Source organism: Phytophthora cinnamomi (genome assembly GCF_018691715.1).
Source record: "Phytophthora cinnamomi strain GKB4 chromosome Unknown Contig92, whole genome shotgun sequence".
Lineage (NCBI taxonomy): Eukaryota > Oomycota > Peronosporomycetes > Peronosporales > Peronosporaceae > Phytophthora > Phytophthora cinnamomi.
In genome coordinates, this window is record NW_027151025.1 from 775,142 (window position 1) to 847,230 (window position 72,089).

Below are 72,089 nucleotides of genomic sequence, written 5' to 3' on the forward strand. Positions count from 1 at the left end.
GAAGATCAATTTACAAACAATACAGTTCTCATTTTACCTAATCTAAGTCACTTGGAATCCTTTTGTTACTTAACTTATATTTGTGTATTCAAATATGATTAACCTAGTAATTACTAAGTACTTACGCTTCCTCATACACGTTGCGCAGCGTGTAAGCAAAAGTAGTGAGTCAAGTTAGACCCACTACACCTGGTAGCACTTTGTAGTCCGTCCAACGACCGACTGCTTGACGTTCGTACGAGGTGTACGAACGCGGAGCCGAGAACCCCATGAGCACGGAGGTGCCCATGGAGAGCTCCAACTCGCCTGCAACGCATGTTGCACGCGCTGACTGCCCCCACCTGTCTGACCCAGAGTGGGAAGCCCTCCAACGACTGTCAACAGTCATTGGAGAAGCGGCGATAGCTACGATGCTGCGTGCGCTATCGCCGACGGAGCAACATGGTGTTGCTCTGGGGTTCATCATGAAGGAGCAGCGTGACGCTGCTTCCTCAGTGACGGCGTCGTCAGGGACGACACCGCGTGCTCAATCATTGAAATTGAGCGTAAGCAATTACGTGGGAAGAGAGGGCGAGCCTCTCCTCCGATGGCTTGTCGAGCTCGACACAGCCATAGCGGCTCGACGCATCGTCGACCCGCTGTCGAAGGTCGCGTTCACCATGTCCTGCCTTGGCGGCCAAGCAAGGAGTTGGGCGTATGGACGACGACTCTCCGATCCTATGTGCTTCAGCACGTACGAAGTATTCAAAGAGGAGCTTAGACAAGCGTTTGAGCCCCCGCAAAACGAGTTCCGGTCGAGGGCAGGGATCCTCGACCTTCAGCAGGGTAAGCATGACGTCCATGCTTACGCGCAGCGCGCACGATATTTGGTATCAAATATCATGACTAATCCAATTGACGAGGCGACCAAGGTCGTCACGTTCACGAAAGGACTTAGATATGGTCCTGTGAAGACCTATCTCTACCGAGAGTACCCGAGTACTCTCGAAGCTGCAATCACCCTTGCCATGCAAGAGGAGTTTAGCCTGCGGCAGGTTAAACTCCATGAGAATGTGCCGAGGTCGCAACCGCGCCCGGTAGTGAGCACGGGAGGTCCGGAACCAATGGCCCTCTCGAATGCAACGGCTGCTGGTCACCAGCAGCACGGAAGTAATGTGCGATGCTTCCGTTGCGGAAGGATCGGTCACTTTGCACGGAAGTGCACAGCTCCCATGCCCCCTGGAGGTGGCCGTCGTGGCGATGCCGGGCATCGCCGCGGACCAACAAAAAACGCGAACATCCAGTAGGCGCGGGGCGCCGTACTGGTAATGCAGTCGCGCGTGCCGACATCGGGCACGCGACACTGAGGACTGCAGCCCCCAGTGAGACCAGCTCTCACTGCAAGAAACAAGATGACAGGCCAAACCTAGTCATCTTGAAGGTTTACTCGAAGAGAGAGAGTGACTCTCTTCGAGCATTGGTAGACTCAGGCGCGTCGAACAACTTTGTTAGACTACGAAGCCTGCCGAGACTTGACTTCGAGGAGGTAAATGTACCTCGAAGTCTTCTGGAAGTACGACTGGCAACAGGTGCCATCGTGAAGACCGAGAAGCGCGTCGTGAACGTGCGCTTCTCGTACAAACAACGAGTGTTTGTAGTGGGTCTAACTTGACTCACTACTTTAGCTTACACGTTGCGCAACGTGTATGAGGAAGCGTAAGTACTTAGTAATTACTTAGATTAATTATATTTGAATACACAAATATAAGTTAAGTAACAAAAGGATTCCAAGTGACTTAGATTAGGTAAAATGAGAACTGTATTGTTTGTAAATTGATCTTCCTCTAAAATCTGCTAAAAACTGTTTATCATCTATGAAAGGGTTGGCAGCGGCTGGCTGTCAGAGCCCCGCTAATATGCATGTCTCTGATTGGTAGAAAGATGCTGCTTTCTACCAATAGGATCTTTTGGGTATGTGTGGACCACTCACTGTGGTGGTCCACTTCAATGTATCCATCGGTGTGTCTTACACCAATGTGAGGAAGTATCCAAAACGTTTAACAGATAACCTATCTGTTAAATTCACAAGTGGCTTGCAGCCACTTGTGTGTGTAACCCCGTTACAGTGTTTGTCGAACACTTTATCGTCCTGGACCTGGACGATAAGTTCGACGTGGTAATGGGCATGATCCGGTGATAGACTGGAAGAAGCGTACGCTCGTCCGCGACCGCGGAACAGAGAGCGATGGCCCTGTTACCGCAGCACACGCACCAGCAGGTGCGCGCTGCCAGGAAGTGCGCGAAGGCGCGCACAAGTGAAACCAACGTCGGCAATGCTGCCGACGTCAGAAGAAAAAAATTGTACTGCTTCCGAGAACCAATACCCACGTTCAAGCGTGCAAAGGACAGTCCCTGACCCGAAGAGGTCAGGTCGACAACGACGCGTCGGCTCCGGGAGCCGACGCACCCTCGGTCATGAGGGGCTCCGCCAATGAATGGCGTCGAGGTGACGAAGGCGTATCAACTCCGGGAGTTGACGCTGTAAACAGTGCGGACGGTTGCAAACGTACCACACTGACGTAATTTGCATGCTGTCGTGTAGCCGGGCTGCATGACGAAGCGCCATGCGATCAAGCCGGGCTTGATATTGCGCGCCCGCAGATAGGGTCTGCCGGCGAACAACTGTGCGGAGCCCGGCTCCGCACAACAAGAAGACGGCGCATGCGGAGAACGCTGCGCAAGTCTCGGTCCGGGACCGAGACGCCACGAGAACCGTTTGCTGAGCAGACTAATGCGGTGGCGCCGGACGTCGAGCCGTTAAGCGTCTTGACGCGCACCGATACTGGATTCCAGTATCGCGAAATGGAACTCGCTAATCCTCCGACGACGGCGTCGGAGTTGACTTCGCTTCCAGTCATAAGCTGGAAGCGCTTCACGCGCGACTTGCACGATGGACGCATCGAGCAGGTCTGCGTTCTTTCGAACAGCGAAAGAACGGAGAGCGAGAGCGAAGAGCTGAGACAGCTCTTCATGGGAAATACCACTGAGAGTGAAGACACTCTTAGTGCGAAGACGAAGCGAGAGCGCTTCGAGGAACAAGGTTGAGACTCACTGAAGTCGAGTCCCTATTACGAATTGTTGAGGGAGTACAATGACGTACTCCCGGAAGAGATTCCTGCGGAGCTTCCGCAGGATAACGGTATACAGCACGAGATTGATATCGTGCCGGGCACGAAATACTGTGTCACGCGGCAGTGGCCACTGCCGCGAGAACAAGTAAAAGCAATCGACGACTTATTTGAAAGTCGTCGCAAAGCAGGACAAGTGCGGGAATCAAAGTCCCCGCACAGTGCTCCGACGTTCTGTGTCAAAAAGCCACAGGGCGGATGGCGCATCGTTCATGCCTACAACAAACTGAGCGATGCGACGGTACCGGCGCAGACGCCGATACCGCGAAAAGATGTTATCATCGATTCGATGGCCGGGAGCACCGTTTACAGTGCTCTCGACTTGCGGGATGGATTTTTTCAAATCCTAATGCGTGAGGGCGATGTCCCTCTCACGGCAGTGAGCACGTCAAGCGGCATGCTCTGGGAATGGCTGGTAATGCCGCAGGGGTTTAAGAACGCCCCTGCGACCTTCAACAGGTGCGTGACGCACTTGTGGCGCTCAGTGCGCGACTTCGCACCGAGCTACTTCGATGATGTGTTCATCCACAGCCGAGCTGTGGACGGGAAGACCGACGTAGTGATGCACGGGTGCATCTCCGGAAACTACTGGAGCTTATGCGAAAGCATAAGCTCTACGCGAACCTGAAGAATTGTATCTTCGGGGCGAGCGAGATACCCGTCCTCGGGTGTCTCGTAGGAAAAAACGGTGTTTGCCCTGATCCGGAAAAGGTCAGAGTCATCAATGAATGGCCAACGCCTTCAAGTGTCAAGGAACTGAGGTAGTTCCTTGGCTTGGCCACGTACTTGTGCAAGTACGTGGAGGATTACGCGGGCAAGATCCGCCCGCTGGCACAGCTTCTTAAGAAGGAAGCTGTGTGGAATTGGACAACCGATTGCCAAAAGGCATTCGATGCAGTCAAGCGGGGCTTGACTGAGGCGCCGATCTTGGCAGTAGCTGACCAAGCCCGTCCATTTCACGTAGTGTGTGACGCATCCGATTTCGCGATCGGATGCGCATTGATGCAGCACGATCACGAGGGCCGTGATCGTGTCGTCTACTACCAATCGCGTCAGCTGAAGCCAGCTGAGCGCAACTATCCGGTGCATGACAATGAACTCCTTGCCATGAAATACGCACTCGCAAAGTTCCGAGTGTATTTGCTTGGAAGTAGACCATTCGTGGTCTACAGCGACCATGCTTCACTGCGCACCGCAGTGAAGTCGCCACACATATCACAAAGAATGGCGAGATGGCTCTCATTCTTTGCGACGTATAACTTCCGGGTCGAATACAAACCCGGAAGATTGAATGTAGTGGCCGACGCGTTATCACGTCGGCCGGACTACGCAGAAGCTGCTGACGTCAATGTCATTGACACCATGCGATCGAGCAAACCCACATCGTCCCTGTTGGATGAAGTGAAGGCCACGTACGCGCACGACGCGTACACGAAACGCTTGCTGGCCTATGGCACAGCGCCTTCTGACAAGGCTCGTCAGAAGCTGCCCAAGCACCTTCGTGCGCGTGCACACCGATATCGGGTGCACGACGGATTACTGCTTTACAATGCAGTCGACGACAACGCGGATCGCGCTGTCGTGCCGAACGATCATGACCTGCGACTCAGGATCATGTACGAGTATCATGATGCCCCGACTGCGGGACATCTCGGACGTGAGAAGACATACGTCCTTCTCACGCGCGACTTCTACTGGCACCACCAGTACAAGTGGGTGCGCAACTACATCCGTGCTTGCGAGGTATGCCAACGCGTAAAGCCTACGCCGTTTGCGCAGGCTCCTTTACAATCACTACCGACTCCGTCGGAGTGTTGGAAGTCCGTGTCTTTGGACTTCATCTTTGGTCTTCCCCCGGATAGCGGAGGGAATACCGGTGTTGTGGTCTTCGTCGACCGCTTCAGCAAGATGTACCATCTTGCTGCGGTGACGGCAGAGGTGACCGCGAAGCAGACGGTCCGTCTGTTCGTCGACATGGTGTTCAAACACCATGGCATGCCGACCGACATCGTGTCGGACAGAGACCCGCGCTTCACAGCGCACCTGTGGCAAGAAGTGTTTACACTTCTTGAGAGCCAGCTTTCTATGTCGACTGTGGACCGTCCGCAGACGGACGGTCAAACCGAGCGCGTGAATCGCGTGATCGTCGATATGTTGAAGAGCTACGCTCACTCGTTCCAATACTGGAGCGAGTGCTTACCGGGCATACACCGTTCTACGTGAATGCCATGCGGCATCCACGTCTACCGAGTTTACTCGGAGTGATGGCTCCCACTTTAAGTGGGGGAGGATCTACGACTGCAATACAGCAGCCGCAGAAAACCGCTGACACTTGCACAATGTCAGCTGCAACAACGAACAAAACGCATGAGTCTGCGCAGGGCGCAGACTCCTCCACCAACAAAGACCACGGGTCTACGCAGGGCGCAGACACCGCGAAGAACCACGCAGAGGCCGGGCCTCTAGCAGAGAGCGAGCTGAATGACTTCAGCTCGGATGCAATCAGTTTCATCACCAAAAGACAATCCGTGATTCGGTTTGTCCAAGATGCAATAACAGCTTCTGTTGATCAACGGAAGCTGAACGCAGACAATGTGGGCAGAGGCAACACAAATGAATTCAAAGTTAGTTCATTGGTTTTGTTAGCTACTTAGAACCTGCCTAAACATGCAGTTTCGGATTTCGGTGCAAGCAAGCTTGCTACTCGCTTCATCGGGTCGTTCACGGTGTTGGCACGGCACGGCAATGCTGACACGCTAGACATATCGTCTAGCATGCGCCTCCACACGACCTTTTGATGTCGGGCGGCTGAGGCCGTACCTGCAGCACGAGCCACCTAGCTCGGCTGACCCGAAGCCTCGGCAGAAGCGGAAGCCTTGGTCTCGGCAACGAGCAGCCTCTCCTCCAGCGCGCGGACGCGCTGGAGCAACTCCTTCATCCGGATCCCCAACTCGTCCTGGATATTCGAGGCGAGACCGCCGCGCCCTGAGCCTTCTGGTTCGCCAGCTCTTGCGTCAGGGCGGCGAACTCAGCGCCCTGCAGACGCTCCACGGCGGTCACCCGGTTGTGGAGAGGCGCATACTAATCAGCCCGGGGCTGATCATACCCGGGGCGTGTTCCCACCCCCGCCACCGCCGATCCGTGACGCCCGCGGCTCAACCCGCTGGATTGTTGAGCGGATTGTTGACCACAGTATCCCGACAACGAACCCTCAAGGGGCTCGTTTTCGTATTCGTTGGAGAGGATTTCCTCCCCACCAAGATACATGGGAGCCGTGGAACGTCTTGCTGGAGGACGTTCCGGAAGTGGTGAGGGCGTACGAAGAGCAGTACGCGCTGGTGCAGCGGAAGTAGAGCGAGCGCTGCGGTCATCGCTAGCGCCCGAATCCTCACGTGCTAAAAACTTAGGACGGAGCTCTTTGAGACTTCTGGGCACACGGAACGACGTGCACCCGTCCAGGTCGCGGTCGCTCAAGCGCACCGCGCCTGGGAAGCACTTCGCGCACTGAAAGCCCTCAGGCACAGCGCACGGCACATTTGCCTCCTCCGCAGCAACGTGGAGTTGCTCCAACGTTCCACGCTTCGAGTACGTCTCGAAGCAATCACGCGCTTGCTTAATCCCATCACGGTAAACACTCGGCATCTTGCTGAAATTCTCAACAAAAGCATTCCAACTTTGACAAAGTGCCTACCACTCGGACACTTTACTGCGAGAAGATGTCTTCTTGCTTTGAAACCATCGGAGCTCATGGAAGCGTCCGACGTAATAATCGCGCCATTGATGAGTCTCCGCATCGAAGTGCAGCTCGGCAGCCACGGCGTCATCTTTGATGGCGCTGCATACGTACAGCGGCACCTCATTCGGAGGTACCGAATTCCCATACCGGTCCGTGATCTCGGACGCGGACGGCATCCACGGATCGCGCGCTGCAGGCGCAGCGCGCGGAAAACCTTGAGCTTTGGAATCACGCGCTGCAGTAGCAGCGCGCGGAGAACTGAGAGCCCCAGCGGAAGCGAGTGGGGGATCGCTCTCAGTTCGCGAACGCTTCGAGCTCGAAGCGTCCTATTCGTCCCCTTCACGCGGGCGAATGTTCTTCGCATGAGGGTCGAGCGATTCGCTCGACACTGAATCCTTGCGCTTTGAGGGCGAGTCCTCCTCGCCCTCCATATCTTCATCGTCGTCATCGAAGTCGACGACGTCGCCATACTTCGCCCTCTGGCGTTCGAAGTAGTCGTCGATGGAGAGATGACTCTCCACCGACTTCGAAGTCTTCTTCTGTTGAGGCGCGCTCATCGTTGAATGAGCGCGGATTTCTTCTCCAAACGCGGAGAATTGACGAGTGGTCAATTCAGAGATTGACGTGCGGGGACCCCGCGCGTCTAACCTTAAGGGGTGATGGATTAACGAGGTTACACACACAAGTGGCTACAAGTCACTGGATTTTAATTGATAAAATATCTGTTAAAACTTTTAGATACTTCCTCGCCTTGGTGTAAGTCACACCGATGGATACATTGAAGTCAACCCCTTTCATATATGATAAACCGTTTTAGCAGATTTAGGAGGGAGATCAATTTACAAACAATACCGTTTTCATTTTAACCTAATCTAATTAGTTCGGTATCTTTATTTAGTTTAAATTATGCTTGAGGACTCAAGTATACTTTATTCTAATTAAAACTAATCTACCGCTTCCCCATACAGGTTGCGCAACGTGTGAGCTTAAGTAGCGGGCCAAAGTAGGGCTACTACACGAGACCAACGAGGACGTTCTCGGGAGAAACACCATTCAATTGCGACGTCGAATTGGAGGGGTTTGACCTAAATAATACGACGTTTGCGTTCTCGGATCTCCGGCGGAGCTGCAATCGACATCTCCTAGGAAATTCCGCCGTGGGCTGGTGCTGCGTGCTTGCGTAAAACCAATTCACTTCAAGCTGTTTGAGGACGCCCTATAAGTATGATTCCCATGTCGACGGCTCTGCGCCACTATCACCTCCATCGTGCGTTCGTTCCATGTCTGGAAGCACCCATTTTCGAACACTTGCGGTAGTTGCTAAATATCAGGGGAAGCTTTCGAATCCGAATAATTTGGTCGTTGTGTTCGTTACTCCGGAGGTACCCATACTTCCAGCAGCTTTTCCAATTCTCGCTGTTCGTTAGCACGGTTTTCACTATATGTTGGGCCTCTGGAGCCACTATCAATGAGCACACTCTGGATATTTACTGGTGTGTCACGTTTGCCCGTGACCTAGAAAAAATCATTTGAACTCCTTGTTCGAGAACCACACTGATGACGCTGCTCTTGCAGCTAGCAACGTCTTTGACTCTCCCTCCAATTTCCTCTAACCCCGATAGTTTTTTCTCACGATTCTGGCCAGCTGGGGACCCATAGTCTAACACCTAGAAGTCTTGTTACAGGAGGCCGGCGTTCGGGCATGTGGTCAAGTACGCGAGCGAGGTGCTCGCGGGCGCATCCACGCACCAGTCGATGGGCCTCACGTACCCAAATTGGCCATAGCATTTGTGGCGATGCGGGCTCCAAAATCAGGGAATAGCCTCGCGGCTAGACCTCGATCTCAGACCACTCAACTCAGAATCTGAGATTAGATCTCAGATCCCAAGCTGGGTGAGGCGTGTGCTCCTCACTCTTGCAATCCCTTGACTTGGTTCTTCCTAAGGCTACGCTGTGGGCCGAGACTTGCGTCGACCACACCAGCTGCATCCGAACTCGACAGTTCCCAGATGCCCCCAGACGAAGCTTGCTCCATGCTTGAAAGGCCCTTGTACGCACGTGCTGAGTCCGCTGTGCCCCGTTTTCTTGAATATAAACGCGTTCATTCCACACACAGTTAATCCACTTCTCTTCTCTGGCCCTTGGACTCTGGGCCTTAACATCTTCCTCCTTGCTCAGCGACTCCGGCTTCGAGTCGCTTCCAGTCACGACACCTCCTCCGGCGGCTCAGACTGAGAGCCGCACTACGGTCTTCACACGCCCCTGAGACCAGAGTGGCCCCGAGAGTTGGCTCGGTCTGAGCCTGCCTTGATCCAGGGTTCTCGCTCTGCACCCTGGGACTTCCGCGCACCACGCCTTGATGTAGGCGACACAGCGAAGTTGGAAACTACTATCCCAGACTATTCGCGCCACAGGGATACCACTAGCAACCCCAGAAACCACTATCCCAGGTGTTGCTCTGCCGAAACCTCAGAGCGGAGCACCTTCCGCCCGAAAATATGAAGCTCCGCCAGGAAACCAGCCAACTAGCACGAAAAACCAGCAAAACCAATGCCCCGCGTGTGGAAATACAACAACGAAGGCAAACCGGGCCGAAACACGAAAAGGCTTGGTTGTTGAACTTGAATTTATTTGGAGTTAGCTGAGCTTGACCGTAGAACACTCGTAGCGACTCCACTTGACCTTGCGCGCGCCGCTGGGGGCAGGGACTTGGTCCCTGTGTAGCAACACGCCCGTCGGTGCAAGACGAACTCCGCAGCTTGCGGTCTTCGGGGCAAAACAAACTCTGTTTATTATCATGCACATGCACATACAAAGGGCCTATCAAGTAAGGGTACAAACATCTCCTGGGTACACCTTGAACAAGGGTGAGACACCCACTAAACTACTGGCTTAGCGGCGCCCGTGAATGCGCGTCGCTGCCTTGGCGTCCTTCTAGTGGCCTGTCTGGGTCAGTCATCACTTGATTACACTGATTACACCTGGGTGTAAATCAGTGATATCCTCATTACGCCAGGATCTTGTGGCCAGGATTGGGCGGATTTGGTCTGTCATCACCTGATTACACTGATTACTCTGGGTACAAATCAGGTGTAATCCGGATGACGCCAAGATCCTGTGGCTCCCGTTGGCCCAGATCCATAGGCGACTGGTCAGGCCGAATCTTGTGTGCCTGACACCAGGGGCCGAAAAGCCACAACGGGGCGACCCTTCAGAGCGACCTTCCAAGCGGCAACCGCCAACTTCAAAGAGCAATTACCGCAGCTCCCAGACCGGCAATGTAGCCATCGCTTGTGTACCCACTTCATATGCGAGACCACGAAGTTGCACTTCGGGCCCTGCAGGCACGGCGTAGGCTTTTAGTCACGTCCTAGGCTCGGAGTGTCAGCTGTCTTTTACCAGTTTCCACTTATCCTCATGAACATCGTGCATCCAGACACCAACTTGCGCCCACAATCACCGTGTCTCAGTTTTGGCACAAGTTGAGGGACTACCGGGCTGAAAACCTGAGCTGGTGGCAAAAATACGATGTTGATTCCATATCCCGGCTGTCCAACCAATTTGACGAGTCTCAGTTTTGGTTCAACTTCTGGGACTCTGAGTCTGGGAATCTGAGCTGGGGGCAAAATTACGATGTTGACTCCATATCTCAGCTGTGGCACCCCAGAGCCGAGATGAAATCAGACGCCGCACGCCACGCCCTCTTCCCAGACCCCAGACTGCACATCTCAGGGTCTGGTTCACAGGAAAACCCCACACCGAATTCCAAATCACAAAGTCTCAGACCTTTGCCATTACTCTCAGGTCTCAGAACCCCGGGCATTCCAAACTGTGAGGTCACCAATCTGAGACCTGGGGTCTGAGACTTAAGCAACCATGGGGCTTTAAATCACAGATCCAGAAGACCAGGGTTCAGCTCTCCGCCCAGAGTTCGATTCAAGGCCTGGAACGTCAGATCTGTGGCCTCTAGAGAGATTCTCAGACCCCAGACCGAATTAAAATCTCAGACCTGGGGACCTTTGGTCGCTGCAACTCGACGTTCGCAGAGCTCAGTTTCCAGATGTAGCCAGCACAACTTGAAGTATGTACAAAAACCAGACTTGGGTCAAGAAATATCCACGTTTCAAGTGACATGTGGCCGGCACGTGATAGGGTTTGGGCTTCTGACTGATGGGTCCTGGCCTAGAATTGGCTCGGACCTTGTCGCAAATTGCTGTCATTCCCTCAAGAATCTCGAGTATGGTGATATCGGTACTATCGCACAATTCCGTGAGGGCGCGGAGTTGGGCTGTACATCTCTGGCTGCGCTTGATGCTAACAGACCTAGCTAAATCACGTTTCGATTGACTCGTTTCTCCCCCACAGTAATACTGCGCTCTTGTGCAGGCACTTGTACAAATTGTCAATCACTTTTATAGCCACGCTGTGATCTCCAAAGCATCACTTATATCTTGGATCATATCCTCGAGAAGTACGATATCCCGTTGCCCGGAGTTTGCTGCGTGTGCTTCAGGAACTCCAACATTTCGTTTGGCGTTTTGACTCTTGTGCTAACTACGGTAATCGGGCGCACTGTCTAGGTAATGTGCTTCGTTCGTCAAGTACAATCGTTATTACTGGTGTGCCAACATGATCACCGCATTGAAGCCTGCGCAGCCAAATTCCACGCGATCTAAGCATACTCTGGTGCACTTGATAAATGCATATATCATCTAAACGTGACCTGGTCGATCCGAGTTCGTACGTATAACGCGCTGTAACTGGGTGTCAAAGTCGGAAGCTGGGCTCCAACGCGTAGTCTTCAGCCCATTCTCGGAAATGGTTGCTCGTGTCTTCGACTTGACGGGACCGCGTGCCAGGCCCGGAAAGATCTAGCGTACTGTCAGGATACATGTTGAAATCTCCACGGACTGCAACATGGCCCGCTTCAGCACGCGCCAGAAAGCATTGCTCTTGAATCCAAGACTACTCCTCAAAAACCTCAGCTTGAAACATTTCGGGGGGACAGTGGCAAACGTCCCAATCACCCAGAGGGAGATTCGACTACTCAGGCGTAGTCGTAGTCTGAATATAGCGATTCGTTCAGTAAGAGCAGTTATTCCACTGTGTACCTGAGCCAATTTCTATTCTAGTTATCGTGATGTTTTGGTGGTCATACCTTCCACCATCGATTCCACAAGGCGATAAGCATTACCATTGATCGCACTAACTAGATCCCATTGATGGCATTTGCCATCGCCTGTTCAGTGACGGTTATCCGTGCAGGAACGGCGGAAGTGACTAGTCATACCACTGATTGTTCGGGTCCTTTGTTTATTGTTCCGAAGCACGATGTTGCTTACTCGTACAGATTCCTAGTCGTTTTAGTGCCTACCCCACCGCGGAGCGATTAGCCAGTCCGGCTGCAGCATAGCACCGACGCGGACCGCGGATTTCTACCGACGCTCTCCCAAGATCATGGCTCTCAAACACTTCCGTAGAGAATCCGGTCATAATGGTGCGATTCTCGATAAATGTCGTGTGCTCAATAGCAGTAGATCAGAAGAACATATCCCGTGTACAGTCCGGACTCCGGTTTCAGGGCTACAGAACCACCATCACGGCGCCGCTTTCGCTCGTTCGAATATCTCTCCGGTGAGTAGCTTTTATAGGCAGCGTTGGCTTCCTCCTCATTAGGAAAGAACAGCCGAAACGCAAAGAGCAACGGCACTCAACACTTACGTAATGTGTAGGGAAATCGGACTCGGAGATGGCTGGATACGAGGACAACATGGGAATGGAGACGCTTGCAGTGACCGCGATCCCCACGAAGAGGCAGTGCCGGACTGAGAAGCAAGATAGTGTGGCTGATGGTTCTCAATGTGGACCCCCCACCAATGTGTACGCTGGATACTGGGCTCGCGAGAAGGTGTGCGCATTTGTATGACGGAAACCACCATTGCTTCTACTTCGAGGAGCCACGACTTGAGCTTCGCGCTCACGTTCGGGACACTATCAACTTGTCGGAGTCAACTATCTGCCGGACACGTCGCTTCGACCTCAATCTGACAAGAAAGGTGCTCAAAACGCGGGCGTGAGAATGTGTGCCTAGCGGCGCCGTGAGTATGTCGCCCGGCTTCCGCCCCTCTATAGCGGCCCCAACCAACTCGTCCTCACTGACGAAATGTCCAAATATGGAAGGTATATCTCATGGTTAAAATTGTTATTTTAGTGTGAATTACTGGTCTAACAAATTCGTACGGCTTAATTTTGGCTAGGTCTCTTCGTCATCGCTATGGCTGTTCGACAGGGAATACCCCTGCCTAAGTCACCCTTCCTTTTAGTCGGGGAAAGCGACTGTCCATTTTGGCTGCAATGGACGAACATCTTTGGGTAGGGTAATGTGGAGGCGACATTTACGCGTGATGACTTCCACCCATCCCTCAACCCATGACATATGCCGCGTTCTATCGTGGGTGTGGCCAATGCCAAGATCCACATGAATTTATCCACGCAACGGGGGCTCTACTATTTTTTTTGACTCCATATTCACCGGATCTTATCCCAATTGAAGTGTGGTTTTCACTCCTAAAACTCTGGATCCAGCGGTACGGCACCATGGACTTTCGTGAAGACCCGCTTGTCGTACTGAATGTTGCGATGTACAGGTGTACTAGGGAGAAAGAGAAAGTGGAACGAAACTTGTATAGTCATACAAACCGAATGAAATAGCAATAACAAGCTAAACAAGTACATACTCGCGTTCAATTGTCGTCCTATTGCTCCGGCGATTCGATTGTTAAGTTTCGGTTCTTCTCGTCCTCGATGTTTGAGGCAGGTGCAGGCGTTTCAACAATCGTGAGAGGCCGAAGCGGGGGTCGTAAATGTAATAGGCCGTCAGTGTTGAACTGAGAGAGGCACGGGCATCGGGCTTTCCTGATGCCTGCCTCCTCCTCCAGTCATTACATCCCTCGGCATATAATTTAGTGGTGTGCAGAACCTTTCTCCTGATTGGGTAGTACTTTACCGGAAGCGTAAATTAGCCAATAACTTGCTGATATGCTGCTTTGATTAGCCAATTGTATGTCTTAACAGTAAACTAGTCCGAGCGCGTCGCGCGTGTCACCGATATTTACTAGCAATGGGAGGCGTACTCCATGAAGCTTGATGTGCACGGCTCGATACGCATAGGCGCTCAGCTGTTGCTCTGCTTCTATCGCTTCGATCCATTGCCTCCTACTGAGCGTCCACATGTTGAAGTTGGTGGAAGGTGTTAAAGTGAAAGAACGCTTTTGTTTTGTTTGCCAATTGTCCTTATTAGCCACTTTACCGCTATCCTAATGCTATCTAACAGACGTGCTCAGTCCGAAGCAAAAGCGGAAGTGAGGACACCGTCCTCGCTTCCGATCCGCTGGTTCCGTTCCTCATCGCACAAATCCTGCCTCTGTATCAAAAGAGAGGAGGCAGTCTCCCTAACCCTAATGGCTCCATACCAGCCATGAGCGTAGTACCGTAGACTACATCGACACTTGCTTTCGTATACTTAAACTAAATATACCTAATCTTATTATGTCTGGCCCGGTGCTTGCGTACCCATCCCGGGAAGCCCAGTCGGTTTCCGAACCGCACCTAGCATTCCGCGGGCTGGCACAGCACTGGCGCCAGGCCGTCGAGCCCCAGGCTCCACACTCCCACTAAGTGTCGTGAGTAGTCTTAAGATTTGTCACCCCTATCACCTCCCTGAGCTTAGCAAACTGTGTTGCCGGTAGTGCCTTTGTCAGAATATCTGCTTCCATGTCATCCGTACGGCAGTAATGGATATTCAATCTTCCCTCTTCTACTAGTTCTCTAGTGAACAAATAGCGAATTCGAACATGCTTTGTCGCCTTATGGTTTCCTGCGTTTTTGACCGTGCTAATAGCAGATTTACAATCACACCACACCTGTACTGGTTGATCTTGCGGAAATCCCATTTCCCTCACTAGGTACCATAGACATTCGCTTTCTTTTGCTCCTTCGCTTAGTGCAATGAGTTCTGCCTCTGCAGTTGAGGGAGAAACTGCTGCCTGATTGCTGCTACACCATGAGATACTGGTTCCAGCCATAGTGATCACATACCAAGTACGGACTTACGTTCTTTGGGTTGACACGCGAAGCTTGCGTCTGTGTACACTTCATACGTCACCATTCTCGAATTTCCATCAAGAAGGAGACCGTACGTCGACGTCCCTTTCAAGCATTTGAGCACTCTCCTCGCTGCCTCCCAGTGGGTCTTATTGTAACACGAAAGGAATTTACTCAATTCTCTCACTGCATTTGCAATGTCTGGTCTTGTTCCTCTTACCAGATATTGCAGTGATCCGACTAGCCCTCTAAAGTCAAACTTTTGGGCCGCTATTTCCTGAGCTGACATCTTCGTTTCAGCAACGGGCTCTTCTCCTTTGAGCTGCGGTGTAGTCACTGCTGTACAATGCCCCATATTGAACTTTTTCAATAGTTCATCAATGTACTTGTGCTGCGAGATTGTCATGGTTCTGTTCTTTCTGTTCCTTCTAACCTCCATCTTCAATATATAGTGGATGTCTCCTAGGGCTTTCATCTTAAATCTCCCCGAAAGATCCTGTTTGAGTTTGTTGATCAGTTCCATATCCTTCGACATGATCGTAAGAACGTCCACATATACCACTACAATGATCCAACTCTCTCTCACGTTTTGGACATAGATGCAGTATTCTTTATTGCATCGGACAAAACCAAGGTTGGTGAAGAACTTGTGGAGTACCTTGTACCAAATCTTACGTGCTTGCTTCAACCCAATATATGCTTTTCTTGAGCTCACAGACCAAATCCGCATGTCCTGCTAACATGTACCTCGGTGGTTGGTGCATATGCACCTGCTGTTCACCCTCCATTGACCCATTGAGAAAGGCTGTACTCACATCCATCTGGTGAATATGGCAATCCAGGATTGTTCCAATTGCCAGTACAAGACGAAGCGATTCGAATCGTGCCACTGGCACATAGACATCGTCACAGTTGACACCATACTCCTGATGGTTTCCTTGTGCCACTAATCTAGCCTGAAACCGCTCAATGGTGCCGTCAGCATTATATTTAACTGCTAATACCCAATGACATGGTAACGGCTTTTTGCCAGGAGGCAGCCGAGTTAACTTCCATGTTCCATTATCGAGTAGTGACTGGTACTCCAAATCCAGTGCCTTTCTCCATTGTGTCCTGTGTTCTCCGGTTAGTGCCTCCCGGAGACTTTTGGGAACTGAGATCCTATTCGCAATTGTATCTACTGCAATTGCCTTATCGATGTGGGTTTGAAAGCACTTGTAGTCCGAGTACAACACAGGAATGATCCGTGTGCCGTCCTGTTGGGTTGGGCGTTGCGCGTTTATGGCTCTGATCCGGCTGGATCTGCGCTTAGCTCCCACTGGTACTGACGATTGTCTCTTCTTTCGTTTAGCCCCCACTGCTCCTGATGACCCCCTCCGTTGTTCAATCACAGGAACTTCCACATTGGTCACATCGTTGTTGGATAATGTATCTAGTACATCGATCTCATTTGATAGCTTTTTATCCTTTCGTACAACCTCTGGTACATATGCGAAACACACGCATCCCCATACCTGGTCTGGACCCACTCCTTTAACCAATTCATAGGGACTTTTGTTCTTCAGACGGCTCATTGGCGTGCAGTTCTGCACATACGTCATGTATTTCAGTGCTTCCGGCCACCATTTAGCCGGCATTTCTGCGTCACGTAGCACACACCTTACTTTACTCATCTTAGTCTGATGGTCTCGCTCAGCTGCTCCATTTTCCTCTGGGCTGTACACATTCGAGGTCTGAAACGTTATTCCTTTATCAGTGCAGAATGTTTTCAGAGCTGCGTTCACGAACTCCTTCCCTCGGTCGGATCTTATACAACGAATCGTGAATTTTCCCTCTCTTTCCAACTGCAATAGCAGCTCTTTGACCTTTATCTGAACTTCTGTTTTCTTGCGGAGGACAAACGTCCATCGCCACGACGTCTGGTCGTCAATGATACTGAGAAAATATTTGATCGATCCTAGGACTCCGTATACTCCTAACGTCCTCATGGGACCATTTGTATCCATGTGTATGGTGCTGATAGGTTTATCGTCCCTAGATCCCACCATATTTCTGTAACTCATTCTGCGCATTTTCATTTCGGTGCATGTATGGCAGAAGAACGGCACTTTCGTCTGTGCTGCTTTACTAAAGCTCCGTAGTCCTGGTATCAGATTTCCACTCATTACCTCTATTAGTTTGTATCTATTGAGATTTCCCAATTATACATGCCACTCTCTAAAAGCAGCCTTTATTTGTCTGTACCCTGGTTCTTTTAATGGTGCAATCGGTTTTGCCTTTACTGCAGAGCAGTTTAATTGCCTGTCTCTCAGCGTGCGCGCCTGCACATAGTAACCCCCGTTTACTGCAATGGCTACAAATTCCAACTTATGCTTCCAAAGTACAATCTTGTACTTCCCGTCTATACTTTCCACTATTTGGTAACCTGTTTGTTTTAGCCAATATTCACTAAGTATATTTGCCTTTGCTTTAGGCACCAAAGCCATATTATTGAACTTAAAAGGACGAATTCCGTCCGGACTACTCAAATAGAGCTGTATAGAGCCAACATGTGTATTGTTAAGTTTAGTCCCTTCTCCAAATGTAAACCTAAACTCTTGGCTCGGCTGTTTGCTCAAAAACAGCGTTGCATCGGCGGTTAGTCCATAACCGCAGCCTGAATCTAACACCCAATCATTACCGGTGATGTTAATCACATTTCGTTCTAACAACTCAGGGTACAAATCTCTCACCGCCTCTTCAATTGCTTTCGCCGCCACTTCGATGTTGCCGGAAGCCTCCGAGACCTTTCTAGCAAGTGCCGGAACGATCGTTGGCTCAACGTCCGCCACGTCGTCGTCGTCACTCATCGGCGTATCCGAAACGACCGGTGGCCCAGGTGTCAGCGGTGGCGAAGCCATCAGCGCATCAACATCCGCCATGGCTTGCTCCGGCGTCAGCGTATCGCTGTGTCGTGGCGCTTGCACATCGCTTGTCACTTGAGCGACCGCAACCTTCTTGGCCCTCTTGATTTGCCGAATCATCACAGCATCGAGCGGAATTTCGACGCGCGCAGCCTTGGCCTTTTTCTTGGTGGCCACTTTTGACCCCTTCACGTGAGCGACCGGCACTGGCTTCTGCAGCGTGGGGCTCGTGAAGATGTTGGTGCGATACACGCCCAAGCTTCTGTCCTTTTTCATCGCGGGGCAGTCACGTTTCATGTGCGCGAGACCGTCCCGGTTGTAGCGCCCTTCACAATAGAAGCACTCATCTTTGCGTTTCCGCTCAACAACACGCGCCTTGCGCTTGCCCAGATGCTGCGACGCCCTCACATGATTTGCGGGCACCACCACCGCTTGCATAGCCTCAATTTCGCGGCGGCTCTTGTTCTTGAAGACATTGCGCAGCAATGCTTCAACCTTGTCCAGATGGAACCCGCCGTTGGTGTAATCCACCTGGATTCCCCAGTACTGGCTTGGGAACAAAGCCAGAACCTTCATCGCCGCGTACTGGTTCGGAATCATCGTCACGCCGTCCAGTGCCTCGCGCGATTGACGATTGATCCGATTACGCGCCTCCTTGACACGCAAGATGAGCTCGCCCACTGACGCAAAATCCATTGCCAGAGCCTCGTCAAACCTCGCAATCATTGCGACCATCCCTTGCGCATTCGACTGACCGAACACAGTCTCGAGTCCCTTCCATGCAACAGGCAGACTTTCGTCATTGAACGAGAGGCGCAGCGACTCCATGTACGACCTGGGCAGCGTCTGGTTGAGCGGCGACCTAATGTAGGTGTCTTGCTCGCTGAGATTTGCCAGCTGCCACTTGTATGTCCTCTGCGCTTCCGCATCGTCCGTGTCCATCGGACGGGGAATCTCGCAGCTTGTCCGCAGCAAATCCTCGTAGGCGAACGCTGGCTCTACCAGGCCCTTTACTAGCGCTTCACGTCGCATAGCCGCACTCTTCTGGCGAAGGTGCCCAACGATCAGGTCCTTCCACACCCCGAACTGTTTGGTGTCGCTCGGAAAGACGAGACGGTCGAACGGGTTGCTCGCGTTGTTGCTCATGATCGCTTGTACTCTTAACTTGAAATGTTAAAGTGAAAGAACGCTTTTGTTTTGTTTGCCAATTGTCCTTATTAGCCACTTTACAGCTATCCTAATGCTATCTAACAGACGTGCTCAGTCCGAAGCAAAAGCGGAAGTGAGGACACCGTCCTCGCTTCCGATCCGCTGGTTCCGTTCCTCATCGCACAAATCCTGCCTCTGTATCAAAAGAGAGGAGGCAGTCTCCCTAACCCTAATGGCTCCATACCAGCCATGAGCGTAGTACCGTAGACTACATCGACACTTGCTTTCGTATACTTAAACTAAATATACCTAATCTTATTATGTCTGGCCCGGTGCTTGCGTACCCATCCCGGGAAGCCCAGTCGGTTTCCGAACCGCACCTAGCATTCCGCGGGGCTGGCACAGCACCAGCGCCAGGCCGTCGAGCCCCAGGCTCAACAGAAGGTAGCGCTGTCTGGTACCGCTAAAGTCGTTACTTTGGGTATCCGAGATGTCCCTGCTTCACCTTGGAGTTCTCTCAGAAATGCTGCCGCGGGGGGGGGGGGGGGGGGGGGGGGGTATTTGCGCTTCGATCCGGGCAGCGTTTGCTCGACGAAGAGATGTCTGTGCCTCCGGCTTTGGCACTTATACAAGCAACTCGAATTCAAACCCCGTCTGTTCATTGTGGCTTCGTCTTGCTCTATACCAGGCTTCCTTCAGCTGAGCAAGAAGCGCCGCATCTTCTGGACACACGACTTCAAAATGCTTCTGCTTCGCATTATTTCTTGACATAGATATCAAATTCCTGTCTCCATTGGCGGGGAAGTTTGCTCTCAAAATGCTCTTCAACCGTGCCTTTTAGCGAGCGGAACCCCACCGCAACCGTGTACACGAATGCCGATGACGGAGAGACCTTGTTGCGACATGCTTCAAGGGGGTCCCCGTTCTTGATGTTGAGCCGACAAGTCAGCGACTCTGGTAGCGGAAGACTCTCCATGCACGACTGCCCGCTGAGCAAGCACCTTTGCGAGTGGTGAAGACAAGACTTTCTCGCAGAGAGTCCTGAGCTAAATGCTGCGCAAGCCGGAATGCGACACTGCATGCCATGCCCTATTCCCGATTGAAACGGCTGCTTGCTAGATCCACGGGGAGGCATCATGTGGGCCGGAGAAACACACACACACACGCCCTCGGGAAACGTACACACACCATCGAGCCACACGCGCACACAATGCATCTCACTCAGTAGCTGCTCCGTATCACCAACTCACTTACCATTGTCTCCTCTGTGGATGAGCCCTCGAAAGTCACACACGTGTAGAATGCTTATCAATCGCAAGCTGCCCGTAATCGCCAGCCGCTCTCATCTTCATCACTGATTTTGAGTACACACGGTCCAAAAACACACGCACACCATATCGAGCATAATGCCCCTCAACCGCAAGCTGCATCGCATTCCCAACTGCATTTACCTGCCGCTCAGTCATTTTTCCCTGAACCACTTGTCGCTAACCACATATCGGCTGTTGTTGTATCACTACAGCTCGAACCAGACGACACAAGCGCGTACCAAGTGATACCACCGGGAGGAATCAACCCTCCCCCCCCGTCAGCGGGACTCTGCCGTTGAGCTACGTTGGTGTTGGAGTGTACGCACGCCCTGTCTGTCTGGTCACGAGAGTGGCTTCGTCTTTGAGGTCGCGCGCGAGGGGCTTGCACTGAGGCCGGCGAAAGTTGAAATATGGGCCACGTGTGTGCGCCGGCTGTCCAGTGAGGATTTTTATCCAATCACGCTAGCCTTAATTAAGCCAATTTTTACAGGTCCATGCTACAGATTAGGAAACTCACTCTATGCTCGGAACCCCTACACAACTATCTCCGAAGGATGGCAAAACGACAGAGAGGCACAATACTAGTAAGTATGAACGCGTACGTTTTGGTATGACCTGTGTAGGTTGTAGTATAGTCATTATCCAATCCGCTCGTCGGTATAGTTTGGTATATAGAAAGAGTATTATTTTTTTGCGTAATAAAGTATTTACCTAGCTACACTCTGTAGGGTCTAAACCTCGACTGGAAGTCGTTACCGGGTTGCCATCATGTTTAATATAAACATCCAGTGTAAAGTTTTTGCAATAAGCCCGAAAAAAATTGGCCGAATTTTCTAGTATCTGTTGCCCAATTAACCCCTTGATTCCCAACTTTTGGACTTCAAAACGCGTTATCTACGGTACTCAATGTCGTATCTTACGACTTACTTTTTCACTTGGTATTTGGAAAGCGTGCATAACGTACTTGCGGGTAGGTGCATAAATTTTGAACAGGGTTTTCAAGCAATGTCATTAGTGACACGACTTTGCACACCCTCATCATACCCGCACCTGTAACTTACTACGTTCAAATCGGAAAAGTCTCAGTGAATTGCACTTTGAATCCAGGGAGTGAAAAAAAGACAATAAACGCAATACTTCAAGAAACTGACCATTACGATCCGTGCAAAACTACCACACTCCAAAGCAGGCTCTCATTACTGCGCACACAGAAATTACTCTTGCTCGCTATCATTATCGTTCTTACCCTCCTCACCATTAACAACACCGCTGTGAGACGGAGTTCTCGGCGTGTTTTCTTGCGTTTGCCAGCTTACTTACCAGGACGCCTTTAAACTAATTTCTTGCCCAACGAAGCTGGAATAGATTGACCACAGTTGAAGTCATCATGCCAGATAGCGAAGCAGGTTTTTCCTATACCCTTGTATTCGTGGCGAATCTTGCTGCAAAGCCAGCATTTAGCGTCGTCGACAGAGCAGCGTTCGCAGCAATATGTTGTCGCGAAGGACTTCTCTTTTCTGTTTGTCCGTAAGAGAGCACACTATTTACAGGAGCGTTGACGGCGTTTCTGAACGCCACTGACAGTCACTCAGACTTCTGACTGCTCCAGAGAATGCGTGGGCCGACCCGGCGCACGTCCGCGCTTCTGGTTGTTGGGTAGTGGTGAAGCATTCACTCCAAGAAAATCAGCTTCTTTGAGCTGTAGTAGTTGTTTTTGCAGAACATTGAACCGATCTCCACGTTTCATGTGGATAGTCCCTTCGCGTCTTGCAACCTCCTTGTGGGTAATGTAGGCGTTCACTAACGCCAGATCCGCAAAATAAGCTCTCATAATACTTTCTGAAGTTGAAGTCTGCAACGAGAACGTCTGGAGGCGGGGTTGATCATGCACGTCAACTCTGCCCATCCACCTTTGATAGTCATTTACAGCGGTCGGGCACGGCACCGTAATTGGACCCAACCGCTCGATGTTTCTGCTGACTGTCGATGCTGTCATCGCCGAACCAGTGCACAAGTAATGTACTGGTTTACAATCCCATCAGTGACAAGCTAACATGTTCGGCGTGCGAGAATGCGAATGTGCCACGGGGGATCAATGCAGGTTGCGACTTTGGCTTATCTATGATATTTTGTCGAATCCAAGTCGGTCAGTCATGGTGGGTAGACACTCATAGCGAGAAGCTCAATTCCAAGTAGAATAGACGAGTAGAAACGGTCTACGACGACAAGGTGCCACGGGAGTCGAGTGTCGGTGTCAAGCACAATTTTCAAGTTCCGAACGACTACCGCAGCACCTGTTTTGTGATCGAATGAGCTGGCACCACCGTCGCTAGAATCGCGCTTGCCCGAGTACATTTCAAACCTAGTAAGTTACGACATACAATATTTCAAGTTAGCAATATAGCAGTAAGAGACGAACTAGCTGTGATAGTATGACATACCTGTGGCGATATGCAGTTCAAGAACCACACAACGTAAACAGTTTTGACCCATAACGATGTGGCTTGTCTGGCATGAACATTCGAGTAGTATTGCGCGTTGACGTTGAAGGGAACACTCCTTCGTCAAAGAATAACACAGCAGGAAGAGACCACGCGACTAAAAATTGCTGCTGGAGCTTGGTTACAACGGGTCGAAGCTTCCACAGTTTATCGCGTGTGCGTGTGGACTCGGTGTCCACAAAATGTAAGTCTCGTAGGATCGCCTGGTATCGATTACGTGCCATGAACCGACCGAAGGTTCCTGCCGGAATAGCGCCATCTTCAGTCATCGTCCAATGATCTGCAAAGCGGCGCCTTTGCGGGCACAGCATACGTGCAACGAGAAGGCCGATGACATGTAATATTTCGTGGGTCTCATACTCTGACTTTGCCTTCAACCACCGACGGATCTGGGCGAGAGTCTCGCGTGCACGATGACCAGTTCCACTAACACGACGTCCTGCTTTAGTAGAATTGCTTGGGCACGCCGCTTGACTTATTGGTTGTAGTACCGACTTGTCTCCTCGGTTATCATGACCCACAGCGACTTCGGCATAAAGTTGAAAAAGGTAAGTAGTGGCGAGCACCAACGCTTTCGTAGTTCAGCAACAGGCCGATCGTCTTCCATATTTAAACCTGAGTACACTGTCGCGCTATCCTCAAACACCGACGACACTGAAGTCCACTTCATGGCATGTAATGCGGCTGCCCGCTGTTCGATGTCTCGCTTGCTAAGGGAGTCCCTGCCGATTTGAAGGGATTCAATAAGTGCTTCATTTCTTTTCACAGCATCGTCCCCCGACACAGTTTCCACGTCGTCACTTGAAGCCCCCGAACCACCGTAGCCGTCGTCATCGTCAACAGCATCTTCTCCATCGCTTTCTCCAGAACTAAAGCTCTCGTAGGCACTCAAGCTTTCGTCCTCCGGTACAAAATTGATGTCATTCTTCACTTGGAGTCGGGGTCGTAGCACACGTCTTGAAGGTGCCACGGTAGCGTCACCTGGTTCAACCTCGCTCTCAACGCCCGAGGCTTCAGACAGCAGCTGCAGGTTTGTGGTCGCATTTCGCTGTTCCGGTGACTGCAGCACGCCGGGTGACAAATCGAACGCCATGGGCACTGCTGCTTGAGAGAGCGCAACGCCAGCATCGCTGGAGGCTCCAAATAACTCGTTCAGCGTATGTTGGGAAAGCTAGGCGGACGTGTCGATCTGTGATGCTCGAACCTCGTCACCGACTTGGACCTCGACGGCTGCACTTGTCTCCCCTTCGCTTATGCTCTCGTTGGCGTCACTCTTCTCGTTGCCTAACATTCCGGACTCGATCGCATGCCACACGACAGCTTCCTCACCGACAAGTACAGTTGCGCCATCTGGGCTTACGTATCTCCCGGCGTCTTGAATTCCTGTCGGGCGCTTCGCAGTCCAGCCTACTGCGCATAGCTGTCGCCAGAAGTGGCCAAAGTCGATGTCCCGCGCGACCGCGGAAACAGCGGCAGCCTTTCCGCGGCGGCTTGTCCGAATGCGCGCCATCCAGCAAATTCTCGGATGACGCCGTCTTGCTTCTTGCAACTCCCCATCTTCCCCGCAATCCCTCCGTCTCTTATTCCCGCTGGCCTGTTTTTGAATCTCCTCTTCCATCTTATTTTTCGGAAACGACATGAGTTAAGTATTGGCTGAGCCATTATCTATTGCTATTCTCTCAATGTCGTATAATATGAGATTGAGTTTTGGTGAAGTCGTAACTTTCGACGTTGGCAGCTAAGGGGTTAAGCAAACCCAACATCACTAGCACGTTTAATAGACGCCCACGATTATACTGTAAGACAGACAACCTCAATTAACACTTCTAGGCCTCAACAACTTGTCAAAAACCACGTTTCTATACGAAATCAAGATAGTACGTGTCTCCACGGAATCTTGTCATCCTAGTTAGTTCACGTTTCTCTGGGCGCTACAATAGTTGTTACTCTAGCTATTTAATCGGTTTAGCTTATTTGCTACTTTCGTACCAGCTTTCCAATAGTTTGTTACCAATCCTACCGATAGGTTACCAAGTTACACTCCACGACAAGATAGATCGGCCACCCACGTCGGTGTTCATATTTCAGTCAATTTTAGGAGTTGGGGCCTTCTAATTAGATATCATTTATAGTTATTATGCTTTGCAATGCGTTTGTCGTTTTCACCTAGTGATTTGCCCGAGTTATAATATCTGGCGCCTGATAAAAAACAGATGGCCACTAACTCGACCAAATTATTTTCACCAGCCTCGATATCGATCTCGATTTACGCTATCTGTGGTCGAATTGCCGATCCAAAAACCCAATTCGGGCCGATTTATTTTAAATCGCGATGGGTGTGTACGGATTATAATGCCGTGCTTCATATATATAATATGTAATTGGACACTTACATCTGGACACTTGACGAGTGGTCGGCAGATCACGCTGCCGATCTGTCGAAGCAACGCAGTTTCCGAAAACCTTCATCGTGCACAAGTACAGCATGCACTCTCCCGACTACCGTTGACGAGCTGTTTTTGTTATGCATGTGTATGGAATCTATATGCAGTATGTCAGCGATATATTTTGGCATAACGTGCGAACACTGCAACGTTGGTACACGTTGTTTTGACCGATGGTGTGGTTGATGAAGGAGATCGAACTAACCGCTCGTCGCGTTGGCCGAGTGCCGTGGTTACCCGTGTTCGAAGCACGTGAAAGCCCACCCTACATTTTATTTAGAGGAGCTACAGCGGTTCATACGAAACGCTTTTCCTAACGTAAAATGGTAGCGTAGTATTAACATGTGTCTTACATGGCGGGGAGCTGCTCGCTCCACAGAGAAGCGGGGAGCCCAGTGTTGCAAGAGCCGCTCGTGCACTCACAGACGAAGTTAACGAGCCGTTAAACACGTCCAACAGAGCCGTACCGGAGTAGCAGTGGCCGGCGACGTTACCTCGGTGTCCTGAGTACCAACGATGCGCCCGTTATGTTAAGTAGGAAGAGGTGGTGCGACTTACCTACACCTGGAGGTCGATTTACTACCGTCTCGCATTGTTATGTCTTCGAATTATTTTATCTGAGAGATCGATCTAAACCCTAAATCCGAGCGACAAAATATCTGCAAACCACAATAGTTCAAGGTAAAACGGTGTGTGTGCTAACGAGCTAGATTTCCAGGTGATCGGGTGGCTAGCATACAGATCAGCTCTTTTAGCACTGTGACAAGTTAGATCAGCCACCCATTATCATACAAAAGCTAAGTATATCGTATCAAAATGATTGCGTCGAATTTATGAGTTCATTCGAGTGGTCCGCATGGCGCTCTCGTCGCTCACTGTGTAAGATGCCAGGAACAAGGAAGTCCCGCCTCACTGAGCATGAGCTGGGACGGATTCAAGGACTTTATGAAACGGGCGTGAGCGCTCGAGACATCGCGCGGCTGACATCGCGGAGCCGAGGAGCGCCCAGGTAGTTGGCAGAGGGCACCGTACTCTTGCGTCCGTCCATGCATGCGAGTATGACGAAAAGCGAGCAAAAATGAACACTCGATGCAGGAACTACTTACAGCAGTTGTTTGGGAGTCGAAACTGTCGTAGAAATGCTGAAGTATTGTTGACGTTGGAGTCACTACTGTTGCTTGGAGTACAGTGTAGCACTACGGATCAAACCAACAGGTGACAGGCCCGCTGCATCGCACACCTCGCTCTTTTTGTTGACTCGAACCAGCTCGTGCGACTTGCATAGTGCAATAGAACTTCATTTTGCTATGGGGGATCGAATTGCTCGCTTCATGTTTGGTGAATGTTTGGCCACACGCAACGAGGTACTAGCACCGGTTTCCATGAGCATCCGCCGATCAGATTCCTTTCGAAGGCTCCGTGCCCTTCCACAACGGACACTCCATCCATGCGAACGAAGTGGAGTGGCCGATTGTATGCGCTGTTTGCTGCTATGAGTAGGTATGTACCCATCCTCTCGTGCGTAGGAATAGTCGATGGCGACGCCACCAAACTTGATCTGATTGGAACCGACGGAGATCTCACCAGGTGACCGCAGTGTCACCCATGAACCGTTGTTGTCCTTGATACGAATGGTAGCGTTGGCCATCTCCTGTACGTTCGTTGGGGTGGCACCAATAAACTCTACCTGACCCTCACGTTCCTTGAGCTTGGGCACGAACTACAGACGCTCGGCACATGTCATCTTCTGGTTCATTGCATCGTTGAGCTCCTGCGCGTGAAGGTCCTGCTGGATGTTGGCTTCGCGGTTTCGACGATTGATCTCGTTAATACGGAGCACATCATCTGAATTGTGTTTCTTGCGTTCCTCGTTCTTGGCTAGCAGCTTTTGGAGCCGCTCTTCGAGTACGACAGCCTTCTCAAGTTCTTCATGTCCTGGACTGCGCGAAGATCGCGCTCCAGATGCACTCGCTACACACCCAACGATACTTCGGACAGATCAACGGCTTGCTTGCGCCTCACCATCTCATCCACTTCTACTTCTGTGTAGTTGTGCTGTGTGATCATTTTTTTTCCCTCTTCGAGAACAGGAGCTTCACCTCATGATGCGTGGGGAAGTGCAGGCGCTCCTTGTTCATCGCTGCTCGCCACAACAAGAACTCACGCTCACGAAGCGAGTGGCCTGAGACTCCGTTAAGCTTCCACTCGCGCTTGCTCTTGCCAAACGCGCAAATGATGCCTGTATTAGTCGTCTCTCCGCAGAATGTGTAACTACGCGCCAGTTTGCAGACGTTCACAACCTCGCAGAAGCGGTAGACCATTTCCCCGTCCACCATCTCGATCGGAACACGGACGTACACACCACGCACAAGCTGCGGGAAGAATGGCTCGAAAAAGTGTTTCTCAAAGAACGTCCTCCTCTTCAGCAGGTAATGGTTGGCTTGGTCCCAGTTCACCGGCACATTTTCCTCTGGGCGGATGGCAGCCGCCATCTCCTCATCTTCTGTCGTTTTGGCCGCCGCCAAATCGGCCGCCGCCACCTTCGCCTTGGGTTTGCGTCCATCGCTGTCCTCGTCGCTGTAGTCGTCGTCGTCATCTCCATGACTGCGGCGTCGCCCAGTGCCTCCGCGCTGCAGCTCCCTGCGTCGTCGCCTTTTCTCCGCCAGGTCGCGGCCGCTCCTGCTGCCCCCTTCCTCCTCGGAGCTGTCGTCGTCTCCGAATCTGTTGCTGAGAATGGAGCGGCTCTTGTCGCTCGACTTGTTGGCCTTGAGGTTGTGCAGCGCCTCCTTGCGGCGGTCGATCTCGCGACTGCGGCCGCCGCGCCACGTGGACGGCAGCTCCTCCTCCTGCTCATGTTACTGCATCTTATCTAAACTGCGCCAGGCCCCTGGGGAGTTAGAATGGAACGACCTTCACTGAGCAATCATAGACATAACACATTAGATGGGCAGCAATTCACAGTGCTACAAGCTGAGTTGCGTTGCAAGCAAATGTGCTCTCCGCGCACATTCAAGAAGTTTGACGGCTTTACGTTGCAAGCCTTTGAGGAGAAATGTAAATGTTGTACAAACGGTACCATAGTCAATAAGGCAGCACAGTAGCGTGCTGATCGAGCTCGGTTAATTCGGAATCAATCGGTATCCTGGTCGCCTTTCCTTCCTGTTTGGTGGGGGTGGCCGAAACACTACGGTAACTGCAGTGGTCTCGGAGAGAAACAGAAAGCCTCAACTAGTACTAGTATAAACAGCGATCCATTTAAAACCAAAGCAGGCGAACCATTGCTTATCATTAGTACGTATTGTTTGATGCTTAGTTCCCACGGGTGGGTCAGAGAACCTCTATTTGTGTTAGTAGTTAACTGTAGAAGCTTAGTTGTGAGGCCACTGGCCTGATCGACGTCGGCGATCTCTAAGAAAACATCGACTTTAGACCAACGTAAATGAGAGCCGCGAGTACAGCACCAAGCGTAATCTCCAGGGCCTTCTTGACGTAACGCCACTTGCTGGGGTTCTTCGTCAGCGCTTGCGCAGCGTCTTCCGTGACCTTCATAACCTGCGACTGTGTAGCGCCTTTGAGCAGGCCAGCTTGCTTTACCTTCACGAAAGCAGTTTGCCACTCCTTTTTAGATGGGTCCAGCGGTTTGAACTGTCCTCCGGCCTTGAGTTTCGTAACGACGGTGTCCCAGTTCTTTTGAGCATTCAGTTTAGCGGCGGCAGCCGCCGCTTTTGCCTCGCCCCTGACTTTTCCCGCTTTTTCAAAGGCATTGACAGCCTTCACCTTCGTGAACGCATTTTGCCAATTCACTTCCGCAAGCGGCTTGATCACGACGGCTTCCTTGGCGCTTACGATGTCGAAGCAACTTACGGCAAATGTAGCAACCACCAGAGCCACGAACAAACTGAAACGCATGGTGCCGGGAAACAACAAAGGTACGTGTGATGAACTGTTATGGATACTTGGACGCCGATTCGAGAATGGATGACAAAGCAGTCATTGGTGTCAACACTCTTGACTACCAGAGGTAGGCAAGGGCGTCAATACCAGCACACCCGCTGTGAACCATATGGATTCTCCATTATTCCGTCTGTGTATCTTGGGCTCTGCTTGAACTGTCGACTACATACAATTCGGAAGTTCTTATATAATATTCGGTTCGAACAAATCATTAGGATTGATCAGAAGGAGTTGAAATCAGTTGAGGGCTGGTCGCGTCGACAAATTGCAGTTATGGCATCAATTTGTCAATTATCAACGTCACTTGTACTGAACATGAACCAGCGTGCCAGGCAGTACAGACAATGACTTACAAAGCCGGCATCATGAATGCCATCCCCCTAATAAAAGAGCAAAAAAAAACGGCACATAAAATGACATAAAACACGGCAATGGTTTCATAATACAAACGAAAATTCATATAATGTTCTCAAAAGCATATGGCATACAAAGATGCACTGTACTGATTGAGCAGGATTGGCTGATGGGTCCTTGTTATCCATTGCGTTTGTTTGCTGGCTTTTTGTTTCCGCCGGCTTTGTACATGTACTGTAAGTCGTTGTCGGTACTAGTACCTGGTAATCAAACGGAGTTTATGTTCACACCGTAAACATAAGCTCCATTTTAATTGCCAACCTGACAGTGTCGGTCTGGCGATATTTAGTAACAGAGAAGTATACAATTTCACTACATGTATAATAAACATCTTGGACTGAGACCTGGTGTTGTATGTTATTAGGAGGATATAGGATTGCCAATGAGAGCGCTGCTTTTTCGTGTGCTGGCAGCTCCTAGCCTGCCTTGAGATGGGTTGCACACAGGGGGGGGGGGGGCATTTTTCGGTGGCAGATCCAAAACGTGTAATACCCAACGATTGAAACTTATTGATTGAAGATGCTTGGCTGGTAAGTCTTTGTTGTCCTTTGCACGACTTTGTCTGACGGCTTTTTGGGTCTGCCGACCTTAAAGTTGTCGCCCACCCCGACCGAGGTATCTCTTGCGCGCGCGTCTCTCACACGTCATTCGTGCCGAAGAAATCCTAAATCCTTTATCCTACGACATACAATACAGGGCCTGAGCACTTCGTCCAATTGAACCGCTGGTACTGTAGAAGTGGTTGGTAGTCTTCTCGACACCAGTAAGATCTTTATCTTGTTTGACGCGGGGAAGGATGAGGCATTGTGCGTCTTCACTTTACGACCTGCGCTGCCTGGTAGACGAAGCCGTCCTTTTGGACCATCGGACGGCAAAATGAGCTCCAAAATACGAAAGCATTTGTCGCACTGGATCTGTTTATTACGGTAATATGTGCTTGATGAAGTCTCCTAAAACACGAAAAAATATATATGCGGGATCGATGAGTACGAATGAAGTAAGTCCTTTCTAAGGACTACTAACTACCTAGACTAAGGACTCCTTAAACTTTGGCGCTTTAGTATCTAAAGTGTCGCAGCTGCTCCATGGCCTGGCTGGAATTGTGTCAAGCATCCCACGAGCAGAGGGCCCAAAAAAACTCACCTGCGAGCCCTCGCTGGTCAAGCGAGCACATAGATTAACCCTTTCGTGAACAAAGGGTGCATTTTGCTCCCTTTGGTGGCTGTTTCTAAAAAAGAAAATCGGCCTTCAAGGGGAGCATTTTGCCCCCCTTGACAAAAGGTCAACCAAGAACTCACCAACTTTTATAACTGCCAACCAGAACTGGTATCTGTCCCATAGATATATTACGATATGTGGCAAACACAACTGCAAATTATGCACTTAAGTGCGAACTTTATTGAGATTGCATCAGCAAAACTTACTACCGTACCACACAAATGAAATTGTTTGACGAAATCATGAACATGAATTGCATTTTTCTTAACGTTAAGAGGTGCTCTCAGATTGCATATATGCTTTCTCCCTGTTAAAATTCAGCCACGAAATTTCAAATGTAAATGTGCAGATGACCTCCTTACTCGAGCGATTCAGCCGTTTGATTCTGGAGATGAGAGCTCGGACAAATTAATGAGTGGGGTAAACGCAGTCGGAATCAATGGCAGGACAGAGCGCACAGTCATGTTCTCCAGAAAAGGGATCCATTTTGGATAGTACGAGGAGTTTGTAGTCCGGTTTGAGAATGTTGTATAGTGAACGCCAAATACGCGACAGGTGGCTTCTGCGTCCATACTGTATTCCCAAGCAAAGGGTAGAGGTAGTATAAAATAGCAGCCGAGCGATCCTTCCAGGTGAAAGTACGGTAATATTTGGCGGAAGCACGAGTTGGTCGAGATGGCTTTCCATCGTCGACATCTATCGTCGCGAGAACAACATCGATAACATCCTTGACGACATCGCCATCAAGCCTGTAGAGCTATTTCTGCTTGATCCTGGCTTCCGCAGCTTTGATATCAATGGTATCTAGTGATTTCCGTGATAGTTCTGGAAATGCTTGGCGTCGAATCTGATCATTCAAAGTGTTTTGCTTGGCGCGTGTCTCTTGCACCTTGACCCAGCTCGCGTTCGAGCCATCTTGCAGCAGGAACTTCTACATCGTGGCCGCGAAATGAGGAAGTAAGCCTGTAGCTGCGTACAAAACCTATTGTCAGACTTGGTTTCAAACCGCTTTCTTGGTGTTAAGAAATAGCAATTTTTCAGAAAGAATTAGGCCGATTCGGCGAATTGGCAATTTTTAGTTGTTAAACATTTCATTTGTGAGGTACGGTATAAGTACGTTTTTTTAGTGACGACACGTACGTGGCCATTGTGTTCTTTGCTAAGTGCGAAATCTATTAGCCAATAAGCTCTTATCCTTGAAATCTATTAGCCAATCGCATTAATCAGATGTTGCACGAAGGTTAACCCATGCGATGCCGCAGATGGATTCTCACGTCGAGGGAGGATCTTGGTGTGTGGGCCACATAGTGCGGCCAGCGCTTCGATTATTAGACCTCGCAAGTTCAAGCTCCAGGGACCAAAATAGGTCCCTCTAACTATCACTGAACTGGGGTTTCTGCGAACTTTTTGTGCCGTTTTTCGCGGATCCAGACCAAAATTCGGGCTTACGTGAAGGTGTTTTCCCTCGAACCTGGAAAAAATAGTGACATTTTCCAGGTTCGAGGTTCCAAGGCTTAGGTGAAGACCCCAGTAAAATAAAATAATTACATGTATTTTTCCGAGGTCTGGTCTTGTTTCCCCGGACACCGTCCCGCTCCGATCTGTTGTTGTGCTGTGCGGTCCGCAAATTAACACCCAGAGTTTTTCGGGCGAAGCACGGCATTGTTAGAGCCTGCCTGTGACCGCGTTCACGCCGCGTACGCTACGAGAAATAAACAAATTGAAGCAGGACGCTTTACACCATCCCCGATGCATCGCCTATGCCCGACACTTACCCTTTAATTTCTATAGTGAAGCCGAGATATTTGTCGGATTTGCATCGCTTTCTTTTTTGCGAGGCACGAGAACGTCGTTAACTTTCCAGGGCGACCAAGAGCTCATCCAGCTTGCCCGTGCCTACGTCGATGGAATGTCAAGAATATCATGGACTAATATCGCCCACAGCGTGCGACGTACCGGTAGTAATATCCCCGGACCCCAAATGACTGCCATTTTTTTTTCAAAGGATATATTACCATCTACAGGTAATATAAACATTGAATAGCAAAAGTAGTGAAAAATTGGGCAAACCCTCTCGATACCCTCTGGTGCAAAGGAGCATTCTCTAACAAACCCTCTCGATACCCTCTGGTGCAAAGGAGCATTCTCGCTACACCACTTCTAAACATTGTTTCAGCAAAAGCACAAATGACCGCCAGTTTTTCAACATCGCTAAAGGACCTCTCGACACCCTCTGATGCGAAGGATTTTCTTTTTATAATTGAGATACTACAAGACATATAAACCTCATATATCAAAAGTAAAAGATAATTGATTAGAGCACCTGATAACCTCTGATGCGAAGCCGAGATTTCAAATATAAAGATCGATCAATCCTGATAGATAAATATAAAGATATAAATAATCATATCATACGATCCAACGATCCAACCAATCCATATCAATGTACAATTACATTATGAATAATGGTCGCCAATGTCCTCAAGCGAAAATACAAGATCGTTGTTCACGGCATACCATCGACAAGTATCCAGAAGCAGTGATGGATCAAGAAAAAGCTGAGGAGATGATACAAGTCATTTTTGATATAGAGCCTGAAGTTGAGATGTCCATGTGGCAAGAAAATTAAACGTTGGAACTATTCTCATCATTGCTAATTTCCTAAGCATCAGGCATGGTCTAAATTTATGGCTGAACCTAATACAATTAAATCACTTGTAAAGATCTGGGTAGTTTCGACAAAGACCTCGATAGAACGAATGGTTTCAAAAGAATGTATTTTCTTGAAAACTAATAAGATTTTTTTATTTTTTAACTTGAAATAAAGTCTTCAATAATATATAGACAGTCATGACGTACACTCCGGAATTCTACCAAACCAACAAGGAACGTCTCAAAGAGAATATGAGGCGTTCATGTCAAAAGAATAGGGATGCTCGTATTGCTAAGCAGAAGGAATATGATACTGCTAACAAAGACAAAATCAATGCATGTCGTCGTGAGGGAGCGATTTTTTAAGGGTCAACCGCTGCGCAGGTCAAAATTTGGTCAACACTTTTCTTTGGTCAATCATGGATTAACTTTGATCATATTTGATCCATAGCAAACCATGTGATTGTATAATTTCGATACCTCTTATAACGCATAATTTATAATTTGCAGTATATATTATGCTTTTCAAGAATATGTATTGGTAGCACTTGTTTTGTCATGAAATTTTCAGTATGCCCATAGGGCGTGCGCCTAGATAGACAGGTACCAATCCCCTAGGGGCCAGTGGTCAAACCCTGATACGGAGACCGGGAGGTACCGAGATCAATCCCCGCCGAGTGCGGGACTTTCCACGGAGGTCGGAGATAGGCAATATCTTAGACGAGCAGCCGCTCTGTGGAGTGGTCCACCATGCCAACCCGCACCCCGGTGTAGGATAGTTGGGTGGGCTGGAGGCCCCAAGTGCCGAAAAATGCCCCATAGTGTAATGAGGGGTATCAGAACCCGGTCCCGAAATGGGTCGGATAGCCATAGGCATCCCCACCAGAGAAAGCCTCAAGCCTGGTGTGTGGGTTCTGGTGGCTTAAATCTCTAGATAGACAGGTGTCTAAGAGGTGGCGTGGGTCAAACCCAACACCTGTAGAGGAGCTCGATGCTTGAGGTAAGTGTCGTGTGGAAATCTTCCGTCAGATCTGAGACATAACCAAGGATTTGGGTCGTCCGGCACGCTCTTCTTGGGAGGAGTGAGTCACCTATAGATCAGGCTGATTAAAGGATCACGAGTAATAACCCACCGTGATAATTAGGCCATTAAGTCTTTGGCGGATGGTAAATGGGATTATTCCCTGGCCACAAACGTTCTCGGTTGGCAAGATCACTCTACCTAACCATTTTTATTGCAAAATACTACTATACATTGATCAAGTCACTTTTTGGTGCGGTACAGAATAGTTAGTCCTACACTTTTTTGATGATGTTTTTTGTGAACTGACTAAATCATGAAAAATGTAAGTCTACCGGAATAAAAAATATGTTTCTTATGCTAACTACTTAGCAAGTTCGGGTCCTAATATTCAGGTGACGTGGACCTGATTGAATCATTACCTGAGTCAGATTCATCAGAGTCAGAGTCATTGACTTCCAAATCAGAGTCAGAATCAATTTCAAACTCCGAGTCAGATTCAAATCCTGGTGCGCGCTGGGAGTCGGCATGGACTGGGGCTCTAGGGTTCGAAATGTCTCCCAATAGACGAACATTCTCGCGACTTTGCTGTTCGATCACATTGGGTGATGTCGGGATGAGCTCCAGAGAAAGATCAATTAAGGGTGTGGTTGTAGCGTTCGAGTGGATTGTTAGTCCGATTTACGATATCCTTGCTCACACTGTTAATGTTCCACCACTCTGGGACAACTTGTTGATCCAGACTTTCTTGAAATATTTCCAAAACTTCTTCCAGTTGGCGCTAAAGTAACTGATTCTCCTGTCGCGGCAGTCGCGTTTAATCGTAGACCGGACGTCATGGACGCCTCGAAGGGTGATATCCATGCGTCGAATGAGTGTTAACCTGTCGATGCAGCTTTCCCGCATAGCCAAATCAACTTCAGGTTCTGAAATTTTCAACTAGAGCATCTTTCGACGGAGGGCTTGCTTGAAGTGAAACAAACATCTGACGATTCTTGATTCTGGAAATTGGTTCTGAACGGCTTTAATCATGACGAACTCAAAATCGCACTCAACATGTGCATCTTTTTTCTTGACGAGATATAAATGTTGTGAAACAGCCGATCGTAGACTTGAGACGTTTTTCCAGTCGTGATGATGAACCAAACTGGTAAATAGAGCTCCGACATAGAGTCGTAAAGCATCACGATAACCAGTTGGTAGAAGGGCGCCGGTACACACCGATATGTTGCGTCGACAAAAACTGAATTCTGGCACTGCTTCATGCGATCCATAAGCTGCGGGTGAGCCCAGCCAATCAGTCGATGTTGTATTTCGTCTTCATAATAAATCACATGGAACTCGAACAATCCAGCACTCGCTTTTACATGACAAAGTGGTTCCCGCTCCAACCGATCATAAATCTCGTGGCCAAAGACCTTCGCACGGGTCCGATATAGTCGACCCAATACTTGTTTTTTTGTCGCCCCACCCACTATTTCATTTTCAGTCCCGTAAACTTGGTCGCGCACCATAAACCAGACTTCCGTCGGATTCAAAGTAGCATCTCGGACACATATTTTATCCGTAATCAACAACATCTCCCCCTTTCGATCGCTGATAGGTGGTGCCGGTCCAGTCGGGATTCGGCGAAAGCCAGGAACATAATCGTGCATGTGCTCACCGGTATGTGTGGTACCAAGGGGCCCCACAAAGAGCTTCGCCTTGCACTTGGTGCGTCAGTAGGCGCTGCAGCGATAGTGGTTGGTGTCCGTTCGGACGTTGAAATGGTACCGAGCGTAGGAATAGCCTCCAAAATGTACAGTCCCCGTTTCCAATCCGGCGGCGGGGGGATCGGCTGAACTGGCGCGATTAGCAGAATGGGTATCTTCGGATGACATCGGTGCTTCAAATTCGTTACCATCACTCGCTTCGACTTCCGAGCTTGATCGTTGACCCAGCAGTATAACCGTTTCCGCGTTGCTTAACTCAGATCCTTCGGACAGAAGCGAGTTGGACATCGATTCGTCGGAGGCGTATCCTGCGTTCTTGGGGCTTGGGTGCGGTGCGGTGGTGGTGGTGCTATTTTGAACTTGGTCGATTTCAAAATGACCGCTTAGGCGCTGTACGAACAGCACCAAGATTTCTGACCATTCACGTTACTATGGAACGACTTAGCGAGCGACCAGACTACTGGCAATCGCGATGGATCAATGACGATAGAGTGAACGAAGTAACAATTCTCAGCAACGCTACAATACTGGGGTAGATATTAAGTCACAACAACACACAAAAATCCAGCCAATTCACAACTGTCTAGTTATCCCACAACACTCTAGCATATATATAACGGCCACGCAAACGCAGGACGACATGAGAAACCGCCGGTCTTCCACTTTTTTACAGCTAGTAGAATACCCTCTTCGTGGCGATAAAAGTTGATCCAATTTTGATCATAACAAAGGTTGCCCCCTTTTGACCAACTTTTGACCCATAAAAAGTGTTGACCCAGTTTTGATCAGCGCAGCGGTTGACCCATAAAAAAGGTTATCGTCGCTAGAGACGCAGAGCTAAGAAGGAAGCGCAAATCGCAAACGAATAGAAGGAATCAAATTAAATAATTACATTTTTTGTCATTCCCATGGATATAAAGGTCTATCTTAAGCGAAAACCTGTCTAATATAAAGACATTTCACACGGCGAAATATAGCCCCCAATATACAGCTATGTTTGGATACGAACTCGAAGGACTACGCCGACTCGATATTAAGTCAATAAAATGGGGAATCTCCTATCGACTAAAGGTGCGTGGGCACTGGTAAGATGGTTTTCATCGGAAAGCCAGCTTTTCCAAGAATATGAAGCTCATTGCAAAGCAGTACAAAGTCTCGATCGATCAGCTTAAAAACATCTATCACCTGACTAAAAAACATCTATCACCTAACTACAAACTTGATACGAAATACGTTTTCAAGAAGGAGCGTTATGGTGAGAAACATTTCTATGAATACAGTCCAACGGGTGGATTCTCTGATGAGCTCAAAAATGTGCTTCTAAATCAGCCTAAGGCTTACAAGATCGACATCGCACTGGGTTATCCCTTTTATGACCCGGTCAACGACGAAGAATGTTGCTTCTATCCGAACATTGCTAACACAGTTGGGTATGATAGACCATTCACCATCAATAGCCGCGCAGATGCCCGTAAAATTGTTTCAGATATTAGAACTCGCGAACTGGCCAACGGGCTTAAGTATCCGAAGTCAGGTGTCAAGCTCAAAGCTACCACAGGCTTTGTGATTCGAATCGATTACCGCGACCATGCTCTTGGTGATAGTCATGGTCTGGTCCCTGATTTCATTAAGAAAAATAAATACATAGTCAATTTCAGGAAGCCTAACAATAAGTGCGTTTTCCATTGAATTGCCAACCACTTCTTTGACAAAAAGGATTTTCGTAAGATTCAGAGCTCTGTAAAAGCGGCATTCAAGAAATATTGTGAATTCAAGGGTTATTAGTATTCCTTAGGTCTCTACCTCAATTTCAAGCCTATCGATCTTTTAGAATGCTCGCTTTCAGTTCGTATGGAAACACAACGAGATGAAGACGATCACGGATTTATTGATTTGACACAAGAATCTCGATGTTGCTCCATTCGTGATGGCAATCGAAAAGTAAGCTTCGATTTGGATATGTTTTGTGATGGTGTCTCTCTACCAGGTCTACGTGAAAAGGTCATGTATCAAACGACAATGAGTGAGTTGAAGTTCCCACCAAAGTAGCCTCTTTCCTAACAAACGATTCATGGGCAAGGCAAGGATGCTAACCGCGAATTTGATGTCTACGATTCATGTTGCTACGTTACGCGAAAGCAAAAGTACCTGTGCTCACAATGCTGTTGTAAGCGAAATAAAGAGATCGTTTCAGTCGATCGGTTCAATAATCATATTGGACATATCAATGGCAACGTCATGATCACATGCATTTCGTGTAATTTCACACGCCAGGATATGAAAATCAGGGCTTTCAGGTACAAGAAGCTACATGATTACAATACCAACCGCTTGGTGCTCTCCATCGATAAGGAAGAGTCAGATATCTATTGCAAATGAAGGCCAATATCGCAGGCGGACCATCAATCATCTTCAATCGCTACGCTACGCGTGGCGAAATGAGACTCTCATCCGTGGTGGTAAAAAGTGCTAGAAGGTTATCAGATACGATGCAAATGCACTCTATCTTTGGTGCCTTGATAATGAAATGCCTTGCGGTCGCTTTACCACTATCGAAGCGTATGATAGTATCATTGACGATATCAAGAATGTCAAGATCTGTGGTTTCCTCGAATGTGATATGGAGACACCAGAACAGTTGAAGGACTATTTCAGTGAAATGACACCCATTTTCAAAAATATTGAGATAGAGCCGACAGCTGAAGTCATTGGTCAGCATATGTTTGACTATAATCAAACGCGTGGTAAGAACATGGCTAAAGCTTGCCGCATGCTAATTAGAAGCTACTTCGGTAAGCAATTCTCATCGATATACCTCTTCTCAGGTGGTATCTCAGTCATGGTTTGCACATCACTAAAACTTACAGCTTTATCATAGCTCATAGTCATCGTACATTCAAGTCATTCATGGAGCAGCTGTCTGATGCACGACGAGAACGTGAGGAAAGTATGAAATCCGTCTGTGAAATCATCAAAGAGAAAATAGCTGATTCCGATCATTGTGGTATCATTGATGAGATTACTAAGATCCTCAAGGATTCCTAATCATTGGATGTTAGCGGCATTAACAGGTTCATTGATGATTTAGCAAGAAATACCATGCTTCAGTCGGTTATGACGCTACTGATTAAACTTAAATTACTTGCGAATGGAGAAGACAAATCTATCGTGGCTAATATGATGAAGCGGGTTGGTAATGCAGCTTTCGTTCGCTCTGGCATGGATATGACCAAGCATAAGGAAGGTAATTTCTTATCGGATGAGAAGCAGATTAAGCAGGCTATCGAGCCCTTCACGCACCTATTGAGAACTGAGTTTTCCAATAGGACTGTTGGAGTTGTTAAACAAAACGCCGCATCAAGCTTACTAATCCTATTCACATATCTATCGCCATCTACCAGTTGGTTAAGCTACGTATGCTACAATTCTACTATGATTGTATCGATTCTACTTCGATCGCGCTGATTTCCAATATCAGGATATGGATACGGATAGTGGTTATATCGCATTCAGCGACGAGAATCCATTCCCCAACCATTTCAAGCCCGAGCTTATTGATCATTTCAACGGACATAAGTATGCATGGTTTCCAAGCGATGACACCAAGGAGAACGCCGCTTTTGATCCACGAACGCCTGGATTATTCAAAGAAGAATTCCGTTGCAACGTCATGGTGTCATTACCGTCCAAGAACTATACATGCTACCTGAGCGGACAAATCTGTAATGAGACAGGTAAGGAGAAAATCAAGCTATCGGCTAAGGGTGTTCAAAAATCTAAGAATGCTAACGTTCTATACCCTGACAACTTCGAAGCCGTCGTCAAGGGACAGCAATTCACTTTCGTGGGGAAAAATACTGGCTTCCGCATTCGGAAAGAGACTAATTCGATCATCACCTTCTCTCAGACAAAGACAGCGCTTTCGTACTACTACGGCAAACGACAAGTGCTGTCAGATGGTATTTCTACGATTCCTTTAAATATCTAAGGGGAAACATTTGCCTTTTTTAATCGTATAATACAAAGCTATGGATGATCTACTGAGATGTTATACTATGATCCGGCCGCTGGTTTCATATCGGCTAAAACCTTATACAGGAAAACTAAGGAAAAGGACCAATCTATTCGATTAAAGATGTTGAGGAGTGGTACAGGTGTCCCCGCTGAATCTGCAAAGGTGGGACCAAAAAAAACTGCGAGGTTACAATATCTGCACAGGTTGCGCATAGACGCTAATGTACTGTTTTTAATGAAGAATATTACGGATCAACATAGCTGAGTTTGCGCTAGATACGATGCCATAATGCATCCAGCAGTTCCTGCTAGTGGCCGGAGTTACAGCATTCCAAGCCTGTGATGCCCAACTTAAGGCTGTGTAGATTGAGATCTTCTCCTGCGACAACCCTACTATATACCGATCAATGCTATCCTCGACCCTAATGCGCGTGAAGAGACTATTGACGCACGCAATGATGCCCTGATCTAAGATATAATGTTTATTGTGGGCCTTTCATTTTCTACCGTGATCTAGCAACTCGGATGTTTCCCGCAGAGAGACATTTTCCCGCAATGATCTCACTAATTCAGTACATCTCACCAGACAGGTGTGGCAAATCTTGTGCACTGGTAGACTCCCGCACACTTTGTGTTCGCGGTAGATAGCCGATGGCAGTTGCAGATTCAGCGGGGACACCTGTAGATGGACAATCTTGACATCCAGACACATGTATCACAGAAGGATATCTACGGTAACTTCAGAATCACCTCTCACGATCCGAACTCATGGCAGATGGATCTCGCTTTCTGGAACAAAACGCCGATCTTAGTCGCTATTAATATCAACTCTCCATTAGGATTTGCAAAGGTCCTTCGAAACTAGGGAGCTCTCTCTGTATTAGCTGGAATTAAGCAATTTGTTAAGGATGAGGAGGTTTATGTATTAACGTCGGATAACGGTAAGGAGTTCTTGAATCGTAAGCTGCAGTCCTTTCTGAAGGAGCAAAAGATCACACACTACAATAATGATTCTGGTGATCACGCTAAATCGGGTAAGATTGAGCGCTTCAATCGAACGATAAAAATGCAATTATTTAAGATTAATCAACCTATGACTGAGAAACTACTTTACTCTGTTATAGGCGGATATCACAATACATGGCATAGCTCGATAAACGTGACACCAAACCAAAGGCCCAGTCATTGAAACGGATCTTGATCCGAATCGTGAGTTGATTGAAAAAGTAGAAGGAATTTTCCCATACACGCTACAGTACTCTATCGACTCTCTAAAGGTGTAATTGATAAGGAAAACGCGCGGTGGAGCAAGACTGTCTATGAGACCGTTGGTATCGACAGATATCGAGTTCTGATTCGATCCAAAAATGGACACATTCTCTACAAGAATCCTAACGATATCAAGCTATTCAACGCTGAGACGACTGACGCTGCATTCGAAAACAGACAGATCTGCGAAGCTGAGCGACTACTGGAACACAAAAAATGCCTTCAGGAAAGTTGGAGTATCTGGTTAAGTGGAAGGGATACGACGAACCGACCTGTGAGAGTCAACCTGAGATTGATCAACAAGGCAAAGCGAAGCAAGCTTGAGGGAAGTCTAAGCCAGGCAAGCATGCTGGCCTTGGCTGAGGCATCTCAATAATCCTCTGATCTATTTTTTCTGAGACTTATGTTTACTAGGCTTTGCAGCCCCTTCAGCGACCTTGCTATTATCACATACATAAGCGGACAACGGATCGTAGTCATTATACTCAATATCCATGATTTTGTTAACTATACTATATGTATGCATAAGTTCAACATGCCTTGCATCGCGATCCCCTTTTCCAAGAAACCGTGCTCTAGACAATCTCTCCCTTGCGGATATTGCTCCCAACACTCGAAAGACTCCAAGATCCGAATGTATAAGAAGGAGCTCGGGAGGATGCATGAGCGAATGCATTTCTACGCAAAGAAACTCAATAAAATGAATACGATGTTCAGTGATAGCCACCGGCTTGATTACATCAAGCATCGACTTCAGTAGTTAGACTCAACATGCCCATATCGCTACCAATGCTGCGCTCCCATTTACAAAGTCGAAGTCGAGGATATATTTGGGCTACCAATCGATGAATGTCAAGAATCCTCTATAAGCCTACTCGAAAAGCGCAACACAATTGATCATAAATTCACAATGCGACTTTGGGACACTCCAGACGAAGTACCTGACACTATCGAATATAAGAAACGATTTTATAAATAATATCGGTTGCCACATATAGGATTCGACATGTTTCCATCATTTACATCCCTTGCTCAACGCGAGTAAAAGCGTATCGATCTACTCGTGCGGACGAAACTCCGTACCAGACAGAATGATACAGCTCGACACATGTAAGCGGAAGCATCATGGGCATCGGACGCAGGCAAAACCATCTCCCTTGACAAGCGGGCCACTCAGAACTCGAATTATCAAGCTGGAGATGGTGATTTAGAAAAGCCTTCAGTTTTAGTATCAACTGAAAGTCATGATGATTCACTAAAATCATCCCAGAAAATCCCTGAGTTATCATCAGTTGGAATCAATACTGATCCGCTGGAAGTACCAATTATGGTGGATGCTGAAACTACTGTCAAACCAGACATGACTGACCCTGAAAATGTAGCTATACCATTTATAGCACATATGGGGACTTCATGTGGTGTAGCAGAACGCACAAATTAGTCCTTGCACACAGACACAACAGTCGCCGAGCTAGTCGGCGCTAATTGGCCTGCGCTAGGTTGTCTCCAGCAGTCCGTCCCTTCCGAGCCAGCGGTGGCGGTCCTCGCCGAGACCAGGCAACCAAGCCAGTCGTTCCTCCAGAAGTTAGCTGAGCTCACTGAGTCCCGTTCCTCAAACCCGTGCCGTCCACCTGTAACGGGGTTGCATACACAAGTGGCAACAGTCACTTGTGCATGACAACGGTCACAAGTGACAACAGTCACTTGTGCATGACAATTGTCGCTTATGGTTTAACAGATAAATATCTGTTAAAGATTTTAGATACTTTCTCACCTTGGTGTAAGTCACACCAATGGATACACTGAAGTGGGCCACCACAATGAGTGGTCCACACCTACCCCAAGATCCTATTGGTAGAAAATATTTCTACCAATTAGATACGTTCATATTGGCGGGGCTCTGACAGCCAGCCGCTGCCAACCCCTTTCATAGATGATAAACAGTTTAGCAGATTTAGGAGGGAGATCAATTTATAAAAATACAGTTCTCATTTTACCTTAAACTAGCTACTTAGTGTTTTATTTGGTTTATATTATACTTGTGGACTCACGTATAATTAATTCAAATTATTAATAAACTCCTACGCTTCCTCATACACGTAACGCGACGTGTAAGCTAAAGTAGTGAGCCAAAATAAGCCTACTACACCTGGTAGCACTTTGTAGTCCGTCCAACGACCGACTACGTAACGTTCATACAGGGTGTACGAACGCGGAGCCGAGAACCCCATGAGCACGGAGGTGCCCATGGAGAGCTCCAATACGCCTGCAACGCATGTTGCACGCGCGGCCCCACCTGTCGGACCCAGAGTGGGAGGCCCTCCAACGACTGTCAACAGTCATTGGGGAGGCGGCGATAACTACGATGCTGCGTACGCTATCGCCGACAGAGCAACATGTTGTTGCTCTGGGGTTCATCATGAACGAACAGCGTGACGCTGCTTCCTCAGTGACGGCGTCGTCAGGGACGACACCGCGTGCTCAATCATTGAAATTGAGCGTGAACAATTATGTAGGAGAGAGGGCGAGTATCTCCTCCGGTGGCTTGTCGAGCTCGACACAGCCACAGCGGCCCGACGCATCGTCGACCCGCTGTCAAAGGTCGCGTTCGCCATGTCCTGCCTTGGTGGACGCGCAAGGAGTTGGGCGTACGGACGCCGACTCTCAAATCCTACGTGCTTTAGCACGTACGAGATATTCAAAGAGGAGCTCAAACAAGCGTTTGAGCCCCCACAAAATGAGTTCCGGTCGAGGGCGGAGTTCCTCGACCTTCAGCAGTGTAAGCATGACGTTCATGCTTACGCGCAGCGTGCACGGTACTTGGTCTCGAACATCGTGACCAACCCGATAGACGAGGCGACTGAAGTCGTCACGTTCATGAAGGGACTGAGAGATGGGCCTGTGAAGACATATCTCTTCCGAGAGTACCCGAGTACTCTCGAAGCTGCGATTACTCTCGCAATGCAAGAAGAGTTTAGCCTGCGGCAGGCTAAACTGCATGCGAACGTGCCGAGGTCGCAACCGCGCCCAGTAGCGAGCACGGGAGGTCCGGAACCAATGGACCTCTCGAATGCAACGGCCGCTGGTCACCTGCAGCACGGAAGTAATGTGCGATGCTTCCGTTGCGGAAGGATCGGTCACTTTGCACGGAAGTGCACAGCTCCCATGCCCCCTGGAGGTGGCCGTCGTGGCGATGCCGGGCATCGCCGCGAACAAACAAAAAACGTGAACATCCAGTAGGCGCGGGGCGCCCTACTGGTAATGCAGTCGCGCGTGTCGACATCGGGCACGCGACACTGAGGACTGCAGCCCCCAGTGAGACCAGATCTCGCTGCAAGAAACAAGATGACAGGCCGAACCTGGTCATCTTGAAGGTAACGTCGAAGAGAGCGAGTGACTCTCTTCGCGCTCTGGTAGATTCGGGCGCGTCGAACAACTTTGTTCGACTGTGGAGTTTACCGAGTCTTGACTTCGAGGAGGTAGATGTACCTCGAAGTCTTCTGGAGGTACGACTGGCAACAGGTGCCATCGTAAAGACCGAGAAGCGCGTCGTGAACGTGCGCTTCTCGTACAAACAACGAGTGTTTGTCGAACACTTTATCGTCCTGGACCTGGACGATAAGTTCGACGTGGTAATGGGCATGCCGTGCAAGCCACGGCATGATCCGGTGATAAACTGGAAGAAGCGCACGCTCGTGCGCTTCGGCCGCGACAGCGGAACAGAGAGCGATGGCCCTGTTACCGTAGCCCACGCACCAGCAGGTGCGCGCGGCTCGCCAGTCGAGACAGCGCTTAATGCTGCTGTCCTGGAGTGCCCAAGAAGTGCGCGAGGGCGCGCACAAGTGAGACCAACGTCGGCAAGGCTGCCGACGTCAGAAGAAAAAGACGTACTGGTTCCAAGAACCAATACCCACGTTCCAGCGTGTAAGGGACAGTCCCTGACCCAAAGAGGTCAGGTCGACAACGACGCGTCGGCTCCGGGAGTCGACGCACCCTCGGTGATGAGGGGCTCCGCCAATAACTGGCGTCGAGGTAACAAAGGCGTGTCAACTCCGGGAGTTGACGCTGCCAACAGTGCGGACGGTTGCAAACGTACTGCACTGACGCAATTTGCATGCTGTCCTGCAGCAGGGCTGCACGACGAAGCGCCGTGTGATCAAGCCGGGCTTGATATCGCACTCACGCAGACATGGTCTGCCGGCGAAGGAACACATTACCGTGCAGCCGGGCTGCGCGAAGGAACATGCATTCAGGCCGGCTTGATACCGCGCGCCCGCGGACAGGGTCCGCCGGCGAACAACCGTCCATGGCCGGGCCTGGATCAGAATAACCACCGTGCGGAGCCGGGCTTCGCACAACAAGAGACGGCGCATGCGAAGAACGCTGCGCAAGTCTCGGTCCGGGACCGAGACGCTACAAGAACTGTCTGCCGGGCAGACTGAGGCGGTGACGCCGGACGTCGAGACGCTAAGCGTCTTGACGCGCACCGATACTGGATTCCAGTATCGTGAAATGAAACTCGCTAATCCTCCGACGACGGCGTCGGAGTTGACTTCGCTTCCAGCCATGAGCTGGAAGCTCTTCACGCGCGACTTGCACGATGGACGCATCGAGCAGGTCTGCGTTCTTTCGAACAGCAAAAGAACGGAGAGCGAGAGCGAAGAGCTGAGGCAGCTCTTCATGGGAAGTACCACAGAGAATGAAGACACTCTCAGTGCGAAGACGAAGCGAGAGCGCTTCGGGGAACAAGGCAGGGACTCGCTGAAGTCGAGTCCCTATTACGAATTGTTGAGGGAGTACAAAGACGTACTCCTGGAAGAGATTCCTGGGGAGTTTCCGCAGGATAAGGGCATTCAGCACGAGGTTGATCTCGTGCCGGGCACGAAATACTGTGTCACGCGGCAGTGGCCACTGCCGCGAGAGCAAGTAAAAGCAATCAACGACTTCTTTGAAAGTCGTCGCAAAGCAGGACAAGTGCGGGAATCAAAGTCCCCGCACACCGCTCCGACGTTCTGCGTCAAGAAGCCACAGGGCGGGTGGCGCATCGTTCATGCCTACAACAAGCTGAACGATGCGACGGTACCGGCGCAGACGCCGATACCACGAAAAGATGTTATCATCGATTCGATGGCCGGGAGCACCGTTTACAGTGCTCTCGACTTGCGAGATGGATTCTATCAGATCCTAATGCGTGAGAGTGATATCCCTCTCACGGCAGTGAGCACGCCAAGCGGCATGCTCTGGGAATGGCTAGTGATGCCACAGGGGCTTAAGAACGCCCCTGCGACTTTCAACAGGTGCGTAACGCACTTGTTGCGCTCAGTGCGCGACTTCGCACCGAGCTACTTCGATGATGTGTTCATCCACAGCCGGGCTGTGGACGGGAATACCAACGTAGAGATGCACAGGGTGCATCTCCGGAAACTACTGGAGCTTATGCGAAAACATAAGCTCTACGCGAACCTGAAGAAGTGTATCTTCGGGACGAGCGAGATACCCGTCCTCGGGTGTCTCGTACGGAAAAACGGTGTTCGCCCTGACCCGGAAAAGGTCAGAGTGATCAATGAATGGCCAACGCCTTCAAGTGTCAAGGCACTGAGGCAGTTCCTTGGCTTGGCCACGTACTTGTGCGAGTACGTGGAGGATTATGCGGGCAAGATCCGCCCGCTGTCACAGCTTCTTAAGAAAGAAGCTGTGTGGAATTGGACACCCGATTGCCAAAAGGCATTCGATGCAGTCAAGCGGGGCTTGACTGAGGCGCCGATCTTGGCAGTGGCTGACCAAGATCGCCCATTTCACGTAGTGTGTGACGCATCCGATTTTGCGATCGGATGCGCGTTGATGCAGCACGACCACGAAGGCCGTGATCGTGTCGTCTACTACCAATCGCGTCAGCTGAAGCCAGCTGAGCGCAACTATCCGGTGCATGACAAGGAACTCCTTGCCATGAAGTATGCACTCGCAAAGTTCCGAGTGTATTTGTGTATTTGCTTGGAAGTAGACCATTTGTGGTCTACACCGACCACGCTTCACTGCGCACCGCAGTGAAGTCGCCACACATATCACAAAGAATGGCGAGATGGCTCTCATTCTTTGCGGAGTATATCTTCCGGGTCGAATACAAACCCGGAAGATTGAATGTAGTGGCCGACGCGTTATCACGTCGGCCGAACTACGCGGAAGCTGCTGACGTCAATGCCATTGACGTCATGCGATCAAGCAAACCCACATCGTCCCTGTTGGATGATGTGAAGGCCGCGTACGCGCACGACGCGGACGCGAAACTCTTGCTGGCCTATGGCACAGCGCCTTCTGACAAGTCCCGTCAGAAGCTACCCAAGCACCTTCGTGCGCGTGCACACCGCTATCGAGTGCACGACGGATTGCTTCTTTATAATGCAGTCGACGACAACGCGGACCGCGTTGTCGTGCCAAATGACCATGACCTGCGACTCAGGATCATGTACGAATATCATGATGCCCCGACAGTGGGACATCTCGGACGCGAGAAGATATACGTCCTTCTCACGCGCGACTTCTACTGGCACCACCAGTACAAGTGGGTGCGCAAGTACGCCCGTGCTTGCGAGGTGTGCCAACGCGTGAAGCCTGCGCCGTTTGCGCAGGCTCCACTGCAATCACTACCGACTCCGTCGGAGTGTTGGAAGTCCATGTCTTTGGACTTCATCTTTGGTCTTCCTCCGGACAGCGGAGGGAATACCGGTGTTGTGGTCTTCGTCGACCGCTTCAGCAAGATGGCACATCTTCCTGCGGTGCCGGCAGAAGTGACCGCGAAGCAGACGGCTCGTCTGTTCGTTGACATGGTGTTCAAACACCATGGCATGCCGACCGACATCGTGTCGGACCGAGACACACGCTTCACAGCGATCCTGTGGCAAGAAGTGTTTACACGTCTTGGGAGCCAGCTTTCCATGTCGACTGCGGACCATCCGCAGACGGACGGTCAAACCGAGCGCGTGAATCGCGTGCTCGTCGACATTTTGAAGAGCTACGCTCACTCGTTCCAATACTGGAGCGAGTGCTTGTCGAAGGCGGAGTTCGCCATCAACAACTCGGTGCATGCCTCGACCGGGCATACACCGTTCTACGTGAATGCCATGCGGCATCCACGTCTACCGAGTTTACTCGGAGTGATGGCTCCCACTTTAAGTGGGGGAGGATCTACGACTGCAATACGGCAGCCGCAGAAAACCGCTGACACCTGCACAGTGTCAGCCGTGACAACAAGGAACACGACAACCAGGTCTGCGCGGGGTGCAGACCTTGACAGGAAGAACCAAGTGTCAGCGCCCTGCGCCGACCCCCAGAACAAGGAAAACGAGTCTGTGCTCTGCACAGACTCCACAACGGCCAACGACCACGGGTCTGCGCAGGGCGCAGACACCGCAAAGAACCACGCAGAGGCCGGGCCTCTAGCGGAGAGCGAGCTGAATGACTTCAGCTCGGATGCAATCAGTTTCATCACCAAAAGACAAGCCGTAATTCGGTTTGTCCAAGACACAATAGCAGCTTCTGTTGATCAACAGAAGCTGAACGCAGACAATGTGGGCAGAGGCAACACAAATGAATTCGAAGTTGGTTCATTAGTTTTGTTAGCTACACAAAACCTGCCTAGACATGCAGTTTCGGATTTCGGAGCAAGCAAGCTTGCTCCGCGCTTCATCGGTGTGAGATTGGGTTTTGACTGCGGAGTGGAGTCACCGGACCGAGGTCTAACGGCATCGAGGCTTTGAGAGGAGAAGACCGAGGTCTCCTATTGGCTACTCACATTTACCGCGCCAGAGTGACAGAAAGCTAGTTAGTGACTGTGGGGCACGGCGGGTCCTAATAAATTCCCGCCGGGCCCTCCAGGTAGTCATAGTGGATACCCTTTTTGCCTCCTATTAGGAATCCGGACTTAAGACGAAGGCTCGTCCGGTTGTAGGATTAGACCGAAGGCTCGGTCCATATTAGATATTTGTATAGACATTAGGGATTAGTTATAGTCGAGGCCTCACCGCCTCTAACTATTAAATCAGAGCAGAATATTCCCCCCAAGCCATCAAGGTCAAGTCCGTCTACGGTAAGTCTAGCTAGCTTAGCTGTAGGGTCTGGATACGCTCGGCCGACGCGGGGTATGTCTGCCGGTGAGCTTAAGGTACATTGACCGAGAGTTCGCCCTGGTAAGGCCAAGAGTGGATAGTGGCCGAGTGTTGGGAGGTAGAGAGTCCTCCCTGTACGTTTGTACGTTGACCTGGGTGCGTGGCGTGGCCCCCCAGTGTGTTTGACTCTGGCCGAGGTTTCACCTCGGCGCCCCTGTTAAAGGCCTTGACCGGCCCGGTACCCTTCCTTTCTGAGGGACCACAGTGGGTTTAGCGCGAAAACGTTTATATTTACGCACCCCAGCCGTTGCTCGTGGCTGACGGTGCCTGTGTGTGGGCTCTACCTACCTGACCGATACTTCAACACAAGGCATATTTCCAGCCCGGTGTAAGGGATCGGACCTGGTCTTCAGGTTTAATCCCAACAATCTTCGCCGACCTTTCGAGGGAAGCGTGTGTTGTTGGTAGGACTCGTCCCATTTGTCGAGGCTGAGGGACGAGGACTCGTAAAATCGTGAATTCCTACACGACAACTGGTGCCGCGACCCGGGACTGGTGTGACCGAGTGTTTGTTGTTACGGTCTGTGTAGGTATTGCCCCTTAACGAGCATTGAGGAGAGAAGAAGGAAGAAGATAGAAGAGAACAAGAACAAGAAGAGCAAGATGGCGAACGGATCCAAGTCAGCGGTACCAGCAACGCCGGCAAAGTCGACGCGCGGACCCACCAAGTACTCGTCAACCGTCGGTAGCGACTTGACGTCTCGGTTGTCGGTGATCACCGAACGGTCGGTCAGCTTCGAAGAGTCGGTGGATGAAGATTCCGACGCCAAGGATGAAATGATGGACTATGATGACCTGGAAGAGAAGTCATCTGCAGCGATGCAGGAGACGGACGACCAGGAAGACACGATGTTGCCCGCGGGATACAGCGGGGTTCCCCGCTCGCTCTCGCGAAACCTCGTCGAAGAATTCGATGAAGTGGCGGAGCCGGACCACGCCTACGACGACTATGAGGACGGCACCGAGGGCTCGAAAGCCCTGGTGCAGGTTACTAAGGGTCCTCAAGTTGCCCAAGGCAACCGATCGCCGATGAATGGCAGCACTCCAACTGCAAACAAGGTGCTTGGACGAGTATTCAAGCAGATGATGGAAGAAAGCGAGTGGATGCAGCAATTATCGCCCAAGTCAATCCGACAAGCTATCTGGGTGGAGTTGAAGGGCGAGCTGGCCTGGCCAGTAAACTCTATCAATACCACTCAGGTGGCCGAGGACACGGTCTCGCTCATTCGGGCTATGGGGTGTGAGCCGCAAACACACCCCTCAGATGCTGCAATCCGTGACTGGCCCCCTGCCATAGCGGGCCGTGAGCTCCAGAAGTGGAAGCGCAAGCTCCGTCTGAGCTTTGGCACCACAGACATCGGCCTGGCTGGCGAAACCAAGGCCTCGGCGGAGCAGGAGGAGGACGACCCATCGAAAGTCCCACTCCCACAGACGCCTCAGAAGAAACCAGAGAGCTCGGCCAGACGGCAGACTACTGATGGTGTGTTTTCGGTCCGTACCGAAGGCACGCCGTACTTCCAAGATTCGCACATGGTGACTCCCCGGTCGACGAGCCGCGCGGAACGCATTTCGCGCACCGAGGAGTCGAAGCCCACTCGCAGTACACAACGCGGGAAAACGAGCCGACGGTTCGCCCCTCGGTCGTCCTCCTCTGACGAGGATGATGATGATGATGATTACCTGGACCACGTTGACGGCCGCGACAGTCCTAGTGATGAATTGGCCCTCCAGGTCCGGGAGGTGAGCGAGATGGAGCGCTTGAGCTCGACGCCGAGACTTGAGCTCGCGACCCATCGACCCCTCGCTCAGATCAAGCATTTTTCCGGAGCCCGCAACAAGAGTGAAAACTCGATGCAGCGGCTCCGAGCTTTCGTCTACGAGATGAAGGGCACCCACACACCGCCCAACGAGTGGTGCATGGCGTTTGAGTTAAGCCTTCGGGACGGTGCCCTTCATTGGTACCGTCAACTTCCGAGGAAAACCAAACGCCAGTGGAAGTTGCTCAGCGACGCCTTCATTAAGTACTACTGCTCACAATTCAAGCAGTCTGCTAAGGCTCGGTACTAGTCTGCGAAGAGGGATGGGGCCGAGCACATTTGCGACTACCTAAACCGGCTGAATGGCTACGTTCGCAACGCTGGCCTCCAGTTCGAGAAGGGTGGTCTCAATGCGAAAGACCATGTGCACCGATTCCTCGAGTCGTGTGGGGACCGAGGGCTCGAACGGCGGCTCTGCCACGTTCGAGTGAGGGACATTCACGAGTTGGAAGACATGATTAATGACATCTTGAAGTTGGAAGAGCGTGGACAGTCCCGCGAGACTTCAGCTTACCCACCGAGAAGCCGTAAGAGTACTCACCGACGCGATGACAAACGCCCCGAGGCTTCGCGGGACAGTCACCGACGCGATGACCGACTCACCGACTCTTCGCGTGACGGTTACCGTCGCGACCGATAGGATCGTCGGGACCGAGACTTTGACCGCCGTCGCGATGACTCGCGCCATGTGCCGCGAATCTCGCTGGCAGAGGCTTCGCTCGCCGACATGATGACCGAACTCCAAGTCTAGGGGTGGCCGGACCGAGCGTTCGTCACCACGCCGACACTCGTACAGCAGTAGCGAGAACGAAGCTGGCAACGGCCTCTACTCTGAGGACGATCAAAGTGGCGGCGACTATAGTGATGACTACAACTCCGAAGGTGAAGGTGGGCACGTAGCCGCGGCGAACGATCATGAGAGACGTGCAGCAGCAGACGGGACCTATGCCCGCTCCGACCACCGTCAGCACAAGGGTGGCGACTTCGGTCGAAACCTCGACCGAGGAAATCGAAACCTCGGCCGCGATAACCGCGAGAGGCGCCCCCGTCAATATGGACCGTGCGCTGCATGCGGAGGGCTCGGTCACTCGGCCCACTATTGCTACCGTCGCTGCGAGCTATGTCAGCAAGTGCATGATGTCGGGAAATGTGAAGCTCTTCAAGCGCTCACTTCTCTCCTTCGAACGAAGGTTGAGAAGAAAGACCTCACCCCAGAGCTCCAAGGCCTAGTCTTCGGTGGTCACTTAAACTAGGCAGCCCGCCAACTGAAACTGGGTTGGTCCCAATCGGGCTGCCACAGTTAGCCGAACCCGCGATCGACGCAGACTGTGTCTACGCGTTCGTGGGGACGTGCAAATGGCCGAACAATGACAAGGAATATGTGAACCCGATGGAAAGTGAAAAGGAGAGAGGTGGAAGCCTCGGTGGAGGTGAAATGAGTGACGCGAATGATGAAGATGAAGATGGAAGTGGCACAGAGGCTTGGGTTTCAAGCGCGGTGCCGGTAGGACGCACCAGCCCAAAGATCGGTGGAGTGCTGAAGCTACTCCCGGGCGAGAGGCTGGGGTGGTGGTCCGCGTGGAAATTCGACCGGAGGGCTCGGATGAGAGCTCTGGCCCGAGGCGCGGTAAATGATGTGCGCACACGAGTCCTTTTGGACACAGGAGCGAATGTGAGTGTGATTTCGGAGAGATTTACAAAGAAGTTGCGGCTGCGTGAAATTCAGGGTCACGGCCGCTGTATGGAAATACAAGGGTTTACCAAAGGAACGATGGCTACAGAGCGCCGAGCCTTGGTCAAAGTGACGCTCGGCTGGGAACGAGCGTACGAGTTTGAATTGTGGATTATGGATCATGGCGCCGGTGTGGACGTAGTCCTCAGCACCGACTTTATGATTCCGGCTGGAGTGCGCCTGGACATGTTCCACGCGACTGCCAACTTGCCGGGCGAGGTGAGCATTCCGCTCATCAAGACGAAGAACATGCTCGATGAACGAAGCCTCGGTCCGCACATCAACAGCGGACCCGCCGAGAATTTACTTATCCCCGGTCACGAGTGGGTTGACTATCGACCACCGAAGCGCCAACCCTCAGAGGAGACCCACGAGCTGTGGATACGCCGGACCGAGACGTTGGTGCCCACGGTGAAAGCGTTTAGACGGGGCAAGGTCTCTCGAATACGAGTGACAAATGTGAGCGACCGGCTGTTGTCTTGCCGAGCTCACACGCCCCTGCTCCTGAGGGTCCCAATTGGGGACCTCCCGTATGATGAGGGGTACACTCGGTTGGAGTCGACCAAGTACCGAGAGTGGCAGGTGGCCGCATTTGAGGAATCTCGCGACGAGGATTTGCTCCAGCGCGAGTACGAACTCTACCAGAAGTGGCTAGCCGCGCAACCACCGGCGGTTGATCGGCCGAGTTATCCAACCCCGACCGGAATAAAACCTCAGCCGCCTGATGACTCGCCGGGCCAGGCGTGCCGTTTAAGCTGCGCCGAGCTTTGGGAACGGGAACTCGCGAGGCGCGAAGAGATGGAGCAACTTGCCGCCGACGGCTCACCAGTGGGTGATGATCCGGCGGCGCTCCCTACTCAGCGCGCCGAGCTTGAGTACACTAGTACCGAGACCTCGGCGAAAGTTACGAACGAGGTCACGTTCGACCAGTCCAGCGACGATGGCTCCGACGTGAGCTCGGAGCTAAGAGTGTCTACCGATGAGGCCCCAGAGGCGGCGGAATCCACTTATTACCAACGTAAGCCTGGGCTGTCTGAAGACTCGGCCGAGGAGTCGGCGGGTGAAGACTCGACGGATACCCTAGAAGCGACGTACTTGTCTGTAGCTACTGCGTTGGCGACGGAAGAGGGCGCAGATGACGGGGGTGATCAACCCTCGTCGGAGCATATGCCCAATGAAATCAACTTAGAGGACTACGCTCACGAACTGGCGTTCCTTCCCGACCTAACGGAGACCTCGGTGACAGACCTCGACTACTCGGCGCCGAATGTGCGTCTCCCAGGATTGAGTGCGGAACGCCAGGATCGCGTTGTGGAAGTCCTCAAGAAGCACGAGAAGATCATGATCTCTAGTGGAAATGCTTTGCCTCCACCCGCTTATGGGGTGGTGTGTGATATCGATGTGAACGAACACTCGCCCATCAAACAGAAAGCTCGGCGAGTGCCCCTTCGGCACCTACGGAAGTTGTACGAACTACTACGAGGCCTGCTCAAGGCGGGCCTGATAGCGTTTTCGAACAGCCCGTGGGCTTCGCCAATCGTGATTGTGTTGAAAAAGAACGGCGAGGACATCCGGCTATGCATTGATTACAAGATGGTGAATGCTATCACCGCAATCATGGAATATGCAATGCCTCTGGTCGATGACCTTCTCACCGACCTCGAGAAGTATCTGTGGTACTGCTCGTTGGATGCAGCAAGTGGATTTTGGGCGATTATGATGACAACGAGGGCTCGCCAAATCTCGGCCTTCGTGTGTGCCCTCGGTCATTTTGAGTGGCTCAGGATGCCTTTTGGACTAAAGAATGCACCGATGATTTACCAACGCATGCTCGATAATGCACTGTGGGGGGTTGTACAACCGAAAGGTGGATGGAAACACTACGCAGAGTTAATGCGGTGTGCGGAGGAGAGTGACCGAGACGTTGGTCGAACCCTCGGACGGACCCTGGCTGAACCGTCGGACGATCCGTCACCTGACCCAAACCAAACATCCACGAAGTTTGAAGCAAGCTGCGACAGCACTCGAGCCGAAGATTCGGTCGCGGAATTCATTAATAGCCCGGCAGCCGACATGTTCGCAACTGGAGAACCCGACGAGTCCTCGCTAGTCCCGGTGTTTGAGCGTCGATCATTTGTGGACGATATTTGCTTCGGGGGGTGAGTCGTTTGACGACTGCCTCGAGACTTTGGACCGACTGCTCGCCCGCTTCGAAGAGTGCCGTATTAGTGTGAGCTTCACTAAGAGCATCTTTGTGCAGCCCAAGGTTGATTTTTTGTCGCATGAGGTGACGCGAGAAGGCATTAGAGCTGACCCCAAAAACGCTCAAGGCCGTAGCCGAGCTTTCATTTCCTCGGTCGAAAAAGGGGGTACAAGCATTCCTCGGTGCGCTAAATTACTACAGCCGGTTCATCCAAGACTTTGCAGTATATGGAGCGACACTATACCAGCTGAAGGACTTAGATTTCACAGACGGGGGTGACCTCAGTGCCGCCAAGCGAAGCTTTGCTTGGTTACAACGAAAGGTCGGTGAGGCACCGATCCTCCGACACTTCGACCGTGACCGAGCAGTCCACGTAACACTCTTTGCAAATGAGTGGGCGCTCAGTACAACGCTGATGCAAGAACACGGTGGCAAAATGCACCCGGTACGATTCTGCGGCCGAGTCCTCAAGGACGCAGAGATGAATTATCACCCGGCCGAAAAGGAGGTCCTGGCCCTGCTCCAAATGTTGAAGGTGTGTTACACCCAACTCGCAGGCCGGACCATCCATGTCTACACGCGATTTTAAACACTCGACTGGGTCCACAAGTCGAAGACTCTGTTTGGACGAGCTACCCAATTTGCGGTATTACTGTCGCCGTGGCACCTGGTGGTGCAGCGAGTTAAGGAGAAAGATTGCGCTTTTGCCCAACTTTTGCAGTCGACCATTACTAGTTTCGTCGACCTCGAAGACTCGCTGGCTCCGGTAACCCCACCGACATGTGGTTCCCCGATTGTTCGTATGGACCCCCAGTTGCTATATGCGCGACTACCCCGTGCACACCGAGGTTTTGTACTCTCGTTTGATGGATCAGCCAAAACCGATAAACACGGTGGCTATGGCAGTTGTGCCTGGATTTTGTGGAAACGCCCGGAATGGAATATAGTGATCGCTGCGAGTGCTTTTCTCGAGACCACGACGGTAAACCTCGCCGAGTACACCGGCATGAATAATGGCGTCTCGGCGGCCCTAGAACATGGGGCCGAGGACTTAGTTATCGTGGGAGACTCGAGACTCGCAATCCAGCAATCCCTAGGGGTGATCGCTTGTCGTAAGGAGTCGTTAATGGCACAACTGAACAAGCACAAGGAACTCACGGCGAGACTTCGCTCGGTGAAATACTTGCATGCAATACGTGAATTCAATGCGGCCGCTGATTCGCTCGCGAGCGAAACATTGGAAAAGAAAGCCTCGGTGGTAGTGGACAGTGATGAAAGGAAGCGAGAATTGATGGAGTTGAATCGAATCCGAGAAGTTATCTACGAAGACTCGGCGGACGCTTCGGAGAACTCGGCGGAAGAGACTACACGTTCTGTCAACTCAGTCCAAGTACTGACACCGCACGACCAAAACCGTAGTCGAACTTTTTTCGACTTTGTACGGGAATCAGGACATGTAGCCGCGGTGACCAGACGCCAAGCAAAAGAGCGGCGAAAACACGTCCGCTTTGCGAAGGAAGTCTCGGTGATCGATCCAGGCCGAGTAGAACACGCGTCCGGCCCAACTGGGGCCAACACCGAGGGTTTAAACGACGAACAGGCCCAACCGAGGCTTGATGCAACAGCGGTGCACGAACCGAGTGCTGACGACATCGACCCCACGGTGGTGCAGGAAGAGCGCCGCCGACGCATAAGCGACGCCCAAGATGAAGAATTACGCTGGTCAAACCTAAAGATGATGCTGAAAGGAGAAGAGGCAAATCTGAGTTACAAAGCCGCTCGCGAAGCCTGGAAAATGGCCGACAAGTTTGCACTGAGTGAAGATGGATTGCTTTATTTCCTTGGAGTGAACCGTCGGTGGGGAAAGGAACGGACCGACGAGACTACATTTAGGATGGTAGTGCCGACAACGATGGTCCAGGAGGTCCTACAGAGCTGCCATGACTCACTGGAGGGAGGACATCAAGGTATCGTCCGCACCTACCACCGAGTTAAGGCGGACTATTACTGGATCGGCCTGTTCGCTGATGTGGAGCGGCACGTGCGCTCGTGCCCGGACTGTAGCTCAAGTAAAAGCGTCCCACAATTCCGTGGGTACTCACCAGGGAACATCCTAGCCGAGCGACCGATGTAAATTGTATCGATGGACTTCGTTATACCTCTGCCGAGGTCTCGGCGAGGGAACACCGCACTGTTGCTATTTCAGTACGCATTCACGGGTTTTGTCATGGGCAAAGCCATGGCCGACACTTCAGCCCTCTGTGTGGCACAAGCGTTCGATGAATGCGTCTACCGAAGGTTCGGTGCGCCGTCGTTGATACGTCACGACCGAGATCCTCGTTTCATGAGCGAGGTCTTCCAAGCATTCACCGAGATGATGCAATCGAGGTCTCGGGCTACACTAAGCTATCGTCCACAAGCAAATGGCCAGCAGGAACGCTCGGTTAAGACCGTAATGCAGTCTGTGCGAGTGTATGCGGAGGACCCGCTCCAGCAAGATTGGGATGAGATTGTGGAAAATCTCATCTTCGCTATCAACAATTCGCATGATGCTACAAGGAAGGACACCCCATTCTATCTCGTGCATGGTTGGGACGCTCGATCGAGTCTTCGAGCGATATCTTCGTCTCTTAAGCGAGGGCTCGGCCGGCAGTCCAACGCCTTAGCGTGGCGACATGAAGTCAACCGACAACAAGAGATCGCCCTGGCTATGGCTAAAGCGTATCAGGTGACCGAGAAGGCCCGGCGTGCTGAGAAGCATAACGCCACGTTGAGCGGACTGGAGAGGGCAGCCATGCCTGGGTCAGTACCGGACGACGTTTCCGACGGTGAACGAGGAGTCGGCAGAACTGATGGAACCGACGAAGAGTCGGTGGCGAACTCTCTGTTAAAACCTGGAGATCGAGTGTGGTTATACATGGAGCGCGTGAAACCTGGGCTGACAAAGAAACTTGCACATCGCTGGCATGGACCTTTCCGTGTCAAGAAAAAGGTCGACGAGTATGCATATGAGTTGGAGCTGCCTGATCGAAGTGGATACCGGTTCTACCCGGTGGTACATGTGTCGCGATTAAAAGCTGTGAGCGAATTCGGCGATCGACCGAGAACTCGGCTGACCCCAGAGGTCACCGAGGGATCGAGACTTGACTTTGACGAGGAGCTGCTGCCCGAGGACAGCTGGGAGCCAAACCAGCTCGCTGGCGAGTACGAGGTGGAGGCGATCTTAGACGATCGAGTTCCACTCTCGAACAGCACCGAGCGCTCGGTCAGAGAGTTTCTGGTGAAGTGGGCCGGTTACGACGAGCCCTCGTGGGAGCCAGCCGCCAACTTGTCTTGCGGCGGCCTGCTGTATGACTACTTGCGCGAGAAACGCCGCGACCGACGGTTGCAAATGGTCCAAGCCGCTGACGAGGACAAGCTGCAACCTGTCGCGAATGATGAACTGCCGGTGGGGCGATGCAGCCCACCCAAGCAGACGAAAACGACTACTGCACCAAAAATGATTGTATATTTGCATGTAATTGGAACGAGCTTACGAGTGGAGATTACGATTGGAGAATGGTGATGATATACGCAAAGATGATAAAAAGACGATTAGCGGAAACCTGAGAGCTAGCTACCCTTACGCTACAATCACTGAGTGACCCCGAGGTAACTACAGCTGCAAACATGAAAGCGGAGACAAGAGACCGAGGGTTCAAGAGTCCGAGTTAGAAGCGACCCGAGCCAGTACTGTGAGGCGCGCCTCTTGGGGCTCCCCGGTTCTGGGTTGAGCCTCCGCCCCTCCAGCTTCCGGAGCAGAGCCACCGACCGCGCGCTCGTCGTCGAAGTCTTCGTCGCTCGAGTGATCGGCCGGAGGAACTGCACGTGCTCCCGAGCGAGGAGTGGCAGTTTGAGCCTCATCCACGTGACCGTCGTGAGCGTCCGCAGCCTCTTCAACCGAGCCTTGGGCCGACCGCTCTGTCGACACTCCGCCGCGGGAACGCGCAGACTTCCCCTCCTCAGCCTCCGAGCCCTCGGCTGCCGAGTCTCCAGCCTCAGCAGGGGCCCTAGTATCCGGTGAAGCGTGGAAGCGGGTGAACTTGCGAACCCACGGCGCGGTGACCAGCTTGGGGTCCAGCGAGGGATCGACAATGATAGCCGACGCAACTTGCTGTAGGGTAATCCCACGAGGAACGAAGACCGGGACCGCTGGGTTGCAGGGGGCGAAGATGGTGTTGTAAGGATGCGCCGCAGGCACATCCACCCAACAGTTCCGCCAGGGCTCGTGACCATCCAGCTCCGTCACCTCGGTGCACCAGTCCGCAGTCATAGGGGTCCACAGCAAATTATCCACGGAGTAAATGGGAACCGAGGGCTCGAACATGACTTCCGGGGTGCAGTGGATGCGCCCGTGCGAATCCGGGTAACACCGAGGCCACAGACGGTAGGGGATCCGGAGGCGGAGACGATCGGCACGCCCATTCCGGTTGGAATGATAGTCTGTCCAAACTTCGAGCGCCTCGACGTAAGCGGAGAACCCTCACCGAGCTCTTCGGCAAGTTGCTGGAGCCATCGCTCGACAGCAGCCGGGGAAATCCAATGCGAGCGCTCGTACAAGGCGAAACCCAAGTCGTTCTTCTCGGTGGGGCCGACCGCTCGGCCGTTGAACTGTCGTCAGAACTTGACCACCACCGGGAGACCATCTGCCCGTATCGAGATGCGCTCGTCTGGCATGAATTCGACGGCGCTGAACAAACAAGGATCAGCAGGGAGGCTCGCCAAGCATTGCTGGTACGGATGGACCGAGCTTTCCCAATCCGCGAAGGCAGCAACGCCCTCGGCCGAGTACTCCACCGCGACTTCACTGTCAGCAGGCCGAGGCACCCGAACTTCCAATATTCTCTGCCAGCAGGTTCGAGCGCTCGGGGCCGTGAAAGGAGGCTCGAGAAGATCAAACGCGTCGTCCGGCGAGGTTTTCGTGGAGCGACCAGAGGTTTTCTTGGACGAAGCCAAGGTGTCGGTCCTCCGAGCTGGCCCAGTCGTGGCATCCTTAGAAGTCGTTTGCCGGCTTTTCGTAGGCTCGCCACGTTCACGCCGGAGACTCGGTGGCGGCGACGTCTTGCGCTGCCGACGTTTCTTGGAAGGAGCTTTTGAGGGAGGAGCAGCAGGCTTCTTCGTCTTACCCGGCTTCTGCTGCTGGGGAAACCTCTTTGACAGACTCTCCCTCCAGAAATTCTCGGACGGCTTCCCAAACTGAAACCCATCTCCAGCATCACGTCCAGTAAGGTCCATGACCTCGGGCTCCACCTCCGAGGTTCCATCGAGGCCCAAGACGAAGTCATCGGAAGCATTTTCCTGCTCGACCGATGATTTCGACCGGAGTGAGGCCACGGTAGAAGCAGGACGAACCGGACGGCCGTCCCGACGAGGCTTGATCACCACCGACTCCTTGAATGGAGAATCCCGGTCGACAGGGGCCGGAGCCTTTTCCTCGAGATCTCGGCCAGCTTCCGACTCGTCGTCCGGAGACTCCGGTGGGCCGGAGTCGAAGTCGGAACCTCTGCGTCCTCAGGCCTAGCTGGCGAGCCGGGCAGTGAGTTTGTCGAAGAATCGGACGGATGCGGCGATGGAGGCGCGTGGACCGAAGTGTCGGCGTCGACCTCCAAGATTTCCAGTGGTGACTGAGAAAGAGAACCACTACTCGCCGTTGAAGGCCTGGCGACCGGCCGAGTCCTCGTGCTGCCAGTCCCGCCTCCACGCGGAGGAGACGACCCGTGCGGTGGCGATGACGAGTCCTGGGCCATGGGTCTCGGAATAGTACCAGAATCTGGCCGAGACTTGGCCGCTTTCGCTGCTGCTTTGGCCCTTAGATCCACCGACGGCTTACCAAGGCGAGAGGTACGCCTGACTTGAACTTGGGACTTCGTTGCCGCAAGCGTCGGCGAAAGCTTGGTATGATACGACGGCTTCGCCGAGACCTTGGCTGAACGCTTCAGACGCTTGGCTGGCGGGGCAGTAATGGTCTCGTCGTCCGACAGCTCGACCGAGGAGTCAGGTGGAATGCTGATGCGAGCCGCCTGTGATGGTCCGGAGACCTTTTGGGAGCGGGCGACGCTTGAGCTGGTCGTCGAGGCCGAGGAGATCGGGTGAGGACGCTTGGAGCCCACCGCGACCTCGGACAATCACAAGCCCAGCTCGTCGAGCTCTCCGAGCAACGAGGAAACCACACGCGGAAGCGACGAGTCATCGGGGAGGTCGAGGCCACACAAACTGGATCATTGAGCATCTTGCTGGCGGAGGAAGGTATTAAACCTCTCCACTGCCTTCGTGTACGAAATTAGCCCCGACTTGAAAATCTCTCGGTCTTTCTTGATGACCGCCCGAAGTTCCCTGATCAAGCTCTCATACTTGGAGCATCGAGCCTTCAAGTTGTCAGACATCTCAGCGCTCTGCCGGAGTGCATTCACCGCGATGTCCATCTTGCGAGAAAGGAAGTCTCGCTCCTCCCGAGTGACTCGAAACTTTTCAGCGAGCTGGTTGCGCTCGAACGAGGCTTGGTTGCAGAGGACCTCGAACTTGCGACGCTCGTCCACTTCTCGGCGTAGCAGCGCATCACTGTACGTGAGCTGTTCTTGGTAGTAACGAACCTCCGCCCGAAGGTCAGCCATCTCTGCGTCCCAGCCGGGGGCAGGCGACGGCGCATCTGGAGCCAATGCACGGATCACCGCGCCAAGAGTTTGGGCGTCCTCCAGGCGCTGGTCGAGATCAGAGTCGAGGCGGAGCGGAGGATGACGCACCAAGCCGACCATGAGGTGACCGAGGTCTGCGAAACGCTGCTCGGTGTGATCCTGCAGCTCTCGGACCATATCCTCGGCGGCGTCCCGGACAGCGTCTTCAAGAACATCACGACGAGGGTTTGAAGGGCGCCGAGAAGGCGCCTCCGAGACCTCACCCTCCTCGAGCCGGCAGTACTGAGTCGGGTTGGATGAAGTACAGCCAGGCTCGTCCAACCGAGGGCTCCGCGGAGAGCAGGGAGGCGAACCGTTGACGCGGTCCGAACCGCGGCCTCAGAGCTCGTTACCACCCCGCTGTGCGAATCAGAGGCGGGAGTTGGTGGCGAACGAGCCGAGGCACTGGGGTTGGACGCAGCGTCACCTCTCGGTGGAAGGTCGTGCGCAGGAAATGATGGGAGACCTCGGGGTGCCCCGCTGTGCGAGTCAGAGGCGGAAGTTGGCCCCGCCGAGGCCTCGACCAACCTAGCCGTGAACTCAGCAGGGAAGGGCACAATGAAGGCATTTGGATCATACTGCGGCATGCAAAGAAGACATGGAGGATTAGCATGAGGAAACCAGCGAAGCTTCGAAGACACTACATAGCTTACCCTGAGAGCGCGGCCGAGAGCTTCCGACGTGAAGACCCGCAGCCCTTGCCGAGGGCTCGGGGGAGCAGACATGCTGGCAGCAATGACGTGCACCACGACGCTCACCACCTGGCAGGTTCGCGTCGAGGTGGGGGCCGTTGTGAGATTGGGTTTTGACTGCGGAGTGGAGTCACCGGACCGAGGTCTAACGGCATCGAGGCTTTGAGAGGAGAAGACCGAGGTCTCCTATTGGCTACTCACATTTACCGCGCCAGAGTGACAGAAAGCTAGTTAGTGACTGTGGGGCACGGCGGGTCCTAATAAATTCCCGCCGGGCCCTCCAGGTAGTCATAGTGGATACCCTTTTTGCCTCCTATTAGGAATCCGGACTTAAGACGAAGGCTCGTCCGATTGTAGGATTAGACCGAAGGCTCGGTCCATATTAGATATTTGTATAGACATTAGGGATTAGTTATAGTCGAGGCCTCACCGCCTCTAACTATTAAATCAGAGCAGAATATTCCCCCCAAGCCATCAGGGTCAAGTCCGTCTACGGTAAGTCTAGCTAGCTTAGCTGTAGGGTCTGGATACGCTCGGCCGACGCGGGGTATGTCTGCCGGTGAGCTTAAGGTACATTGACCGAGAGTTCGCCCTGGTAAGGCCAAGAGTGGATAGTGGCCGAGTGTTGGGAGGTAGAGAGTCCTCCCTGTACGTTTGTACGTTGACCTGGGTGCGTGGCGTGGCCCCCCAGTGTGTTTGACTCTGGCCGAGGTTTCACCTCGGCGCCCCTGTTAAAGGCCTTGACCGGCCCGGTACCCTTCCTTTCTGAGGGACCACAGTGGGTTTAGCGCGAAAACGTTTATATTTACGCACCCCAGCCGTTGCTCGTGGCTGACGGTGCCTGTGTGTGGGCTCTACCTACCTGACCGATACTTCAACACAAGGCATATTTCCAGCCCGGTGTAAGGGATCGGACCTGGTCTTCAGGTTTAATCCCAACAATCTTCGCCGACCTTTCGAGGGAAGCGTGTGTTGTTGGTAGGACTCGTCCCATTTGTCGAGGCTGAGGGACGAGGACTCGTAAAATCGTGAATTCCTACACGACATACATGTCCTCGGCGCGATCGGCGAGTTCCTTGCCCTTACCGGGCCGATTTGTCTCTTGGCGCTACCTGTCAACACCCTACAAGCTATGCCTCTCGGGTGCTGACGGTAGACGTAATCCAGCCCGCGCAGGGACTTACCGGACAGTGTACGCTTGTCTTGGCCTTAGAAAATTCTGCTCTGGTTGTTTGTTATCTCTCCGAAAAGCCGCTAGGGCTCGATCTACTTTTCCCTATGTCTTATACAAATACCTAATGAAATGAAGGGGTTTCGGATCTCAACTGACCCCCCCCCCCCCCACTGAGTCCCTATGTAACTATCTTGGGATGCCGCTGACTTCTTGACTCAGTGAGCATTACCGTATCCGTTCTGACTTTGCAACGACAGACCGCTCTGACCTTGAAAAACTTCACCGACTTCGGTACTCGGCGGGAATTACCGTGACCACTCCCACTCTGAGACACCAACCGCTTCTACTCTGAGACACTTGGACAGTATCGTAGCCGATCTGACTCTGAGACACCTGACCGCTCTGATTTTGAAACGCCTTCGCTCGTCCAGGCTGCTGCCACGGGAAGTCGGTGTTGGGTCACATACTGGTCACCGAATTTTGGTGTGGCACTACATTACAACTTCACCGGCCACGTTACGAGCCGGATTGGTGAGTGACGTGTCCCATCTGGTGTGTCCCACATGAGTTTGTCCGGTCCAGTCAATGCCACTCACATTTCCAAAATCGAAGACGCCTGAAACCACCAGAGCGCCACCTCGACGACTTCGCCCCGGTAAGGCTAGGCTTCCTCGTGACTTGCGCGTTGGTACATACCTTGACTGTTGACTTCTTTATGGCTGATTTTGCAAATTTCTCAGTGAAGCCTTCATGATAACCATCTTCGAAGTGAACTAGGCGAGATCGGCTCTTCGGGTTTATGTTAACACGATCGGTCGAGCCGTGGGCGTTGGGATCTCCGGGTTTGCCCCTGTAGATGACCTCGGCGATTCTGTTCAGCTTCTTCAACTCAGCTTTTCTCTCCCGGCTAAGAATTACTCGACCGGCCTTGCACTCCAGGGCTTCCGACGCAAGGGAGTCGGCGGCTGCGTTGTAACAGCGCAATGCATGCACATAACGAACCGAACTCAGCTTTTTTGTCCAATTCTTGTGGCGCACCAGCTCGAATTGCAACGCATCTTCCTTACAAACCCTCACCCCCATGGATTGCTGGATTACAAGCCGGGAGTCGGCGACTCCCCGGGACAGTGCCGCCATGACACCATTCTTCGTGCCGGTGTACTCGGCGATATTCACTGTAGTCGACGGGAGGTACGCACTCGCAGCGATCTCAATGTTCCAAGCCGGTAAGCGCCACAAAATCAGTGAACAGCTACCGTAGCCTGCTTCTGCCGTGGTCTTAGCTGATCCGTCAAATGATAGCACAAAACCCTCGAGATTGCGAGGAATATGAGCTCACAGTGACTCCATGTTCCCTGTGAGCGACTTGGGGGTCACTTCGGTCCTGCCAGCGGGTGGATTGCCCGTGGTTGCCCCAGCCGAGTTGTCGTCATCTTTGGACTCGGCGTTCAGCTGAGTGGTCGTGTCGTGCGCTTGTTGGATCTCGGCGACCACTTCTCCTGCTTCGTGAACTCGGCTAAGTTGGCACAATGCCGTGTCAGGCTCAGCCGATTTGTCTCCACTGTTAATTGGAACCCGCTGAGTCGGCGGAGGGTTCGATATAGCCACCGCGGCCATTTTGACAGACCCAATTGACTCAGCTCCCGACGCTGCCGACTTCAGTGGCTCCGCCGACTCGGCTATGAGGCCACCCGAGCAAGTGACCTTGGCCACAGCTGGGACCGACTGTTCCAGCAACTCATGACGTTGAGCGCAAGTTAACTCGGCTCCTTCGTCACGAAGTAGGCGCGGACTCCGCTTCATCACTCTACTCGGCGACAGGAACACACATTTCGCCACGGCTGGTGGTTGCTTGGCTAACCACGCGTCATATAGACTCTGCTCCTTCTTCAGTAGGTCCTGGTCCATCGCAGCTTCGTACGCAAGAACCTGTCAGTGACGATACTTCGCCGAGTTCAACCGGACATACCCGTCGTTTGGGGGTAGCTCTCCATGCGGTATCCAAATGATCACGGAGAAGTGGGCGGGGCACCATACCAGCTTCCCGCTCACATTCGTTATGAGAACTTTGGTAGGTTTATTCCGTGAACCGTGGACAACCGTGGCTATACAATCTTTTGTTCGCCGCACCCATAGCTAGTGGGTGTCGGAACTCGGCTGACTGCGCCTCAGGGCGAACTCAGCGACCAGCCGCGGCTGAATGTTCATTGACTCAGCTGGGCCGCCGCTCACTCGGCTCTCATAGGGTGACTCATCCAACTCGGCGGCTCGCGACTTACGGAGTGGTATGACGACCTCGTCCGGCAATTTCGCAGTCGAGTTGAACAAATCCAGCCGCACACCAGCTGGGATCATAAAGTCGGTCCCGAGGATCACGTCAACGCCTGAATAGTGTGGCATAATCCAGACTGCAAACTCGTATACAAATTGCTAGCCTTGCGTTTTGCCGCGTTGGCCTTCCGGGCGTCACGTTCGACGCCTTCCAGAGGTCGATGTGGCTCGACTCCCAAGTTCGCGACTCGGCGCGACTGCCGGCTTGGTTCAGACTCCGCCGGCTGCCGTCGTCCTTACTTCTTCCTGCTTCCACTTCCAGCCATATCAACCACGGTTAGAAGTCAACACCCTAGATCTCAATCAATATAATATAAACAACTCGGTGAAATTCCACGGATTACCAAATCCGGGCACGCGCACCAGTTGTGGCGAGGCGGGTGAGCGCCTTTTGCCGCCCAGGTGTATAGCACGATGCCACGGGGCCGCCCGTCCGGAGAATTACTCCTCCTTCCGGATTTCCCAATGGGGTCAGACTCCGAAAGCAGCACTAGGTGCTCCAAACGGAGGTGGCGTGTGACCTTGTGAATCCCTGTAGGTGTCGTTTACCTTCGATAGAACGAACTTCACCTGGTGAGTTGTCTTCACAACGATAAGGTCTTGGGTGTAGAGCACTTAGGTTACTTCAAACGTAGGTCTCCACGACTGGGGTTGAGATCACAAGCAGATCCTTCCAGCCAAACCTTCAAAATCAGAGAGTTAATATGCAAATACACAAATATACAGCCGCTACTTATTCTTTGGGGGCCCTTGAGCGGGGGGGGGGGGGGGGGGGGGGGGCCGTACACCGGTTTACTGAAGTTTCTTCCGAACCACCGGTCGAGTCCGAAAGCACCCTTCACTCACACGCACCAGCTACCGCAAGGAGACAATTAGCTCCAGGCGGAAGACATTCCAAACGTTCAACTCCAGAAGGAGAACAACCTCAGGTCAGACAATATACCATCCTATCACACAGTAGTCAATCGATCGGATCCAGGGGTGACTGACTACACACAACCTCCTAGAAACGCAGTTAATATGAAATGGGACCTCCGAACGAAGGACCAACAACTGGAATATGAAATAGGACAGGTCACTTCGGAGCGCGCGTCGCCCGATCACCGCCTAACGTGGTCTTAGCCTTTGGGAGAGTTCCACGGCGGTATTCGCGGTCACGACGCGTCCAAACGCAGGTATCGTAGCTTAGGGCCGCCGGCAGGGTTAATCCCTCCGGTCGAGGCTTGTTCCTCTCGCTTACTTGACAGCACACCTCGTCCCTGGTGACGGGGAAGCACGTGCGCCCTTCTTGGCAAATTGAACACTCTCATTATTTTTTTCTTAGGTTTCTGTATCTACTGTTCTCTCCGGAATCAGCTCTTTTATCTTGGTTTCACTATAGTCGGGGCGTGGCGTAATCACGTCGCATGTCGAGCAGGTCATGGATAGGGCAGGAATCTGGTCAGTGCACAACATATCATGGTCGGTCGTCTTGGTCGGTCGTTAACATCTTGGTCGGAGTATACTTGAAACTTGGAAGGTCTTTCTGGGTACAAATCAGGCTGGGACAGGGCGCGACCGGTCGCCCATCGAAGATCTTCGAGACCAGTGAGTCTGGAGTTTGACTTGACTTCACTATGGCGGGAGTCCGGACGGTCTTGAGCAGTCTTCCTCGGCTCTCTGTCTGAACTTGCTGGAGCCTTCCTTCTGGCTTGTGCCTTCGCTCTTCTCTTGTGCTCTTCCGTCGCATGTCTTACGGGCCTGTCGCTGGCCGGGCCACTGAGCAGAGACTTGGGCAAATTTTCTGGAGCCGCTTCGTGTCAATCTCCAGTTCCGCCAAGTGTAATATTTTTCGCGATTCCAATACCGCCAGATACGACTAAAGCGCCACTAACTGATGATGATGAGAAAGTTGTATTAGTCAATGAAACTATACCAGATGCACTAATAGTAGTAGCTCCTGATATCGATCCGGCCAATGATAGAGATGTTAGAGTACCTACCGATGTGATATTCGGTTGAGATGATGTACTCAGAGTCCCACAGATATTTCCACTAACGCTAAGACCAGTTAGGGTGCCTACTGATGCGATATTCGGTTGTGCTGCTGTGCTCAGCGTATCGTTGATATTTCCGCTAACACGAAGTCCAGTTTGCGTGCCTTCCGACGTGATATTAGGCTGTGCTGTGGTTTGGATGGTTCCAGTAAGGCTTGCTGCTGAAAGCGAATTAATTCCAGAGATATTACTGTTTCCATCAAGTACCAGTGCTTTCGATAAAGATGCTATTCCAGGTGTGATGCTCATCACATATGCCGGAGGAGCTGCTGCTGAACCGTTAACAGTCAGGCTTGAACAGTTGACCGCTCCAGGACACCAAGTGAGCCATCGGCAGCAACGGCAAGTACAACACCAGGAGTAGCAGTCCCAGGTATTATGCCTGTAATATAGCTGAGTCGGTAATCTTTAATGCCGAGATATAGCGTTTGTGCGTATGCATCGGTCAGGTATCCCGTCTGATCAAGCGAGAGGTAGAATGCTGGATTGTAGCATGAAGGAACGAATGTTGGTAGTGGATAAGAGAATCCGCTCATATTTGTTATAACATATATATAGGTGCAACGATTTTCTTAACCATGAGTTCTATTCCCGATTATTGTGGATCACTCCCAAAGCGGTACAAATCTGAGTCAGTCAGTGATATCAAGGAACTGGGTATCAAATAGCAATTTAGTATGGTCAGCGGTAAGAACAATTTGGTTTTTCATATCCTGAAGCATTCGCCTCATGTTTTCAGTCATCTCCATATCATCGCGAGAACCCCTCATCAAGAGATGTATGACTACCTCCGCGACAAGTTGGAAGGATTCGTTAGTTTTCACGAGACTCCGCCTAATGTAGATTCGATTAGGCGTACATCGGGCAACAAACCTGAGTTTGACATCATCAAAGAGTTTTAAAAAAAATATGTTTATATTTCTTGCCGAATTTACATAGTAAAAGAGCCTCCGAACAAACGTTTACGCATCGAACGTAGCTTTACCATGTGGGCATTGGCTTCGGGCGAACCCTTAGCGAAATTACCCCTGTGTTTGGTCGGCACTCCAACTCCAAATCGATGTTTGATACCCTTGCGAACACTGCTAATGAGTTCGTGGTGTTCAGGCTTGGTTGCTTTAGAGTGAAGAAGACGCTCACCCTCATCGATCGCATCAGTTATTAGACCACGTTTCTTGGCGTATCTGAGAGCATTGCCAGCATGACGTTTGACATCCGCGAAATTGATACGACCGCCGTCTTCCTCATCATCTGAGTCGAAGCCGACGCCTGTTAGAGCTTTGCTACCGCACGATCTGGAACGGCGAGTTCTGGCTGTCCTACTGCGGTAGCAATCGCGGGAACAGCTGGACCAGCGGCCTTGCTTAGTAGTCCCTAGTCTTTGGCGAATTTGAAACCATATTGATTCCGCTCCAAACCTTACTCCAAATAGATCCACCAGCGGCCTTCTTGTATACCTTCTTGACTTCGTGCTTAGTGATGTGAATTCGCAATCCATGTCCTTCCTTTTTTGCTTTTAGTGCCTTCTCATGTGATTCAGGATGGAAATACAATTTAGCACCGGTTCCAGTCAGCTCGGCTGCCGTGAGGAATAGCTTGCCAGTTTTGACAGCTTTGCGCAATTTATGCGCTGGGACGCCACTCGAAATGATAAGTTCGCGATACATGGTCGTAGTATATTAATTCAGAATTAAAGGACAATAATTTTTATATTAATCATGGATTTGAATAGGTCCATGCGACTATGTTGCTTCGCATATAGCCACAGCATACAACATATGCCGCAGTATTCACCGTGAGCGGATCGAGTCCGAATCTCGTTGTATTTCCTAATACCATACTCCTTTGGCGGGCCTTCTCCCATAGAATCATAATATTCGTGATCATGGACAGCTGTCCAATGTCCTACATCTTGGTTCGGCTAGCGCAGTAATATCAGAAATATTCCTTTCCTCAGAAGAGGCTTTTTGATCTCGCTCGATTCATAGATGTGATCCAGATGGATATCAAGCTTCTCCGCAAGGGCGATTAGATCATGATCAGAGGATACTGGCTTAATTAAGTCCATTTAATTATTGTTTTGTAGATCCTATATCGAGCGCTGTATAAGTGCTCGTACAAGTAAGTCGGAAACTCAACTCGCCAATCAATTTCTATATCAGTCTTCGCTGAAAAGCGACCCCGCCGTCAAGGTCAGTTCCCGAAAGCGTGTCCCGTATGTTATCGATCTCAATCAAGGTTCGTACCAGAATGGCGTCATCACGATCGATGCAGCTTCTCAGCTGAATGGAGCTGAGGGCTACGCCTGCCTTCGTGATGCCTATATCATGGTTCCGTATAAGGTGACCATGAAGAACACGGGAAGTGTTGCTCTCACCAACCCTGCTAACCGTCCGTTGGACTGAAGTGTGGAGTGTGGAGTGTTACTGATGCGATGAGCCTGGAACTGAATGGAAATTCGATCATTTCGATGTCTGAGTACAAGCTCTTCTCGACCAACCTCGCGCTCAGGTGGAGTCTTCGGTTGATTACATGCAGAAGCATGGTGCTGAGGCGTTCCTATACCCAGATACGTCTGGTTCGCTGGTGTTCAATAACACGACACGGTTGTTTGGTGATGGTTACTCTAACACTGCTTCCGACATCACGCCTGCTCTTGGAACTGCTACTAGCGGCGCTGGTGTGCTTCCTGCTAATGATGGATTCGTTAAGCGTCTGCTCTCTAACCCTCCGACAGATGGTGGTTAGAACACGAATGGCTGGGCTACTATCGCGTCGGGTGCTGCTAACGTTATCGCGAATCAGTTTGGTCGTGTTGCTTTCGTACCAGGCTCGGGTTCCACTGGCTCAGTTGCTGGTTCGTGGAACTACATGCTTAAGATTCGCCTTCTCGATTTCCACCCGATCTTCGAGGAGCTGGACCTGATAGCTAATCCTCAGATTCGAATGCGTCTTCGTATCAACCAGGGATCGTCGGTAATCAATATCGGAGGTGCTACCACTTCTAAAGCATTGTATCTCTTCGACGAACGACCATCTCAGGAACTACATGCCCAGTGATGGCATCTTCGGCATCTGGCACCGCGCCTAATACTGGTGTTATCCCCTCTGCTCTTGCAACAGCAAGTGGAACAATCACAGTTGCTTGGGGGTGTAGTATCTAACACTCTTGAAACGGATACTACCTGCTTCCTATTCACGACCTCTCGTCTGTATGTTCCATTTCTCGATCTGGAGAATCCCCAGGCGATCATATCTAAGCCCGTTAAGCGCGTCCGGTATGTTGACGTTTATACACAGTGATTTCCTAACAAGGCAGGAACTGGTGTTAGTACTGGATAACAGAACGTTGCACTCGATCTACAGCTATCCGCTTCGCTAAAGAACGTTAAATACGTTGCGCTGCTTCTTTTCGCTGAGACTTGGGCAGGCAACTTCGCATCAGCTACAACTGTACAACAATGGCAATTCCCGTTTAATGGTACCCCTTGGACGGTACAGCCTGGCTTTTCGATTCGCAACCCCAAGCTCAAGATCGGTTCTCAGAACGGCTTCGACATTAGCTACGACTATGATTTCCAAGACTTCTGCAACGAATTCTCTAAGCTGAGTACTATCAATGGCGCTCAGACTGCTGAGCTGTCGAATGGTCTTCTCGACAATCA

At 51.3% G+C, this 72,089-nt stretch overlaps 2 protein-coding genes across 2 annotated transcripts; both read right to left on the reverse strand.

Moving 5' to 3' along the window:
- Window positions 1-27,033: 27,033 nt before the first annotated feature.
- Window positions 27,034-28,150, reverse strand: IUM83_02845 (RNA polymerase-associated protein RTF1; the record flags this gene model as incomplete). Its single annotated transcript, XM_067926796.1, has 2 exons — window positions 27,034-27,284; window positions 27,478-28,150. 2 exons carry the CDS (start codon window positions 28,148-28,150, stop codon window positions 27,034-27,036), a joined length of 924 nt encoding a protein of 307 aa, XP_067784262.1.
- A 571-nt stretch (window positions 28,151-28,721) lies between these two features.
- Window positions 28,722-29,222, reverse strand: IUM83_02846 (RxLR effector protein; the record flags this gene model as incomplete). Its single annotated transcript, XM_067926797.1, has 1 exon — window positions 28,722-29,222. The coding sequence occupies one exon, from the start codon at window positions 29,220-29,222 to the stop codon at window positions 28,722-28,724; it is 501 nt and encodes a 166-aa protein (XP_067784263.1).
- Window positions 29,223-72,089: the final 42,867 nt, after the last annotated feature.